At 39.0% G+C, this 72089-nt stretch overlaps 1 protein-coding gene across 1 annotated transcript; it reads left to right on the top strand.

Annotated features, from left to right (window-relative positions):
- The first annotated feature begins 48970 nt into the window (after positions 1–48970).
- adora1b (adenosine A1 receptor b) lies at positions 48971–66927 on the top strand. Its single transcript, XM_057830535.1, has 2 exons — positions 48971–49459; positions 58602–66927. The coding sequence occupies exons 1-2, from the start codon at positions 49119–49121 to the stop codon at positions 59377–59379; spliced, it is 1119 nt and encodes a 372-aa protein (XP_057686518.1). The 5' UTR covers positions 48971–49118; the 3' UTR covers positions 59380–66927.
- Positions 66928–72089: the final 5162 nt, after the last annotated feature.

Raw genomic sequence — 72089 nt, 5'->3', positions numbered from 1 at the left:
AGAGCGGCCGCACTGGCTTGGGTCCAGTGGCTGGTGTCGGGCCTGTCCCCGCCCCTTCTGTTGCCTGTGCAGCATGTATGACTGTTTTCGCCAGTGTTGTTAATAACGCTTTTAGGGTATAACAGCATTTCTAGCGGCGTTATTTTTGTCAGTGATGAGTGATCAAATTAATTACTTTTCCCATCTTTGCAACCCTAAACCCTAAATTAACGTCAATTTCTTTGCTGAGTAACTAATTACTCTTACAATGACGTAACTGAGTTACTAACTCAATTACTTTTTGGGAGAACTAATTTGTAACTGTAACTATTTACTTTTTAAAAGATTAACAAAACTAGTGGTCACTGTCAAATAATCACCATTAGACACATATTGGGATTCAGGTGCTTGTGCTAGAAGCTAGATAGGATCTGTTATTGTTTACTGTATATATTGGTTCCCTGATTCATATATTTAGCACTGCCTGTGCAGTAACCTTGCCCTGTCCCACCCTGTTCCTTTCTGTTCTTGTTACAAGCCGCCGTCTGCGGCTTTGATTTAGTCCTTTCACATCCTGTTTTATTTTGGTTGGTTGTTTTGTGTTCACTTGAGTCAGCTTTGTATTTCCTTCCCTAATCACCTGAGTGCCTTCAACTGTTTGCAATTAGCCCCAATCCTTATATACTCCTCTTGTTTGTTTTAGTTTGCCTGTGCGTTTTCCGTGTTTTGGAAATCAGTAGGCCATTACGTCACCACCGTCCTTCAAGATAAGTTTTTGCCATTGCATGGTTTTTTGTTGTACTTTGAATCCTGTTTTTACATTTCCTTTTGTGAATCAAACACTTTTTGGACATTGTAATCCTCTCTTCTCGTGCATTTGAGTTCAGCCATGTGTGCCCCATTGTTACAGTTCTCCCTCTTTCTGTCCCGTCATTTGGCTAGTACAGTATATCCCTCCCTCACAAGATAGTCCCTCTGTTAACAAAGTCATGATTGTACTTTGTAATGCTGCTGAAGAGAAAAAAAAGTCATGGGTAACATTCCTGTTTTTATCAACGATGAGTATAACGAAAATATTTCGTCAACTAACAATTTTTTCCTAAGGATGATGAGACGATAATGAGCTAAAAACTTCTATTCGGGGACTAAAACATAGTGAGAGGAATGCCTGTTTTCGTCTGATGGGACGAGAATAAGAAGACAACGCGCCATAGTTTTTGTCACACGTTCACAATGTGTAACATTTTGATGTGCAGTTAGACTGCATTATAGCAGTGTCTGGTTGTGTCACTTATGTGATTTGCTCCCCCCCGCCCCCAACTCACTGGCTCTACAGGCTTACTTGGTTTTGAAACACAAAGTAAGACAGACAAAAACATTTGAGTAAACGTCGACTAAAACTAGACAAAAACAAACACATTTTGAAATGAATAAAATAGGACTAGTATTTTCATCGAAAATTACGACGAATTAAGGTGAAAATTAAAAGAGCTGCCAAAAACAACACTATGCTAGTCGGAGTCAACTTTCTGTTTTTACAGGTTTTTTAATTCTCTTATGAGAACAGAATATGGCGACTCTACAATTCAGGAGCTAAAAGAAATCAATAAACACCTAAGCAAAATACATTTAATCGGTTCTTGAGTGCAGTTTGATTCCTTTAAGAAGATTCGGTCCTGACCCCCGAAACACATAAACTACGGTATATCCTGCATATCCAAATAGGCAGGCTTGTGTCAGCCCAAAAATTAACGCCTTAAGGGCACTTTGTTGGACAAACATTCAGTGGAAATTCCCAGCGCAGCTGTGTACCATCCACCACAATCTATCAGCCACTATGGCCTTGCTGCTGTAAGACTCTCCCATTGATTTAGAATATATTTTGCACACATTTTACACTTATTTATACTTTTTAATTTTATACTTTGTAAATAACTTTTAAGATTTTAACTTACCTCACCCTGCACTGTAAAGGGAGATGCTCCATAATTTCATTGTACAACTGTATAATGACGATAAAGGGCTATTCTATTCTAACAATTGCAGTTGGAGGTCACCGCCACCCAGTCAATGAGACAAACAATATGAAAATGAATAGACCAAGTGAAATGAGCAAATATGTGTTAGTATATGTAAATAAATGAAAATAATTTAAATACACTGCTAATAGTCATGTACCTTATGTATTTACTCATGTTTCTGTCCTGTCTGTCTTGTCTCTGATGTTTCTTCTTTCTGTCAGTCCCCTTAAATTCTTTTCTGTCCAGTTGCATTTTTGAATAAACACCACAATATAAAAAAAAAAAACAGCAAGGGAATATTTCAAATTCCCCCGTGGCACAGCATAACTGTTTCAGCAATAAAAGGCATTCAAATCGACCTTCCTGTGTGTTCAAGAAACAGGACAGGGTAAAAGAAAGCAAGAGAATGTGTCCCCTACAGACACATTTTCAGAAATCTGTTTTCCAAAAATGCTCTTAAAGGGTGGACAGGCCCTCCAGACACACAACTATTTTTAACAAGACATTCAAAAGTAACTTTTGTATCACATGCTTCTTTTAATAGTGTCTGGAGGAATTATAATTAGTTTAAACATCCTTTCGGGAATTTCAACCCACTGACCACGGGGGTTGAAATTCTATTTAAGTGATGCCATAGCCAGAAGTGTACGTTTGTGTTAGTGGGCACTACGTACACTTAACTGTAATAAAATACATGATGCATAATTGATCACAAAGGCCCTAGTGAGCATGCTCCACAGGGTCACAATATGCTTCAGCGTTTCCATGTGCATGACAAAGGTTGTGCATTATGCATGTATGGAACAGGAGAGGAAAAGGCAGCATTTAGAGCAGGGGCGATGCACAGGTCTTTATCTAACACTACTCCTCCCTTTAATTAAAAAAAAAATATATATATATATACATATATTTATTTATTTATTTATGACTATCATTATTATTTAAAATTACACAGTTCCTGAAATTGTTCTCTGTTGGGATGGTTCTACTTTGTGGTGTTTCTGCTCGATTGGGTGAGAGGGTTCTTTTGCTGTGGGCAACCTCTGAGTGGGTTTGTGTCAGGCACTTGTAAAAGGGGTGAAAAAAATGACCATATCTTGTTTGGTGCTATTACAGGCAACTTGAGGACATGCATGCACTCAACTTCAACTCCACCAGGTTAAAGCCCTCTCCAAAGTCAATAAATTACCCTGTTATTTTGATTCCCTTGTACACCATGGGCATAAAACGTCTACACTTCCCTCTTCAAAAGTTACATTTTTGTAAAATAAATATTTTTTAAAAAATCTTTTCCACTGTTAATGTGGCTTGTATATATCGTTTTTTGTTTGTTTTTTCCTTGAGATTGGAAGTACAAAAATAAATAAATAAATAATAGAAATAACGTACGGTAGATGCCCACATGTACACATACTCTTTGTATACAGTAACTCTACATATGGCTTTGTTCAGAATAAACCAGTCAAATAAGAAAGGTTCCTATGTGATTAATGTTATAGTATGTACAGTATATATAGTATACAAAGTCAGCCACTCATTTAAGTCTTATTTGGGTGCTTAGTATCATGTTTGCGCCAAACATACCTTTTGGATTTATAAGCAAAAAGTTCAACCTTGGTTCAAATGGACCATAATAAAATAAAATAATCTCCCCATCATATGGGAAAATGCACAACCCCAATTTGAATGAAGTTGGGACATTGTGTCAAACATAAAAGTATACTGTACAATAATTTGGAAAACAAGTTCAACTTATATTTATTTAATCAAATACACTACAAAGACAAGGCATCTAGTGTTCAAAATGGTATTGGTTTTAGCAAAGAATCCTTAGCTTAAAATTTTATGGCTGCTATATTGGTCGAACATAATTCTTTGTATTATGTCATGTAATGAACATAAAGTACTACTGTACTTTTAATTTCCTTGTGTTGAATTGTGCTGTACAATATTGTACCTTGCCTTTACTATGATATAAGGAGGAATACAACAAATCCTCATTCTCACTTTTTCTACTAGTTAAAGGGAAGTATCAATGGAAATTTGGTTTTGGAAGAAAAAGCAATTAAAATCCAGCTGCCCTAGCTTTACTTTGATGGCATATCAATCTTGCTAAAGCAAAAATAAGGTCATGAATTATGAAATATGGAAAATAAAGGCTGTGCCACTCACTTAAGACAACAGATGAAATGAGAGCGCATTCATCATTTGCAAATAAAGGAGACTAGGAATTGTCGAGAGATTGAGTGTCATAATAACAATGTGTGAGTATAAATTGTGTCCCGTTGGCACCGTATTATTATAGCTCTGTTTATGACGAGATAACTGGAAGCCATTTTTAAATGAGTGATGGGCCAAAAAGTACTAGTAGACACAGAATGTTTTTGTTTTAAATTTCATTTTTGACTAACCAACTACTTGAGGCCATATGTCATTAACTCAAGTGTGGATTCCCGCCGTGTAGAGGAAAGCGATTGATGCTTCTTCATGCAGCTCCAATTGGGCTGACATGAAAGACATCTTTTTTTCTCCAGGATTCTGCTTCCCTCAACCCTTCTGTTGTCATTTCCAACCCTTTTTCATCTTTCTTTGTGCTTTTCTTGCCTTTCAAACCAAAATGTGCCGTGTGCAGTCCTCAAGGATTTATTAGATAGGTATAATATTCTGCAGTTTTTCATGGTTTAATAATAATATTGATGCACCCCTAGGTCTAGCTCACGTGCCTGGTGGCTACCTCTCACTTTATATTTGTTAAAGTTTGAAACACTTTTCCCTGTGGCTTGTGAAATTAATAGGACATCATTTTTCTCTTTAGAGGGCCTTCACGTTGCCACCTTTTGGACTGACAAGTCACACGTTCAATTATGGCAGGAGAGAAGAAGGCTAAAATCAAAACTAAAGCCATTTATCCTGTTTTATTAATTACTCTCCCTTGGTCTAATGACATGGAAAGATTTGTTTACCAGTGCTGTTTCCACCTGCTAGTACATACTTTGTGACATCAAGTTGAAGTACCTAGCCAAAGATGAGTTTTGCTGGAGGGAAGAGGAACGAGGGGTATAGCCCCAATCTGACCACAGTGAGGTTGTTGACTTTCTTGACATCAAAAGCTGAAGTGATCTTATGTTAAATGGAAAGGTCAAGGGAGGACTGCCGGACTATTCGCCCACGGCAGTGTTGATGGGTGTGGGTGGGGGTGCAAAAGAGGTCCACCATGTGTTCATTCTTTTCAGAGGAGCATTTCAGCAAAACAAGACCAGAACAAGGAGAAAAACAGCAGTCCACAAATATAACATTGTTTTACAGGGACTTCACCAACAAGAAACCCAACTACACTTCTTTTTTTGTTCAGACTTGAGGGCAAATCCATTTTTTCCACTTCAAATCATATGTTGAAGCTCAACCCAACACGCGCCCACCATCAGAAGATAATAAGATTTATGATTCATAATGCGCCTTTCAAAGAACCCACAGATGCTCAATAATAATACATATGTTATACTTACCTTTTTGGTATGTAATAGAATAGTACATCTGTATTGCCGCTTGAAAGCAGGGGCATAGGTTTTCCCAGTCTAGCTGCCAGATCAAGGAGAACAAAAAGTGTCCTTATGTATATTAGCCAAATTGTGATATCGCAATGGGGCAGAATCAAAAAGCTTTCACCCACAGGAGTATTTTGAAATACTGTAGTCAGCCAACAAAACATTGATTTGTTTCTTTATTTTAAACTTGAAGGGTGAGCTGAACAGCCACTCCAGACACACACCCATTTGTTTGCAAGACATTAAAACATTGCATTTACTTTGTGTCTCTCTAAATTACCACAAATGCAAATTTAGTTCTGAAAACGTAGCCAATGACGATTTGGCACAGAACAGAGCACAATTTAATTGAAGGACCCAGTGACAAAAAAAATCGATATATGATGACTTTTCTAGGCGTTGATCCGTGTGTTTCCATTTGTTTTAATGAAGAAAAAGGCTCTATCCCCTCTGCTGGCCATGTTTCTGGGCCGCAACAACATGTCAGCATGTAACACTAATTGACAACCTTCGAGGGATCATTTTCAGTGTGTGTGAGGAGAGCAGAAACCAGTACTCATGCAGGGGAGTGAGCAAGGCTGCTTATCCTACACTTAAGTCATAAGCAGACGAGTCAGAAATTGAAATTTTCATTGCTTGTTTATAGTTATTGTAAATTACTGCATACGGAACATTACAGAACATTTTTTTTTTTTTTTACTGTGATACAAGGAATAAACAAAATGGTCTGTTGAGTGGCCATGTTTATGTTATGTAAAATGGAGGAAATCCATTTTTTCCTACACTTTAAAAGAACAGATCATCATCATTGTTTGACGCTGTATCATTATCATTAACAAAGCTTTTGTCAAGTAATTTCATGTGATTTCATTAAACGATAGTCTGAAAAAGCTCAGCCACACATCAATGTGCTGCTCTGCGGTCAATGACTTGAATGCTGAGGCTTTCTCAAGCGCTAAATGCACACAAAAAGTGATTTCCAATAATAAGGATAACCAGTAGGGCTTTGTCTTTGTGATTGTCCTTTCTACTTTCACAGACAACTACGTTAGTATACCATATAACACAACTACGATAATCAAGTTTAATACACTGGAGGTGAGCTCAGTAACACATGCTGATCGCAAATTTTAAATGAAAAAAAAAACTGATTACAAAATTACTGAAATTTAAACCTACAGACTGTGTAAAGTTGAAATAAAAGGAATATGACACCTTTGTAAATACATTGATTTCTTCGTAGACTTTTCATAAAATGACCAAAAATCCACAACAATAAACATTGTGCATATACTGTACATTGTGCTTAAACTAATAAAGCAAAATCAATTGTGTTTTTTTGCCATATAAACTAACAGTGCAAGGTAGAAAAGGATGCTGGGTTAAACACAACACAGAATTATTGTAACAAGACTGCAGGTTTTGCTTCAGGCTGCCCTGCCATTAAAACAAACAAACAAACAAACAAACAAACAAACAAACAAACAAAAAACTCCACTGACTTTTGGCTATAGTATCAAAATACCTTAAACTATGGTAGTTAACATCACAAAAAGTATCTCAGCACCTTGATGTTGATCAGTTAACATCACAAAAAGTATCTTAACACCGTAATGAAGATCGGTCCACGGCAAGACACATTGTTTATAACTGGAGCAAGCTCAGGACTGTTGCTACTCTTCCGAGGAGTGTTTGTCTTGTCATGAGTGCAAGAGTGCAGCTCTGAATGGCCAATGAGGTAGAGAAGAATCCTAATGAGTTCTTTAGGGTAAATACATTTCCATCCAGCAATGTGACATGCATATGATTTGCAAAAAAAACTATTTATTTTCATGTGGTAGTTTAAGTGGTAGTTTATGAAATAAGTTAATTTCTGGGACTTGAATGAAGATTTGATCGCAGAAATCTAGGTCATTCCATATACCTTTCCTTGAAACAGTGTAGTGCATTAATCATTTAAATGAACAGCAGGCTCTTTGGCTTTCACAGGTGGCACTTAACTCCTTGTCTTCTTCGTCTGGGAATTTCATGATTGGTGCTGTTTACATTTATCCATCCTCCAGCTGTTGTGTAACCACTACTTTTTAGCATCTGTGAATCTTGTACAAGGCCTAACATTAAATTGTGCTGTATGGAAAAAGTTGCTGTACAAGATGCACTACATGTACTTTGATACTGGGGGGCTGGATTTACAGTATACTGCAGGTCCAAAAAGTGAGTAAAGGTGTAATTATCGGAGCGAGTCAGAAAAAGCATTGTTCATAAATTACAGTGTTACATCCAGATATGAAATTAATTCGTTCCAGAGTGGCTTTCGTATTATAATTTTTTTCGTATAATGAACCGCGTATTCATGTAACCCACTTAATTTGTTCCCACCAAAACAACACTTAAATTTTATAAGGGTAGAACCACATATAAATAAGAGTCAAATACATTTGAATCATTCAATATACCTAACCTAACCTAACCTAACCTAACCTAACCTAACCTAACCTAACCTAACCTAACAAAAAACAAAACGTAAATACGGTACCTTATCTTTCGAGTGAGGCGATGTCCAAAAGCGAAAGTGATACCAATGTAATAGACCATGTGTGGGCATAAAAACACTCTTCGTGAGACAAAAGACTTGTGCTCTTTTGGAGAAGACGTCGAGCCTGCTACAGCAACAAAAAAAACAACAACAACAAAACTGTTGCACTTGTAGGAGAGGAGAATCGTGCTACTGAAGCATGATAGGAAACATTCTGACCAATAGGGCAGCAAGATCTTATGGCACGACTTTTAAAAAAAAATTCTGTGAGCGTGAATTACGTACCTATCTTTTATAATATGTATTCTTTCTTACGCTGAATCAGTCTATGGCTGAATAATTTTCGTAATATGAAATGAAAAACCCGATAAAGTTAAGGTAAATAGAGGGAGAAAATTTGATGTCCTGTTCTACATTGTCAAGTCATAGATTATTGACGAAGGGGGTTGTAAACATTTGTGTTAAACGTTGTCTCTAAACTGAACATTTTGACATTGGCACGCGAAAAATAATGTTAGGGAAAAGAGGTGAATGTTGAAAAGTAGACTACACGGGAGATCAGTAGTTGCATTGGGAGACAAGCAACAAAAAAATTTCTATTTTAGTTTAACTGCATTAAGTGTATTATGGTAGAGCCTACAAAACAAGACACGTGAAATGCAGACAAAGACTACAGAATATATGAATGTCCAAGTGTGACTATATTTCGCTTGATGTTTCGTCGGATTTTGTTTAATCAGAGTGATTTTGGGGGGCTATTGACTTTGCTGACACCCAAAAATGCACAATCAGTCTCTTTCAACTCATTCGCTAATGGTTTTTTGGCTAAGTCGTTTGTTACCATGGCGGGCTGAGCTTCACTATCTTTCTGGAGCCTAGATAAGGATTCAATCTGCAACCTTCAAATTCAGAGGCCAATACACTTAGGCTACCACTACCAACACCTGAGCCAAGTTGCTCCCTGCTGAGGCATTCTGGGTATAAAATAAAATTGAACAATGTTCAGTCTTCCATGCCTGAGCAAAGCTGTGTTCAAACAGTGCTTTTCGTGTGCAGGTTATTTATCTTGTGCCAATAGGCACAGATTTCCATGTGTAATTAAAATCCTCGTTCCACTGCATGGGTCAATTTGGCTCGCCACAGATGGGTTTGGCTCTGCTTGCTTCAGTAGTCACAGGAACGCTGTGACATCAGGAGTTCTGAGCTGGGACAAATAACAACATTTCTTCAACCTCTTCATCAATACCCCAAAGTTAAAAAAAAAAAAAGATTCCTTTTTCGTTCTTTCTTTATTACTTTTTCAGATACACCCAAAAATTTAAGAATCACCAGTCATCATATTGATTGACATCTTCTTATCAATACACCTCACTATTGTGGACGCCATATAACCAACTCTCTGTGTTTTTGTTTTGTGTGGTGCTTGTTAAATAGCAATCTGGCCCGTCTCGATCGGACTGAACCTGGAATGCATTTCATTACACTTGTTGTAATGACAAATAAAAGAAAATCTACTGTCTATATTTCCTGTGCTTTGTTGTCTTCTTTGACATTATATTTTTATTTTGGTTTGTGGTGGACGGGTTCTCATATCCTCTTAATAATGGACATTGATCGAAATGATCAACACACTCTGAAACGTTTCTCCACCCATATTAAATTGCTTTGGTAAAAGAACAAAAGAAACCTGGTAATTTAGTGTCTCCCATCTGTCCGGTTTACCTTATTCCAATTGGAACGCATTTGGACCAATCTCCTATGAGAAATTTTCCAAAGTGGACAAAAAAGGCTGCTTCAACCCAAATGGAGGACATAGGCTGCAATTTTGAGCATGATTTCTTAAGACTCTTGCAAGTCCTATTTTGATAGACATTGTAAGGTACACCCAGCTCATTCTTTTAAAAGATTTTTTTAGGGGGGACTGTTGAGAAAATTCGCCACAATCAACAATTCAAATTGAAACGACCAACTTCCTCATTAGCTTTGTACATTGGTTATTGAGACTTCTGGGTGTATCCTGTTGAAAAAAAATATGTATTCATCTATTCAATTTTGTAATGCTAAGGTAAAAATATGTACATAAACATCAAAACTGATTTGTATCTTTTCTGTCTTTAGGTTAATTGGAACAAATGTGCGTTAAATGTGTTCATAATTTTGTAATTAATCAATCGAAGGCCCTTGAATTGAATCATCGTAGAATATCGTATTATTGTCCAAATATTTGATAATGCATAATACCCTCATGAAATATTTGCCACCCCTCAAAAAGTTCCTGCCATGCTCTCGCCACCTCATAAATATTTTCTGCACCCTGCTGGCTTCAAAACAGAGTGTACTCCTCAAGTCTCCAATTATAGAACCATCCAGTTTCACCATCAAAATAAGCCTGTTTATAGCATGGTATAAAGTTTGAGTTTGGATATTGTGTTGACACCATTGCCTCATGATAATTGTACTTGGTGTAAATTTTCTTGACCTCTCTTTAAAAATTGTGCAAAATAAAATAAAATATATTTTATAGGGCTGTCAAAATTATCGCGTTAACGGGCGGTAATTATTTTTTTAAAATTAATCACGTTCAAATTTTTGACGCATTTAACGCACATGCACCGCTCAGACTAAAATGACAGCACAGTGTCATGTCTATTTGTTACTTTTGTTTTTTGGTGTTTTTTCGCCCTCTGCTGGGGCGACTGATTTTATGGGTTTCAGCTAAAGATACACAATAATATCGGTCGCCGATAATTATCGGCCGATAATGGCAATTATGACGTCACACAGATAATCCAGATAATAAAAAATTCAACCGATAATGCAATCCGATAATTATATACTTGATTTAGCCTCCAAATGTGCACAACAGAAGAATTCAGCACGCCGCCTCCTCAACCCCTCCCCTCTCTGATGCCCCTGAGGGAGGAGGGGTTGAGAACACGGAGTTACACGACAAGAAATAGTTGAATATTATGGCGGCTGTTATTAAAAAAACGACACTCTCGCCATCTGCGAAACATGTACCGCAGAAGTTCCACGAGGCCGAAAGAAAGAGTCCTCATTCAAAACCACTAACCCAGCATCCATTTAAAACTGCATCACAAAGATTTTTGGAACAAATACGAGGCTGCTGCTAGCGGGAATGCTAAAGCTATAGTAATGTAACCCAATGGATAATTGAGTAAATATTTTCAATTGAATAACTTGATGGAACTTAATATTTTAAATTTTATATTTGCATCTCAATTATTTTAGTTTTAAAAATGATCTAATTCACAAAATGTGAATTATAGATGAAACGGTTCTCCACCCCTCTGCTGTAGCACAGGGCCAGTGGAAAATTACCAGCAACGCAATGAGACCAACCCCTTTTTTTTTTCAATTGACCGCGTGTGAGCTGCTTCAGCAGAGGTGCTGCATAGGAGAGCCACTGAACGAATTTATTCGATATTTTATGGTTAAAATCCCTCCAAAAAGCGAGTTACCCTTTTGTAGCACATCCTTATCAGCGTGGGCTGAGTTGGAGACGGTGTGCGTGAGGCAAAAGTGCAGTTTACTCGTCCTTGGTAAGTTTAGCCTATCGAGCTAATCGGCGCTAACGTTAGCATTAGCTGACCAGTTCGGCCGTTAATAAGAATTTGTCAACTAATTGTTGACTAAAGTCAGTAAAATGATTGTCATCCTATATGTTGACGAATAGAGAAGGGAGTGGAACCGGAGTTCCTTGAGCCTGGAGTTTGTGGAGCTCTTTGAAAGCATCTTGGTGAGTTACTTCAAATGTGCGAACAACAGTCAAGTGCTATAATGTAGTCACAGCAGTTGAACCATATGCACTCCTATTGTCTGTGATACTAAATTGCTAACAATGGCAACATTTATTTTTCTTTTCAATGTTTAATGTGATTTCTGTATTTGTTTAAATGAGAACAGACTCAACCCAATTATCAAATTGAGTTGAACTGCAGTTAATGTTAAAAATAACATTGGCTGGGAATTAGAAAAAGAATTAGATTTTAATAGCCTTGTTTTATACAGGCTAGGTTTTTTTGAGGACCTTGAATTAAATTGGATTTGGATTCTGGATTCTCCCTGAAGAGGGGGATGGCGAGCTAACCCTTGATTGACGGACCTGGCTGCTTCCTTTTCCCAAGGAGCACAATCTTCACTTCCTACCTCTCCAGTGTGGTAGGATTGCGAACTGCTTCTGCAGTGGATAGGATAAAAAACTGAACAGTGCACTTTTATTTTCATACAAATTGAGACACTCTTCACTTATTTTGAAGGGACACTTTAATTTATTATTTTTCTGGCACCAATCTGAACTGTTGTATATTAGAGAGCCGGCTCTAATAGGCAGTCATTGTGAATATATTGTAAATATTTGTACATAGTTTTCTCTTTTAATTATAATTTTGAATTTTAACCCTTTCGTGGCTCCAGTTATTTATTGTGTTCGAAATTCTTCTTGTTACACCAAAATTTTCCTTCAAGAGACGAACCTAAGCGCACGTGCCCAATTGGAAAAATTCCTGTAGACTCTACAGGGGTTACAAATACTTGGCGAGCTAGCCAGGAGGAAAATTGGTTACAATTTTGGATTACAATCCACACAATTGGGAAACCGGAGCAACGAAAAGGATATTTCAATTACTGTTGAATTTTTTTCATTCATTAAAATGGATATTGTTAAAAAAGAGAATGTTAAAATCACAAATGCTGTTTATGTTAGTGGATTAACTGACAGTTCGTCAGATAAAGAAATTTTTGAGTATCTAGAACAACTTGGGCCGATTCAGAGGATCATTGAAGTTGCTGACAAAAAAGATGTTATTGTTGAATTTCAACATGAAGCTACAGTCAAAGAGCTTCAGAAACTGTTACCTTTAAATAGACAGTGTATAGCAGACCCACAGGTTAGTCATCGCATTCAAAACCTAGCCAGCATGTACACTACTGAGGTAAGTGCTTCAGCTACAGCTGATTACCTCACTGAACTAAAGTCCTTGTCTAGGATGTCTAGCAGACCTTTTGAGGAAATTTTGAGAGAGGAGTTAAATAGGATAGGCTTTTTAGTGGGAGGAGAACCCACTAATCTACCTCCTCCGTCTATAGATGAAACTCATTCTCTTACAGCCGAGTCCATCAGCGATGATGGACAGCCAGTAAGTATTCCGACTCCACCAATTGGTGGTGTTGTCAAAAGTCTTCCAGAAGAAAAAAAGACACCCTCTCCAGCATTAGCGCCAACTGATCATTTTAACACGCCAGAAGTCCAGCGCGTTATTGTTGAGCATATTGTTAAAACTAATGAAATGACCTCTCACGCCACATCGTCTTTCAAATTAAAGTCATTTTCAGGTAGAAATCCACTTCCGTCTTACGAAGTTGACTATGATTCTTGGCGTAGCAGTGTGGAGTTCTACTTAAACGATGCAACACTCTCAGCCAATCAGATTGTGAGGAAAATTATGGAAAGTCTTTCACCCCCTGCGTCAAGCATTGTAAGGTCACTTGGCCCAAATGCCAGACCCATTGAATATCTGACCTTACTTGATTCCGCTTACGCTACTGTGGAAGACGGGGATGAACTTTTCGCTCGGTTCTTGAACACCAATCAGGATGTTGGTGAAAAAGCATCCAATTACTTGCAAAGATTGAGTACCACCTTGAATCTAGTTGTGAGGAGGAAAGGAATTGCACCAGAGGAAGCTAGCAAACAACTTCTCAGACAGTTTTGCCGTGGCTGCTGGGAAAGCGGATTGTTGAATAGTCTTCAGCTTGAGCAGCGCAAAAATTGTCCTCCACCTTTTTCTGAATTCCTGCTTCTCCTACGGACTGAAGAGGATAAGTTGGCAAATAAAGCCGCCAGAATGAAGCAACATCTAGGAACTGTTAAACCAAAAAGCCTCTCACAAATGCAAACAGTGCATATTTCAGGCGTAGACAGTACTCAACCTGTTGATACTTCTTCGGATGTCACCAACGATCTCAGAAAGCAAATTGCTGATCTCAGTGCTCAGATTTTGCAAATGAAAGCAAGCTTTGCAAAAAATACTAAAAAAGACGCCACAAGCCAAAACCAAAAAGGAAAAAGAGCAGAAAGTGAACCAAAATTCCAAGACCTAAAACAAACTACCACAAGTTTGAATAGACCTAAGCCTTGGTATTGCTTCAATTGTGGAGAAGATTCCCATATAGCTTCTCGCTGTAGCAATGATCGAAACCCAGCACTAGTTGAGGCTAAGAAAAACACACTCAAAGAAAAACAGCGCGCTTGGGATGTTAAGTTTAAAACTACTGATTGTCATCAGTTAAACTAATTTCCACTTCTGTTGAGGGACAAACTGAAGTTGGGGTTGAACCATGTCCCACTTATCCAAAGATTAAGAGAAATATAAATAAGAGTGCTGAGGCTGCTTTAAAAAACAATCGTTCTCGCCAACTTATTGGTGAAAGATGTACTGGAAAAGTTTCTGTTGGAGGAGTTGACACTTTCTGTATACTTGATACAGGTTCTCAAGTGACAACTTTGACTCAGGCTTTCTACAAAGACCACCTGTCTGACCGTCCAATGTTGCCCATTTCTGAACTTCTTCCTGACCTTGAAGTGGAAGGAGCGAATGGCCAAGCTGTCCCATATTTGGGGTATGTGGAAATTGATATAAAATTTCCTAAAGAGCTACTCGAATCAGTTCCTGAAATACCCACCTTGGCCTTAGTCGTACCGAACTCTTGCTCAAATGGTGGCACTCCTTTGTTAATCGGCACCAATGCATTAGATTCTCTGTACGAGCAGTATGGAGACGAACCTTTGGCTGATTCAAAATCCCTTCCATATGGGTATTGTCAGGTGTTGAAAACCTTGAGTTTTCGGAAAAAACAAATCAACAAGGGTACTGTGGGTGTGGTAAAGCTTAAGGGCCGAACACATGAAGTTGTTCCTTCCAACCAGAAAGTTGTATTTGAAGGTTTTGTACATGGTGTACAAAAGAATCCAGAAACGGTGGTGGTGGTTGAATCACCATCTAGCATGTCCTTACCTGGTGGTGTTTTTGTTGAAAGTTGTCTAATTACCCTACCTAGGAAAGGTCCTTACAAAGTCCCTGTGATAATCAGGAATGTGTCAGACCATGATGTTACACTGCCCATCAATTGCGTAGTTGCCGAGTTGGCGGCAGCTAAGGATGTCGTGTCATTACACGAATTTCAAATTAACAATGACCGAAAAAGATCTGTTACCTGCTCTACCCAACAGAGAGTGGCAGAAGCGAAACCGAATTTGGACTTCAATTTTGGTTCTTCACCACTTCCTGAGGAGTGGAAACGGAGGGCTAAACAGAAGTTGAACGCTTTTTCTGATGTCTTTTCACATCATGATCTTGAGTTTGGTCATGTGACTCAAGTTCACCATCACATTCGTCTCAAGGACGAGACACCGTTTAAACAACGGTCTCGACCAATTCACCCCAGTGACTTTGAGGCAGTAAAAAAACATCTCAAAACACTTTTAGATGCCGGTGTCATCCGAGAATCCGAATCTCCATATTCATCTCCGATTGTTGTTGTTCGGAAGAAGAACGGAGAAGTGAGATTATGTGTTGATTATCGGAAATTAAATTTGCAGACCATCCGTGATGCATATGCTCTGCCAAACCTAGAGGAGTCTTTTTCAGCCCTTGCGGGATCCAAATGGTTCTCAGTGATGGATTTGAAATCAGGCTATTATCAAATTGAGATGAACGAAACAGATAAGCCAAAAACTGCGTTTGTGTGTCCCTTTGGGTTCTATGAGTTTAATCGAATGCCTCAGGGTGTCACAAATGCTCCAAGTACTTTCCAAAGGCTTATGGAAAAATGTATGAAAGACATTAACTTGAAAGAAGTACTTGTATTTTTGGATGATTTAATTGTTTTCTCCAGTACCTTGGAGGAGCATGAAAACAGGCTAACACGTGTGTTGGAACGGCTGAGAGAGTACGGACTTAAACTTTCACCTGACAAATGTAAGTTCTATCAAACCTCAGTTCGTTACCTAGGTCACATTGTGTCCATAGATGGTGTGAAAACAGATCCAGAAAAAATTGAAACACTAAAAACCTGGCCAAGACCCCAAAATCTCAAAGAGCTGCAGTCATTTTTGGGATTTACTGGTTATTACCGAAGGTTTGTGAAGGACTATTCTAAAATAGTCAAACCACTCACCTCACTCACCGCTGGTTACCCACCTAAGCGGAAGGGTTCTAAAGTGAGTATGGCAGGTTACCTGAATCCCAAAGAACCTTTCAATGAACGGTGGAATGATGTTTGTCAACAAGCGTTTGTAGACATAATTGAATGTCTTACTTCTTGCCCTGTGCTTGGATATGCTAACACAAAGCTACCCTATCTCCTGCACACGGATGCTAGCACCACGGGTTTGGGTGCCGCCCTGTATCAGGAGCAAGATGGGAGAATGCGGGTCATTGCCTACGCCAGTCGAGGGTTGTCCTGCAGTGAGTCTCGTTACCCAGCCCATAAACTTGAGTTTTTGGCGCTCAAATGGGCCATAACTGATAAATTCCATGATTATTTGTATGGCAATACATTTACTGTGATTACGGATAATAATCCGTTAACTTACCTTCTTACGACGGCGAAGTTGGATGCAGCGAGTTATCGCTGGCTTGCAGCTCTGTCTACCTTTCAATTTGACATAAAGTATAGAGCTGGAAAGAAAAATCTTGATGCCGATTTCCTATCAAGACGGCCTTGTAAAGACCTCAAGGATGACATAGTTTCCCAAGAGGAATGCAAGCAAATTGAGTCATTTAAATTTCGTCTTTTGTCGACAGCAAACCTAATCGATTCTGACCATCTTCTGGCAGACACTGTCGCTGCAACCTGTCAAAGACATACAGTTCAAGCTCAAGATTATGAGTCTTCCTTTGGTCTGGTTCATTCGTTGGCCATGTCTTCGGCTGCTATCCCCACCTCTTTTGAGGAGGAGGGCCTGGGCAGTGGTCTATCGACCATTCCCAAGTATAGTCGTAATGATCTCATACAGGCTCAAAGGCAAGACTTGGTCATTGGAAAAGTTATCAGTTTGTTAGAGGCTGGGAAGCATCCACCTGCTAATTTTAAAAATAACTCACCTGAACTTCAGTTGATGTTGAAAGAAATGAACCGTTTTGAGATTCATGATGCTCTCCTTTACCGTAAGCGTCAAATTGGAAAAGAAATTGCAATGCAGTTAGTTCTCCCTGAAGTTCTCAGGTCCAGTGTACTCGAGAATCTTCATGATGACATGGGTCATTTAGGAATCGAGCGCACCTTGGATCTAGCCAGGTCTCGATTCTATTGGCCTAAAATGGCCTCCACAATTGAAGAAAAAATAAAAGCTTGTGAAAGGTGTGTCCGAAGGAAAGCTATGCCTGATAAAGCAGCTCCCCTTGTAAACATTAATACCACGAGGCCCATGGAACTAGTCTGCATGGATTTTTTGTCCATAGAACCCGACAGCAGGAACACCAAAGATGTATTGGTAATTACAGATCATTTCACCAAATATGCGGTAGCTATACCAACAAAGAACCAAAAAGCTAACACAGTAGCAAAGTGTCTCTGGGAGCAGTTCTTTTCTCATTACGGTTTGCCCGAAAGATTACACAGCGATCAAGGGAGAGATTTTGAGTCGCATACAATCAAAGAATTGTGTTCCCTACTCGGAATAAAAAAAATTAGGACCAGTCCTTACCACCCGAGAGGGAATCCGGTTGAGCGATATAACCGAACCCTACTCAGTATGTTGGGCACCTTGAAAGAAAAAGACAAAACCCACTGGCGTGATTTCGTTAAACCATTGACACATTCTTACAACTGTACCCGAAATGATGTTACAGGCTTCTCCCCATACGAACTCATGTTCGGTAGGCAACCCAGACTACCCATTGATATTGCATTTGGACTGCCATGTAACAGCAAACAGACAAATTCCCATTCTCAGTATGTGAAGCAGCTGAAAGACCACCTTGAACAAAGTTATCAAATCGCTATCCAAAACTCTCGTAAAATGGCAGAAAAAAATAAAAAGAGATTTGACCGAGTCATCAGAGAGACCACTCTAGAAATTGGAGACAGAGTTTTAGTCCGGAATCTCCATTTCAGAAGTAAACACAAATTGGCAGACCGATGGGAGCCCATTGTGTATGTTGTCACCCAGAAACGGGGAAGTATGCCTGTCTATACAGTGAAACCAGAGAAGAGCGATGGTCCTTTACGAACACTCCACAGAGATCACTTACTGCCCTGTGGTTTCCTTCCGTCCATAGAAGATGAGCCAGATCAGGTCAGTAAGCCAATAACACGACAAACCCGGAAATTGGCCTCACAGGCTGAAGATTCCAACCCTGTTGAAGATGAGGAGTATGAAGATGATGTTGTCTTCAAATTTTCCCCACACCTGGAGGAAACTCGGTTCATTAAAGTGTATGATACTGAAGTGCCCAATGTCTCCAAGCCGGTGAATAGTTTACCAGAGCAAACAGTAACAACTCTTCACTTACCTGGGACATTTTCCAGCAAAAGGAACAATGAAGACGAACAAGAAACCGAAACAAATCTAGCAGTCATAGAACCTGAATCATCTTCTAATGATAACAGTAATGACGCTGAATCAATAGATGTTGAACCTCGAGATACAATATCTCCTACATTAGAGTTTGACAATGGAACGAACCAAAGTTCAGAAACCAGTGAGGAAATGACAAATGCACTGGAAAACGGAAATCAAATCGCTGAGCAAACAGAAAATAAATTGAACAATGGTGTTGTAAATACTCAACCTCTTCGTAGATCAGAAAGAGTACGGCAACCACCACAAAGACTTGAATATCCTGTGCTAGGGAATCCCCTTGTAACTATTGTAAAGTCACTGTTGCATGGTTTGAGCACAGCTTTCTCTGATGCGATAGAATCCGATGACTATTGGTTACAACAGCGTTCTTCCCACATTACAAATCCTTGTGTTAAATAAGGTTTTTATGCAAAGGGACTTGCATGAGATTTAGAGGGGGAGGATGTAACCCAATGGATAATTGAGTAAATATTTTCAATTGAATAACTTGATGGAACTTAATATTTTAAATTTTATATTTGCATCTCAATTATTTTAGTTTTAAAAATGATCTAATTCACAAAATGTGAATTATAGATGAAACGGTTCTCCACCCCTCTGCTGTAGCACAGGGCCAGTGGAAAATTACCAGCAACGCAATGAGACCAACCCCTTTTTTTTTTCAATTGACCGCGTGTGAGCTGCTTCAGCAGAGGTGCTGCATAGGAGAGCCACTGAACGAATTTATTCGATATTTTATGGTTAAAATCCCTCCAAAAAGCGAGTTACCCTTTTGTAGCACATCCTTATCAGCGTGGGCTGAGTTGGAGACGGTGTGCGTGAGGCAAAAGTGCAGTTTACTCGTCCTTGGTAAGTTTAGCCTATCGAGCTAATCGGCGCTAACGTTAGCATTAGCTGACCAGTTCGGCCGTTAATAAGAATTTGTCAACTAATTGTTGACTAAAGTCAGTAAAATGATTGTCATCCTATATGTTGACGAATAGAGAAGGGAGTGGAACCGGAGTTCCTTGAGCCTGGAGTTTGTGGAGCTCTTTGAAAGCATCTTGGTGAGTTACTTCAAATGTGCGAACAACAGTCAAGTGCTATAATGTAGTCACAGCAGTTGAACCATATGCACTCCTATTGTCTGTGATACTAAATTGCTAACAATGGCAACATTTATTTTTCTTTTCAATGTTTAATGTGATTTCTGTATTTGTTTAAATGAGAACAGACTCAACCCAATTATCAAATTGAGTTGAACTGCAGTTAATGTTAAAAATAACATTGGCTGGGAATTAGAAAAAGAATTAGATTTTAATAGCCTTGTTTTATACAGGCTAGGTTTTTTTGAGGACCTTGAATTAAATTGGATTTGGATTCTGGATTCTCCCTGAAGAGGGGGATGGCGAGCTAACCCTTGATTGACGGACCTGGCTGCTTCCTTTTCCCAAGGAGCACAATCTTCACTTCCTACCTCTCCAGTGTGGTAGGATTGCGAACTGCTTCTGCAGTGGATAGGATAAAAAACTGAACAGTGCACTTTTATTTTCATACAAATTGAGACACTCTTCACTTATTTTGAAGGGACACTTTAATTTATTATTTTTCTGGCACCAATCTGAACTGTTGTATATTAGAGAGCCGGCTCTAATAGGCAGTCATTGTGAATATATTGTAAATATTTGTACATAGTTTTCTCTTTTAATTATAATTTTGAATTTTAACCCTTTCGTGGCTCCAGTTATTTATTGTGTTCGAAATTCTTCTTGTTACACCAAAATTTTCCTTCAAGAGACGAACCTAAGCGCACGTGCCCAATTGGAAAAATTCCTGTAGACTCTACAGGGGTTACAGTAAACACAAGCTAAACTACGGGGCTTGTGACAATACGGAGTCGGGTTGTTTGGGAAAGCAGCCCAAGGCGGGTGGTAAACTCGCATCTAAGGCTAAACATCGGCACGACTGGAGACCGATAGTCTGCAAGTAGCCGTCTTCTGATGGAGCCTGCCGCTCTGGCCGGTCAGGCAGGACGCCGGCAGGCCGCCGCCGCCTCGCCGTTGGCGGGGCGGGCAGAGCCCGGTTCCCCGGCTTCAGGACCTCCGGCGAACATCCCGGTTTCTCGAGCGTTCCCCCACGGCGTGCGAGCAGAGCCAGGCCCCGAATACGCCGCGGCGAACCGGCCGGTGCGGGCGGATTATCCGGTGTTGTGCCGAAAAATAGCCACCCCGCGTGAAATGTCCCCTCTGATGGGAACGCTTATTTATAACGCTTTATTGAGCGTTTATTTGATTTATTTGTTTATTTATTTTATTATTGAGCGCCGTGAGCGCCCACACGTCACTCGTACAGCTTTTTCTTACCAATCGATGGTCATGGAAACTATTTTCTTGTACCCTGAATATATGTGTTATTTTACTCTGCTTGAACTAATAAATGTCATACCTGTGTGATTGTCATTGAGATATGGTCATGAAAACCTGTAGACTAATACATTTCTGTTCCAAGATGGGTTATTATGGCCCAGTCCACGATTTGTTACTAAAATAAAGTACTAGTATTTTGTCTAATTTATTTATTTAAAACTGATTTTACAGTCGTAAATCCATTGCTGTAATGCGTCCATGAAAACATTTGTTTTCACCTCAATAAAGCGTTATAAATGAGCGTTCCCGTCAGGGGGGACATTTCACGCGGGGCGGCTATTTTTCGGCAAAACACCTGTTGCACCGCCGACACGAGACACGATTTTTTTTTTTTTTTACCGAAATGATCCGAGAGCCAAAGCCCTGGATAAAAAAATAATGCAGTTAAACGACCACCATTCTTCATGAAAAACATGCCAATCACATTCGATGATGAAACACGTTAGATGATAATTTAAACATGTATTTATTTATTCATTTTCCCTTCAGGCATGACAAATCCAAACAAACATACAGATTTATATGTGTTTACAATTAATTCAACCCGAAAAGAAAAGGGCTGACGGGAGAAGGCGAAGCTTATTGAAACCCGTCCCCAGTATACCATAAAGGACGCAGAAAATATCAAATATCAAATTTTTGACATTCAGATTTCGTTATGATCACAAGTTTTATTTATTTATTTTTTTTTTTTTTTATAATAACCATCCCCTCTGATTGTTCATTTTCCCAATAGTCCATAGTAGATTGATGTGCTCGTTATGTTGATTAGATCCAATAGACTAGTTCATAATTTAGTGCTTAGTGTATTCAGTTGATTCGATCCAGAAGATAGGGAATAGCTGAGGACTGATGGTAGGCCGTGTCCGCCACACTCCTTTTGTTGACTTATTCCTCGTCGCAGTTTTCGTTCCTTGCTGACTCCCGACGAACATTCATCTCAAGGTTGCGCAGCTTCGTAGTAGGTTGCATCGCCATTTCGGTTGTGGACTCATGGCCTGGGGGACTGGCGTCGCTAGGTCCTTCAGAAGGACCGTCCCAGCGATCGCTGTCCCACCTGGCACAATCAGAAGCTGCCAGCAGCGCACCAAAAGGAAACATCCTCGATATCGTTCCTCTTCGAGAGTGGTCAGACACAGCGGCAGCCATCTACCCCAGCTATCCTCCACAATATCCAGACGTTAAAATGATTTCCAGGCAGGCGCGTTGTCCAGGTTCTGGCAGGACAGTGGCCAATCGACCAGTCCCATGTCGTTACAAATTTGAAGAATTTGAAGTCATGTACTTCAATATCATAATATCAACACTTTATCTATGGATGTTTGTTCCTTCAGAATTCGTTTTGTGTTCTCATAAAGACTGTGTTATTTTGGGGTGGTATGACTTCCTCAATGGAAAAAGATGAGGAATTCAATCTTGTTAGTGGAACAACACATTTGTTTATTGAAAATATCCAACATTTTTATTCCTGTAGACAAGTTTCCTAAGCGCAACATGGGCGGCGCCATCTTTAATCATTTCTGCTCTGAACGTCCGGTTTAGACAGAACAACATGAAGTGCTGTTGAAGTAACCAGTGTGTTGACAAAGTTAAAACTGCAAAATCAAACCAGAGGAACCCACAGAATCTCCAAAAATTGATTCAGCATGACGTAAGTGAGACTCCGAAACTTTCTGTGCGGCGCCTATGTATATGGCTGGAACTAAGTGGAATATTTTGAACAGCGTCTCGCTTCAAAGCGCCAGTGTGGATCCCGCTCGCCATACGCCTTAAATTGAAACCAGCTGCAGACAATAAGTTATGGATGTGATTTAAACCTAAGGACCTACCTAAAAGATTGTATGTTTCTTCTTCGTTGATCATTTGTGGACAAAATTATAACCTGTCAGCCCGTGTTGACGTCAGGTGTAGATTGATACGCCGACCACTTGCGTGATCAAAATTAGGTGAAATTACGAATATTACAGTTGACGAATGCAGAAAAGCTGACAGGGACATTGCTGTTAGGGAAATATTACAATGTATGTACAAATAAACAAAAATAGTAATTCTTTTTAGTGCAGATATTGATAGCAATAATAAATTTGGACAACATGATTCCATTTCCTGTTTTATTTAAAACGATTGGTGCATGTGCAAAACAGGTCAATAAATCACCAATTACAAAAATTAGAAAAATATTAATAAAGGTGGAGCATAAGTCAAGCCTTTCATCTTCAAAATAGAACGCATATAGTCTTGATACATGTCCATCGACGTGCAGTTATTGTTGTAAGGCACACCAATTTTTCTTCCCTTGCCTAACAGCATTTTCCGCCTGTAAATAAACAAAAAACTTGTAACACTAGCATTTATGTGTTGACTTAATTATCCCATCCTACACGTACTGATTAGCAACAGGCTAGAAGCAGATAGCATGTGTTGCAGCCACAGATGTACAGTAGCTGTAGTAAATAATATTAAACATCATAGTTAGAATCATAATCGTAAAAAGACAAGTCGTTTCATGCGCAAGATTTTAGCTTGGGTATTTTTTGAGCACCGGACACATGAAAATGCGAGGATATGAAGAACATACCTTCCATCACAACATACATAAACAAATGGTCTTTGTGGTGGCACGGGTTTGTTTCCGTATCTGCCTTCATAACATGTTGTCCTCCCATGTCGTGATGATGGCATATGGATGCGGTATTTCCAAATTTTTTTTTTTTTTTTTAAGGGATTTTGATGAGTAATGTTAGTCCAGCTCCACTGTTGTTTTGGATGGAGAAAGTGTAAAACAGAAGTCGCGAGCAGAAATGCTGAAGTAAAGTGGAAGTACCTCGTGTGGCAACATGTGGGGGGGTTTTAAAAATTTATTTAAAATTCGCCAAAAAACGCCACCCTGGATTTTGTTCCAGGGAAAGTACTTTTTAAAAAAAAAAAGGTATCAAGGCACCAAAGTTCGTGCTACAGAGGGAGCAAGAGGCAGGATTCGGAATGGTACAATTCTTTATTTTGTCAATAACTAAGTAAAAAGACTCCAAAAATAGTTTGACAAACTCACGGGGCTGGGTCTTACCAGTGGGGGGACCCAAAACCGGCGGTGGGGCGAACCCCAACACACAGCAAACAAAACCAGACCTAACACAAGAATTCACAGCAACCCGAGGTCGCCACCACCCGAACGCCACACCCACTGTTAAGTCCTCAGCCCTGAAAATAGAACAAACAGTGATAAACAAATAACAGCATTGAAATAAATGTTCCAAACTAAACAGTGGGAAAATAGACAACGGCCTCGAGGGCCTGCCCGAAGGTACCGTCCAGGTGCTACCAGTTCCGATTGGACGGTAGAGCAGTGCGCTTCATGCGACCCGTCTGCTCCGTATAGCGGTGACGTTCGCCCGGCACCGCGATGATGTCCGCTCCGCCCAACGCGGAAGAGTGAAGTAAACGAAAAATGATGGGAAGCAAAGCAGCAGTGTCTCGAGATCGGCTGTGGCCACGTCACATGGCCAGCCCGCAATCACTTCATGCTAAAAAGAGAAAATTTAAAAAGCGACGCACGTTAACCCAAAACTGGCCTAAAAAGTTTAAAAAGAGGCCATACGTACCGATCAGTGTCAGTGGTCCCGCATGACAGTTACAATGTCTGCAATTTGGTTGTCTCACACCAATCGTGCCAGGTGTGACACATCTACGCTGACAGCAGCAGGAGATGTTCGCTAATCGCCGCAACACTGAAGCAATCGGTGTATCTTAGCGCAACATTAACAACAAGTCACAACCATGCACATTCTTACCCAGCTGGCAGCTGACAGAAGCATAAGTGAGGCAATCGCTTGTGGGAGACCTCTAGACCAAAGAGCAATTGATGGACTCAAGATAGATCCCCTCCTTATATAGGAGGGGTCTACGATCTGATTGGCATCCTGGGCTGATTAGCCCAAAGTGGCAACAGGTGAACGGTCTAACTCCTACTGCCACACTCGGAAACTTGCCCATACTATTTACACATGACAGTTATTTTAGAATAAGGGCCTAGCTCACTGGCCTGGACATCTTTACAACGCTGAGACTAGCTGGGTTGCAAGAGAGTCGCCATACATTAGAATTTGTGTGCGTTTTTGTTTCTATGGAAGATGCTTTTGAGACGTCTATCCAGATGGCCATGCATACAGCAACAATTTAAAGTAGGCCATCTAATCGTACTGTAGGTGCTTGCTTCCATTTCTGATCAGTTTTCTTCAAAACCTTTGTTTTGAACTCACAGCCTTGTGATTTCATCTGTTTGTTTTGCCTCATTGCAATGCAATATTTTTGTCAGCAGTACGGGAAGCAGCTTCATGGTTTGAGGAAGAGACAGAGCTTAGTCATGTACACAGTAAACAGCATCACTGTAAACCACAAGTATGCCTCATCACAGGGACTGAATTGAAAACCATTAAAAAAAGTGTGAAATTTACTCTCTTGTAGTACTACATTATAATTGCAAATTAATCCACCTTAAAGTGGCGAGTAACCGGTGAAGTAGCAAAAAAATAAATTTTTTTAAAAAATACAGTTGATACATAGGAAAAAGAGTAACAGCTGAATAATGTGAAAGACTGATCAGTAAGACCTCGGTGGAGAAACAGATATGTGGAACAGAAAGCTGTGTATAGCTACAAAGTAGATAGAGAAGAATGAAATATTCATTGTAAACCAGCCTCTCTCAACTGAGATTCATTCAATGCTGCTCTGCCACTTTATCTATCCTATAGGTGTTGTTGTTTTCTTTTAAAAAAAAGTTTCCATTAAGAGGACTTCCTCTTTATAGCTGGCAATCTAGTACATGCGTTACCGTATTTTTTTTTGCGCCTGAGTATAAGTCGCACTAGCCATAAAATGCCCAACAAAGAGGAAAAAAACATATATAAGTCGCATCGGAGTATAAGTCGCATTTTCGGGGGAAATTTAATTGATAAACTCCAACACATGGAACAGATATGTCATCTTGAAAGGCAATTTAAAATAAAAATACAATAGAGAACAACATGCTGAATAAGTGGACGGTATGATAATCTCACATGATGCATGAACAACGAAATGCGAACGTGGCCGGTATGTTAAGTAACAAAGCTATTAACAGTTGTTCAGATAACTACAGCATAAAGAACATGCTAACAAGTTTACCAAACCATCAGTGTCACTCCAAAACACCAAAATAACATGTGAAATGGTATAATATGTAAATAATTTCACATATATGTCGCTCCAGAGTATAAGTCGCACCCCCAGCCAAACTATGAAAGAAACGGCGACTTATAGCCTGAAAAATACAGTATTTATCAGATTTGTCCCGCAAAGGTGCTTACTTGGTTGGCCTCTATAGTACAACAAACATAGAGATGATTTGATTCAAATGGTTTGTTCTCCTTATGTAACTTTTCACTATGTCATCAATTAACTAAATTTGACAAAGCTTCAGAGTTAAACCAAGTACAGAGAAAACTAATCACATTTCACTTTTAAAATATTAGGGCTGTCAAACGATTAAAATTTTTAATCGAGTTAATCACAGCTTAAAAATTAATTAAACGTAATTAATCGCAATTCAAACCATCTATAAAATTTGCCATATTTTTCTGTAAATTATTGTTGGAATGGAAAGATAAGACACAAGATGGATATATACATTCAACATACTGTACATAAGTACTGTATTTGTTTATTATAACAATAAATCAACAAGATGGCATTAACATTATTAACATTCTGTTAAAGCGATCCATGGATAGAAAGACTTGTAGTTCTTAAAAGATAAATGCAAGTAAAAGTTATAGAAATGTTATATTAAAACCCCTCTTAATGTTTTCGTTTTAATAAAATTTGTAAAATTTTCAAACAAAAAATAAACTAGTAGCTCGCCATTGTTGATGTCAATAATTACACAATGCTCATGGTGCTGAAACTAGTGATGCACGATAATAAAATTTTCAACCTATAACGATAACCGATAATTTCCTCCTCATTCCAACCGATAACCGATAATGTCAAGCCGATAATTCTATTAAAAGATTCATGTAAAATTTTAAAGTATACACAAAAGAAAATATTACTGTGCAAAAATATAATTTATTGCTCTTTTTTTTTCAACATAAAATATGAACAAGTAATCAATTCCAACATCTAAATAATGACAGATTGTCTGACATTGTGTAATGGTAAACTTTTGGCAACAATTACTTACAGAGTAAATACCTAAGTTGCACAAAAATGCCTTCAAAAGCAAGCCATTCCTAACATATATAACATTAATACACTGCAAAACACACCTCCTTAAAACTAGTCAGTTTTAAGTGTAAATCTATTGGAAATAATTGAAATTATCTGCCAGCGCATCAAGTGTATTTCTCTCAGATTTCTTGGAAGAAAAATAGCTAGCTGAAAATAATCTTAACAGCCTTATTTTAAGCAATACATTATTATACTTAATCCTTAAAAAAAAAAAAAAAAAAAACTTGGAAGAAGAAAAGAATTTGAATAATATTTGTGGCTACAGAATATTATTGTTATTTCATTACAACAGGAATGTGCATATTTAAATTGATAAGTGTTAATAACTGCCAATAAGTTTTGATTATCTACTGTGACTGTAATTGAGCAGACAAATAAGTTAAATTAATTTGAAAAGTGATTGCTAATGCTATATGCTTTGTTGCACACTGTGAAAATGATTTACTCAAAAGAGCGAGATGCCATGTACCCATTCTGCAGCGCTTTGTTTACATTTGCGGCACTCACGACATTTGCTTTACAGCAGGTAAACTGATACACGGCAGTACTATTTGGATGGAGTTGGAGCTCGCATCTCCGTGCGTGTTGTTTTGTGCCTGAGTTTTGTTAGGCCGAAAATAAAGGCAGCGTTACAAAGTCATCTGACCGCTCGTCATTTTACATACTGAATGCATTATTGACTGGCTGACTTCTTTTCCATGTTTAATGCAGAAAAACTGATATTTTGACAAGTGAATTTAAACAATACTAATTCTACATTTTTTAAATATATTGGCCTTAATTATGCAAAAGACCTCTTTAGTCTGCTGGGGAATAGCCTTCTCAAGACTTTTATCCAGCCAAAAGGGCTTTCTTAGTTTCAAACCTTCATCCTTTTTCCACCAATATTTTGATTTTTAAACTGCCCCGCGGAGAGCTTTCTGGACTCAGCTGTGTCGCAATCGGCCCGGATGGTCACCTTGCTGAGAAAGTGGATGTGTGTGCATCTACTGCAGGGAAACGTAACGGCCATAATGGACCAATATCACTGGCGTCTATTTCCCTGTGGGGCCCTATCTAGATAACAGTCACTGTGACCAGTCATATCAAGTGTTCATGGTGTTTTGTGTTTAACACAGGAGTGGGAAGGTTTTTGTGCTCACTGTCAACAATTTAGATTTTTACAACGAAACGATGGGTCAGTGCATTCATATGTTTATACAGTATTTTTTGGGTGCTATTTAGAACACTTGTATTTTATTTTATATATATTTATTTTATCTACTTTACATTTCTATAGTATTCTATTTTATATATCTTTATTTTATCTACTTTGAATTTCTATATAACTTTATACCTTCACAAAATATAAAAATTTTTTGTCATTGGTTTAATCGAGCGTTAAAAAATTGACAGTGTCAAAGGAGGTTTGCATTAACTCTACATGCATACATACATACATACAGTGGGGAGAACAAGTATTTGATACAATACTTGTTCTCCCCACTGTACATACATACATACACACATACACACCTACACACATACATACATACATACGTATCACAAATCCATTCTATGAACCACATGTATTGCGTTAGTTGTTATAGTATGAGTGCTAATTCTGACTGCAGGATGCTTTTAGGAAGTCCGTGAAAAAATATAAAATTAAAAAAATAAAGAAGACAAACAGTTACATATGTAAAATCAGTGTTCAAGTAAGCAGCTTCAAAAGTAAACCTCAAAAGCCTGATATGATCAACTCAATCCCAGTTGACATAGGGCAATAGGCAGACTTCCCCTTGGAATAGTCGCGGGTCAACTGGGAACATATAGAGTCGTGAATCCGAATGGACAACCTCTAACAGGGTGGTTGACCCTCCGTTTCGTTCTTGATGTTTGATACTTCAGTATAGTAATTGTTGTATGATTGTTATTTCTGGAAGCATACATTTAATTCGACATCTCATTGGAATGCATTTGATGACATAAATAATTAATGCCAGCTCGTGCCGTTCTCAAAATAGTCAGCTGTCGACATGGCGGCCGTGATATTAGCTATTGGATTGCATCTAATGTTGCTCAAATCAATACCTGACTGACCAACATCCTCTAGTGCAGGAAGGAGGCACACTAAAATGAAATGATAATCAAATAAAGGCAAATGTACAGGCACAGGGAAATGTACTCTCTGAATCTCCTTCACCATCGTCCTCTGAACTTTAGGGTTATACCATAGACTGTTTTACAGTATGAAGAAACCTAGATCATACATTAACTGGTAACCTTCCTGTCATAGTACTTATAACAAACTTTAGAAATAATGCAATAACGTCCCTGTGTAAATGTCACCCAGGACTTGTTTATGACGTCTTTAACAAAAAGAATTCCAATAAACATTTTTATATAACATTAGCAAATCCAATACTGATGTGGAAAATCAATGTTTAGTACATTACATTTAACCGATTATGGCGCACAGAGATAGATTATTCACTTATTTCTCAATAATAAAAATACAAAATAAAACAAATATATGATTGTACAAATTTCCTTCTTTGTGTTGATAACACATTTGTTTGCCAATACATGGATTTACTGTATATCTGAAATACACAGTCATTCTTTGTTTTTCACTGCTGACAATATCAGCACCCTTGTCAGGCTAATGTAAAAAGTATCTGATCCAAAGTGGACACAAGCCAACTGATTGCATACCTGCTGTCGGATAAAATCGAGTCTCCTGCTCAAAATGTGATGAAACAAATATTTCAGACACTTGACAACTGAATTTGTTGGTTACAAAACATCCTATATTTTGCGAATTGCTTGAGGGAAAAGTTAAAAGCTTAAGAGTGGGTCATAACTCTTTGCTTCCTTGATAGTTAAGTCCATTCTAGTTTCCGAACATTGTATTATTATTTTGTCAAAATAATGTACAGTATTGTATTATAAATGGCCATTAAATAAATAATCGTTCCTATACTATGGATTTAAATGTCACTGGAACAAAAAAATAATAATTTTAGCTGTTTTTGACTGAAACTATTGCGTACAAATAACTATAAAGTGTGACTGAAACTAATGAACACCATTGGCCAAAAAACTAAACTCACTGCCAAAAGCCACACAATTGAACTTTAACCCTATATTGCCAAATGTATCACATTTGATACACCTAAAATTTCATGATTTTGAGACTAATTCAGAATTCTGACATTTCTTTTTGAAAAAAAAAAAAATGACGGATGCAAGTCAACACATGCACCTGCAGGTTCCATGAAAAAAACAAACAGGATTTAGCAAGGGTTATAGATATCTGAGCGCTTATTACACATATTCATTTTTGCTTTTCTTTTCATAAATTTGAAAAAAAGGTTTCATTAGGACCTTATTTTTCAAATTTTGGGATTCTCTGATAATTGCTTCATATTGCTGGCATTAAAGGGCTAATCTCCTCGAAAACTCATCAAGGCAATTCCACATTCTAAATATTGGCTCTTCTCTTTCATGGGCTCACCTTTTCACATCCTTAATTACAGGAGTTCTTTTTAGTGATTAAACTGACGGTATGACATGAGAAGTGAATGAGGAGGTATTAACCAGAATCTTCTTTGTAATGTGTTGCTTTCTTTCCAAGAAACAAAACAAAGCAAATGTGGGTGGCTAATTGTCAGAACGAGCCATCCTATTTACTCACACTTAATCGTCAGCGACTTTGAAAGGGGTGGGGGTGGGGGTGGGGGGTTTGTTTTGTGAACAGTCAGTTCTTGGTACTGCAGGTATGATCCTGGCACAAAATTGGCTTAGCTGCACATTGCCTGAAATAAAAGGACTAAAATATCTGGGGCAACTAAGTAAATCCTGCTTTCCCCCATTGCTTGACAGTTCCAAATGTGCTGTATTGAACCTGCCAACTGGGGCTCGTAAAATTGTTTTAAGAAGACTGAAGTCTGCTTTACATTGGGATAGACGTAAAACACCCAAAATGCTTAATTTGCTCTTTCATGGACCTATATGAACATTTCACTATGACATGCCACATTCTTCCCGGTGACAAAAGGCAACAATTTCCATAGTTATATTTTTTTGTTGGAAAATAATTGACCATCTTAAATTACTTTGAATATTCTGTAAATGAATATTTCAACTAGTCTATTCACTATTGATAAAATCAAATTAGCAGATGTTTACCTGATTATTGCTTGTTTTAAATTTCCTCTAATTGTTGGCATTCAGTTTCTGATCTCAGCAAAGTACCTCAGGCGGCTGAGTATGTTTCTGTTCAAATATTCTCCTCAAATAATCTGTATAAACATGGGGTTAAAACCTGCATCCGCTGTGTCTAGTCCCATAGGGTTTCTTTGCAAAGGGTATCTACTATCTACTGTTAGTCATCAGTATGCATAGAAGCAAGATCATGACATTCTGCCCTTGGTTAATGGCTAGGAAGCTCAGAGGCTTCTTATAAAAGCAAATTGATAGAGAACCTTGACCTTACTTGCATTATTCATGAATGTTGACAACAAAAGCACTCCGTCTTCATGCCACTATGTATTTTTTAAAAATGTAATTCAAAGAACAAAGTAAAAAGGGAAGGGGATAATCAAAGTGTGGCTTGAGAAAATCAAATGGAATAAATGGTTTATTGTTTGGAATTTTCAATGGATTTAAAAACATTTATTCAGATTTGTCACCTGTGAAACCAACGCATCCATAAGAGCCCAAAGTGTGTAAAGCATGCGAGCACCCAAGACAGGCTTTTGGCCATTGTTGCTTTCATCAACAATGACAATAATGAAAATATTTTGTCGACGAATAATTTTTTCATGACCATGACGTGGCGATGACAATCTAAAAACGTGGCATGGGAGACTACAACATAATGAGACGACGTGACGACAACGACACGAAAATGCGACATTGTTTCTGTCATATGTTTACGATGTATGACATTTTCGTATCGTACGTGGAGTAAGTCAACTTGCATTGTAGCAGTTTTTGGGTCGTGTCACTCACTTGAGATGTGCTGTGCCTCTCCCTCACTCTCCTCTCCGAAGTTTAGGATGTGTTTCAATCTAGACTGCGCTCTAGCTTGCTTGTTTGGAAACACATGATAAGATTTGTTTTCTTATCTTGGCAAGAGAGAATATGCAATGTTTTTATAGCCTTTAAAGTTATGCACTGAGTGATCATAACACACTAAATGTAACTTGTCGCGTTAGCATAGCATTCGCGTTAGCATGAGTACCAACTTTAGTGTGGCGAGCATCCGCTGAAACACTCGGACAACTTTGTTTTACATAAAGTTTGTGGTTTGTTGGTGGGTATAAGTGAAAATACTGCTTTAACTGCTGAGTGTGACTTATTATAGCAAAGTTGGTGTTGTTCTTGTAAACGCTACAAAATAGGCTCGTCTGTCTGTGTTTGTTCGAAATTGTTAGAAACCTTGATTTATTTTTGGACTAAAACTTTTCAATTTTACTGACGAAAACATTTGAAGTTACTGTCAACTAAAACTAGACGAAATTTGTATGAGATTTCCTCGACCAAAACTAGACAACAACAAACACAATTTGAAATGACTAAAATATAACTAAGACTAATATGTATTTTCCACCAAAAATGAAAAGGGCTGCCACAAACAACCCTACTTTTGGCGCTCTTTTGGTCATTCAAGGAAGAGAAGCATCACTGAAATTCATCTGAAATGCTTGGTAGTGTGGGGTTCCTTGCTCTGAGAGTGGCTGGTCATAAATGATTTAAAAGAGTTTAAATGCATATTTATGTAATTCTCAATAAATGTACAAAACACTATTGTGCAGTTCCTATTTTTGCATTCAGAACTGATCGGTACCATGTGAATGCAAATTCTGTCATTAAATATTCAGTTAAAAAACATAATTCTATGGGAAATATCCACTATCGTGGTATAGAATCATCTCCTTTACCCTGGCATCAAAGCCCATCCCTAAGGATTTTGAGCGCAAATGTTTTGCATCTGGTCAATTTGGCAACATGTGTTACCTGACCTGGTAGGTACCGTGACTCCATGACTGATGTTTCATCTTTTTCTTTTCCTTTTCCAGACTTTGCATTGTCAGGGCTTATCTAAAAGTCAATGTTTTCAAGGAAATGACCTCTCCAGGGATGAATATCCACTTAAGCCTTTACATGTCAACTGCCACATGAGTAAACCATCAAAGAGATCGACTAAACTGAGATCAATTGTATTTGAGTGGCGACTGACAGTATAGAGATGGATGGATGGATGGATGGATGGATGGATGGATGGATGGATGGATGGATGGATGGATGGATGGATGGATGGATGGATGGATGGATGGATGGATGGATGGATGGATGGATGGATGGATAGATGGATGGAAATTATTAACAATGAGACCAGTAGCAAATCTCTCCATTTTGTTTTTTAAATTATTATTACTAGAGATGTCTGATAATGACTTTTTAACCTAAAACAGATATTCCGATATTGTCCAACTCCAAAAATCCGATACCGATATACGCGGTTGTGGAATTAACACATTGACATATGACTAATTGTATTGTTATGCTTTAATAATTATAAATGTAACAACTTCAAGGTTTTCTAAATAACTCTGTGAAAAACAATAGAACAACTTCAAGCGACGTTATGGAAAACGTGTTTATATTACTACATTACCACTACATTTATCTTTGAAATCAAAATAGTGCAAACAGTTTTTTGGATCAAGGGCAAGAGCAAAGTGCCAAAAATGCACCTCCATATGCATATTGGCCCAAAACCAATAATGAAAAACCGTTGTCGTTATCATGCAATATCATTTTAAAATACTTTGATCGGCAACTCTAATTATTACTATTTCTTTCTGACACATCAATAAAATGTTTTTCCTTCAGTCTCTCAATTCTGCCAAGGTCTATAAAGCCAAGTAGTTGCGGACCACTGATTTACTTGAAATCTTAAGATTGGCATTCTAATCCAACCTATCAGGATTCATCTATTAAATGGAACATCGGTTACATATGTAAAATTGACTTTTTAATAATTTCTATCCAAATATTTGTGTCTCGAATGTCTGCTCACCCATCAAGTGTGAAATTAAACAACTAAGTCAATGTTTTGTTAGCTGCGCATTTCCATTAGCATGTCTGTGAGCCAATTTACATACTGTAATTGTTACTAAAGCAATACTTGTGCTCTGCCATTCACATGAGTGCTAGCCTTTATCATCATGACACTGAAACACTTTGGCCAAAAGTAAACTGGGGTCTTTTTCTACCTGAAAGGCAGTGTGAAATGCTGATTGCTATGGCTCACAAGATCGCACAAAGTCAGGCACGACTGCTTCGTTGTGTCCAACAGAATTGATTCCTCCACATGAATATGCTAATAGAGTTGTTAGCTGCCAATGGCTGTTTCTTGTACCATGTCAGGTTTAAGAACATCGAGCCTGTCAGCAGCAAAGACATTGATTGGTATTGTGACCAAGACCTGCGCCTGGGTGTGTTGTACAACCGTCTCTTTGGGGTGAGACTGATAAGGTCCAGCATGCGTAATGAGGCATGACTGCTCCAATGCTATAGGAAAAGTGAAGCAAATGCTAACGATGACAGCTATTTGAGCTTTAGAAACATGTTTGTTTACACCCAAAAAACTGACAACTTCCTTTTTAAAGTAAACCATGTTTTCAAGTGTGCCATACTTTGCACCTTGAAACGTCTGCACGTCAAGGAAAAACAATAATAAAAAAACATAAATAGCCTTTTTGCTACATTTAAATGCAAACAATAAGAGTCATATATTGTACAGTATTTTTGATGGGACGGGGGATACACATTTTTCAACTTTCTTCACAGGGCACAAGGAGACAAAAAATATGTATCTCTTTTCAAGAGTGGATGGACTTCAACAAGTAATGTATAAAATATCCACGTTGGAAAATGAATTTGTAGAAAATCCTCAGTTGATTGCCTCCGTTCACAAGCATTGTATTCTAAATATTAAATCAGCACAGCAGGTGGAAGTCTTTACACGCATGACAAAACATCATGTTCTTGCCACCGGGAAGAAAAATAAAGCATATTAGTTCCCACATTGATGTCTGTTGCCATAGAAACATGGATTCCCAAGTAGCATATGGGAGATGAACAACTAACAATTCACAGTAAAACATTTTAACAAGACTTATTTTGAACCCTTTTACCACTCCGACCAATACTAAGACTCAGGAACTCATCTCAATAATTTTCTCGTAAACATGCAAACCTATGAAGCAAAAATTAATTGGACACAAAACTGAACCTAGCAGCAGATGGATATGTACCAATAGTTTAGGACAGTGCTTCTCAATTATTTTCTGTCACGTCCCCCCAGGAAGACGTAAATGTTTCACGCCCCTCCAAACTCTCTGCCGCCACTGTAAATAGTATCATTTCTCCATAAAATTACTATATACTATATTATTATTATATACATATATATTTTTTAAATTATATATTTTTTTATTGTATTCGTGATTAAATGCGATTTTTATTTATAATTTTATTTCCTATTTCGATTGTCTTTGTTTTCACGTCCTATTGATTTTAATGTGATTTTTATGATCTTCATGTGATGTAAAGCATTTTGAATTGCCTTGTGTTGAATTGTGCTATATAAATAAATTTGCCTGGCCTTGCCTTGCCTTATAAGTACACCTCTGCCTAACATTGTGTCCTTTTACTATAACATAGATCAACTTACAATTAAGTATAACTTTATTAACATTGTCTTGTTTGTAACAGAAAAGACTTAAAGCGCATCAATTTGCCTGACTTAAAAAAGTCACCTCCAAACTGTAAAAATACACTCAAGGTACATTTTTGACCATTTGATACTGAAAAATAAAATGTAATAAAATAAAATAAAAATAATAATAAATTCAAATTGATTAGCAACATTAACTCATGAGGACAATATGCCTTGCCTGGTACACCAGACTCACCGCTGTTCCAGCTATTGAGTCTGGCCACCATTCACGCGGATACAATTTCCAGGGCGGAGCAAGCCACAGCAAACAGACAGCGGAGTGGACCAATCAGCGACGGGCAGACGTGACGTTAGTAAAATGACGAGGGAAGGACGAGGGACTTGCGCGCGGAAGTAAACATACGAAGAGAGCGGAGTTTATTCAACATGGCTAGCGCGAGACAGACTGTTGTCAATGACTCGTGTCGATGTGTTTTTGGTAATTTAAAACTGATTTTACCGTGGATTGGAACATATTCTCGGCTCTCCCGTTCACCATCTGTGTTGTGGAGACGACTTCCGACGTGCAAGAGTGACGTTGCTCGTTAAGAACACGTCACGCAAATAAACGAATCTGATTTGTCGATTGATTTTGTACCTGCTCGAGAGGCCTTTAATGGCTGGTTCCCAGACTATACTCTCAGTGTTTGAAAAATACAGGGAGAATAGTCTGGCAGAGCCAGGCAACAATATGCCAAAAATTTTGACCGAAAAAAACAAAACTGAATAGAAGAAAAATGACAGTGTCATTGGACAGAGGGACATTTTTGCCACTCGCAGTATCAGCTCCTTCGCAATGTTTGTAATTGTGTGGGGTTATTTTGCACTGAGCATGCTAACAGTACTCACTGGTTTACTGATGTAACACTGACAAAGCGGGACGATTGTTGGCAATAATTGGCACGTTTTCGCTGAAAAACAATCAAGCCAATGTCTATGTCTTTAAGTGACTTCTTAATTGATTTGGCTTCCCACTATTCGCTCCAATCATTTTTAGACACAGTAAACAGAGTGGTGTTTCCTCGTCTCCCACTGCGTCAAAAGTCAAAGCCAAAAGCCAAACGGCCCGAAAACAGCGCATTCTCGGTAGCCAGGGAAGAACCGGAGGTGAGGGCGGTCGTCGTGACGATCCCAAGCCGAAAATGCTTGGGCACTTCTCGGGCGGACATGTGAGAACTGGAGAAGTCAGTGGGTCGCTGCGTGAGCCCGGACAGAAAAAAACGCACAGCTCTTCATATCTCTTTGCTTTGTGCTCTTGCTTGGTTCAAAAATACTGCACACATTCTGAAAATGAGAGCGTCACTGCCACGCACTGAGTGGATGTGCAAGTACACTTTATTCAAGTACGGCAAAAAAAGTATGTTCCCCGAGGTCACATGTGCCACCCCCGGCATCGCTTTGCGCCACCCCGGGAGGGGGGGGGCGCACCCCACTATTTGGGAAGTACTGGTTTAGGATGTGAGTACTGGATACTATATGTTTACAGTTCTTGTGTTACCTTTTGTAGTAAGTTCCCTAATGTTGTGTCGTGCAGTGCTGTCAACAAGCCATTTTTTAATGCATGTGAGGGCTCTGGACTGGCTTTTGGACTATAAGGCATTACTTTTTCTCCCCCCCGCTTGGATCGCTGCTGCTTGTAGTCCAAGGGCTCATATATGAAGAAATACTGTTTTCTGATGAAAATATGGTGGGTGGGGCTATAAGTCCGAAAGTTACGGTAATTACTGTAATACTTACAATTCAGACGTCGATTAAGCAACATCAAAGTCACTCAGGATGGAGCACTTCGATTCCGTTCTATCATTTGACCCACGTTTTTAACTTCAGGACAGAAGTACCTTCACAACTGCAACAAAAATAATTCAGTCTTTTGATAGCATTAATGCTGCTAATCTCTGTAGTTACACAAAATATGATAAATACAGGATACAGTGCTTTCTTATCAATGCTGCAATATTGTTTTTGCCCTCTCATTTTTTGTTGCTTTCTCCTTCCTTTTTAATGTCCTGTCTTTATTGTCCCTATTCTTCTCTTTCCCTCCTTTTCCATTTCTCTATTGTCCACCTACCTCTTCTTTATCGTTGCTATCTCGTTCCCAATGCACTCTCCTTCCGCCGCTCACTTTCCTCTTTTATTGCTCCTGTTCTCTCTCTTTATCTGTCTCAAGGCAGAAGGTGGTCCACACTTTGAGGTTTTTTTCTCCCTTAGCCTACCCCGATAGCAGGTGACTGTGCGCCAGATCTGGCGTCAGCTCGCCAGTTCCGCATAGCAATCTTGCCCGCTGAACGTCAGTGCGCAGGATGCGGTAGGGATCATCAATCTGACAGTTCAAACCTGATTGCAGGTGACTGTACACCGGATCCAGGTTGCATCTGCTGCGACACAGCAGAGCGATGGCGTAGACTCTACACCATCATTTAGCATTCGAAGTTCTGCGTCAACAGAACGTGTTGCTCTGTAATTCACCGCCATGCCACTAGAGGGGTGTGGCTTTGTCTTTGTACGATTTTGGGGGACTCTTGTTGAATATCTTTGATTTTCCTCCGGTCATTGACAGCAATGGCAACGAAGATAGAACGTTTGTATTTGCAGCTGCAGCTCATCAATATTGCGCAAACAAATGTTGTTAATACAAATGTTGAAACGTAAGCGTATGCAAATGTTTGAAAATGGCGGTGTTGTTGTGCTGAACCGGAAAAGTTCTGAGCGGACCAATCACAGTCCTTTGACGTTCACGTCACACGCGTGACGTGATGCGTAGTCAGGATTTTTTTGGGGGTGCACGTCAGGCTACGGCATAGGGCCGTAATTGGGTCTGCGGTAAAGTTTTAGGTCGGCTGTCACAGCTACGTAGAAGCATAAATCAGCCTTAAACAGGAGAACACGCAGGACTCAGGAAACATAATCTCGGCGTACGGAAATTTTCATTGTAAGTGGTTTATTCAAAGTTATAATTGTGTTTTGAAGTCACTTCTTGACTGCTAAACAAGTTATTCAATCGAGCGTTGATAAAATGGCTGATGTGTTAAAGTGATCTGCCATATCTGCAAGTTCAGTACCGTAATTTCCCGAATATAACGCGCATTTTTTCCCCAAATCAACTTGTAAAATCATGGTGCGCATTATAAACGGGTACATGGATGGAGACAGAAATATATATGTATTATATATATATATATATATATATTATATATAAAAAACGATTTTTTTTTTTTTTTTTTTATTGACACGGCCACGTTGTGTTAAGAAACTTATGCGGCGATCCGTTGCCGACCATTACGGTACATGACGTCACCATTTTCTTTCGGTAATACTTCACTCTGATCGGCCGAGTGATTTCGTCTGTGTTAAATTCTGCTTTTTTCACTCTTCATAAAGCACACAATTTAGTTTCTTGTGTGTTCTTGAACTCATTTGAGTCAACGTTTATTGCAGCTCCGCAACTCGGACCATAACAAACGTAACAACACAGATTTCCTGTGTGTGTCCATCAAATATATCTGTCCCTCGGGAAACTCAAACCCAAATAACAATAGTTCCTATTGTTACTGTCGTGTCGACAGCGATGAGCTCTTTCGGATTTCCGACTTACATTCTCACTTTCATTTTACCGTATCAATCCATGGAAGAAACATTTATTCGTCATGATGAAACGAGCAAGTTATACAGCAGCCTTTAAAAGAAAAGTCACATCTGTTTTGTTTTCTTCTAGATTCTGGTAAGTTGGAGAAGTTGTCAAATCATATTATTACCGTAAATATTGTCAGTTTATGGTAATGTTTTGAACTACCAATATGCTATGCTTGTGCTGTGTTTCACCAATCAGTAAAATGAAATTTCTGTATCTGTACACGAGCTCTGTTTTCTTGTATTCTTCTATTTATTGGTGCTAAAATTAGGGTGCGCGTTATAAACAAGTACAATAATTTCCCCTAGATTTTACAAGTAAATTTGGGGTGCGCATTATACACAGGTGCACCTTATATTCGGGAAATTACGGTAATTCAAAATTTTTTGCATAAATACATATGGAGGAAGTAAGCATTTACTCTGTGTTGCTGTAAATGTTCCAATACTATTATTCAATCTGAGCCCCTCCTCCTTGTGTTTGTGTATTTGTGTCTCGGCCTTGATTGCACAGATGGGTGAACCTGGGACCAGGTGCCGCTGATCATCGTCAGCAGCGTACTTAAACCGGTCACTGGCCTCACATCATTGCCAGATCAACAACTCGTCGACGTGACTTTCAGCTAACAAAGAATCTTGTAATGCTGATACTGCTCTCACTTTTGCCCCCCCCCCCCCTCCCCCCCAGTCGAAGTAAATTCTGTAGGGAATTTGTGTTATATAAATCAAAATGATTTTAATGACCTTTTCTTATTAGGAGCCAGTTTGGGAAAGTAACACGTCAGCAAACTATTGTACAACTGCAGGCTACTATTGTTGGTGGGATAAACAACACTTCTCATATAACATGTTACACAACATCTCGTCATTCATTCTCTTTCATGAGTGTTGCTCAAACGTTTTTAAGAAACTAAGCCAGACTTCTCTGGAGTTTGCTGACTATTGGGATTTATTAGCTTTATAGATTATGTAATTCAGAACCATTGTTATGCCATAATAGGCACTGAATATCATAATATGCACTCCCAGCACATCTGTAGTCATTACCACTCTCAGGTTGGTAACTGTGAAATACAGTTAGGCAAGTTACTTTATTTTTACTGTTTTTCGAAAGTCCCGTACAAAAATTAAAGCCTAAAATGGATTGTTTAGTGTACAGAAACACTCTATTATGAATCTGTTGCTTTTTAAGGTTGACAAGGTAACACAGAGAGTGCACATCAGTCAGAGAGAGAGAGAGAGAGAGAGGGATTCTGGTTTTGACTGCACCTTCGTTTACTGTGAGTCGTTAGTGTCATGGTGATCAGAGAGAAAAAAGAACATGTAGTACTAGAACTGTCAGGCAGTCCAACTAGAGACCAACAATTCAGCGCTGCAGATTCATTACAACAATAACAACAACAAAAAGAAGTACCAATGCGTGATGGGACAAAAAGCATGAAAAAAAAAAAATTAAGGAAATAGATTATCCATGATCATATCATCGAAGAATTTTTGTTGTTGTTGCCCAATATGAAGACTGAAATGACAACCTTGCATTCCGTTCAGACATTTACTTGTCTGGTGGCAAAACAGCTTATTTGATACTCTCATCTCTTTAAGTGAGGCAATCTTTGGAAGATAACATATTCAGATTATAGGATATGCGTCACCTGTTTTCAAACCCAAACCCATAACTACACTCCCAGACACATAAATTACAACTAAAGTTTAGTCAAAAGCCGCCCATCCGCCCAAAAACACACAGACAGCCACACAGACAAACTCGCCTTAATAGAGATTAAAAGATATCCAGCCGAAATGAATCCCTTAGTAATATTCTGGAGAATTGTACATTTTTTTATGTACATTTTTTAAATCCAGTGTCTTGTTGGGGTATACTCAAAGCCACAATTTATCATAACAGCAGATTTAAATTTGTACATGAAACAATAAAGTTTGAAAGCCAACTGCGACATTACAATCGCAAGTGACGCGTCTTTGGTCCAAAAGATGACACTGTCGCCCCCTCAATCAAGGATTTTCTATGTTAATTTTTGGAGTTTCGAATGAATTTTCTGCACTAAATGGAGCCCTATGCACTCCCACCCAAAGTTTCATTTAAATATAAAAGTATACTGTAGCTATAGATGTCAGTACATTTCAATTTAAATTCAGCGGAGTGTTATATTTGAAGAAAATTCTTTTGAATCTCTCAGACAAAACTAATCACAAAGGGGACCCCCTTTACCACATTTCATGAAGTTGATGTTCAATGTGAAGTAATTTTTTGACAAAATAATGTCAAAAGAGCTCTTATGGAGATACCTGGGGTTTCAACGGTTAGAAAATACATAATATGATACGTGTTTTTTTTTTTTAATTTATTTGTTTTTTTTTTGCGTAATTTTGTTTTTTGTGGTGTGAAGTGAGATTTTTTCCAAATAAAACATGTACGTTGGATCAATGAAAAAAGAGATGTGTTGTGATTATTAAATTAATTCCTGTCCTTCTTGACCAAATATCATACATCCTTTTTCTCACCTGTCCTTTGTCTTTTTAGTCACTTTAAAACTAATATACAGTATGACACTTGTTCATTTGAAAACCAGGCTCGCCTATGAACTTAGTTGGCAGTCTCTGAGGACATGCGAGCCAGACGGCAGCTGTTTTTATTAGATCTGACACAGACTTCCCCTCCCTGTTAGACAAACCGTTTAGCCATTTCAAACAAGACCGGTCGCTGTCGAGAAGAAGGATTGCGCTCTTATCACCAGAGACACGCGGCAAACAAAAACAAGATGAGATGAATAGCCTCGTCACTCATCAAAAATTGGATGGAGATGTCTCGTGTTGTAGGACACTTGAGCAGTTTGCCAGCATGCGGAGCAGCTCGAGCGATTCAAATTGAGGACATCATAGGGAATCCGTTTTTTTTCACTGTGGTATTTGGCCCAGCTGCGGAGGAAATAAGCATTGGCATAAATGGTCTTCTTTGGTCTTCAGTTAATCTTGTTCTAAAAAAAAAAAAAAACATACATTTAATTTTCTTTCTTTTTTTTTTTTTTTAAATAATTCAGGCAGCATGGTGACCAAGTCTATATCTGGCTCACAATCAAAGGGTGGGTTCGACTCTCAGTATAACTTACAGTAATCCTTTCTGGGACAGTGGTCACTACATTGGACATCTATTCAAAAGGTATCACCAGCTTAACTCATTCAGCTCAGTATGATAAAATAATCGCTTCCAGCCCCTCTCAATTAAAATGGATTGGACGCCTGTTGTTGTCAATGGCAGCTAATGAGTTAAGCTATGTAAGGTCACAAGAAATGTACAAAACAAAACAAATAACAAAATTCCAGAGCAAAAATCACACATGGCACGCTGATCTGATTTGATATCTTCTTTCTTTTTTTCCCCAATTCATTACATTTGTTTTAATTTTTGATGCTTGAATTATTTAAAATTAATTTTCATTTGTTACTTTTTATTACTATTAAAATAATTGATTTTCCCCACAAAGAGGATCATTCAATTAATTCATCCATTTTAATTAAAATTATTATTATTATCATTATTTTTAACACTAATCTTACAATTGGATTTCAAAAGTGGTAAATATTGTCCCATGGGCCGGACTTGGCCCCCGGGCCACAAGTTTGAGACCTGTCGTATAATGAATGTAATAAAAAAAGAAGAGGGAAAAAAGAAGTTTTGCATGAAATAAATAATGCTAGGTTATTGTCGGCACTCTGGGAGACACCACAACTACACTGTGAACCGCAATGAGAATTCGCTTGATACCCCTAATTTGGCATATCCATGACAGTAAGAGTAATCGTTTTTAAGCAGGAAATCCTTATGATGACATGAATGGTTGAGAATTGGAACAGATTGTTTAATCCAAAACTAAAACCAGGTTGTGGTCAGCATAGCCAGCTGGCTGCTCAACATCATCTTGCCTGATCATGACCCACAATATGCATGCAACTACACACACACAAAATCAGCCACGCAGCACATCTATCCTTGTAGCTCAGCAAGCCCAGAGAAAATGTCAACAGTTCAGCAAAGGGTGCACAATCCCTACTACAGCAGACGGTGATAAGCTTTTATTGAAGACTATGTAGAAGATTTAAGAGAATTTTCAAATACATTATACTGTACATGTTTCAAGACAATTTCTGAAAATGTGTGCAAAGTCTGAAAACTAATTAATTTGTGCTAGTACAATCGGCTATACGCGTTAACAGTTGTTCATTTTTTCCCCCTGATATTCCTGTTTTTGGGGGGCCGTGTCCTAAATGAGGCCCAGCATGTACAGTGGTACCTCGACTTACGAGCGCATCAACATACGATATAAAATTTGACTCGTCATCTGTCTCAACATTTGAGGACGTGCTCGAAATACGACAATTTAAAACAGGGTCACAATTTAATTGTTTTCCCACAAGACTGTAGCATGTCACGTTTTCTTGTGAGAGAAATCATCATGGGTCCTAAGACTGTTAGTGCAGGTGGTAGTTGTGGTGAAAAGTCACTGATTTGCTTTGCTAATTTCCAAAGTATATTGAAGCGACTTGGTAAAGAGGTTCAACTTTCACAAAAGACAATGCAAATTGTCCTATTTGAAATTCCCATTTTATCATTGGGATTCTGGGCTTTTTGAGAAATACTCAGGCTGCTCACCTGGCAGTGACGGCATTGAACCCTGACAAAAAAAAGAGGCTAATTTCTGTAGGCAACCGGGTAAGTTGTTCCTGGCCTCAGGACCATAGGGGCCCCTGAATGACCCTTAATTTGTTTGATGAATTAATTTAAATCATTGTCTGATTAAATATTATGTTCTACTTTATATATACTTAAAAACTTTAACATATTAAATATTTCAAATATATATAATTTTTTTTTTTTTTTTTTTTTTTTTTTGCACAACACCCCCCTCACCCCCTCTGTCTTAGCAGAGAATGGTTTGACCCCGCTCTGGCGCACTCAAGGCTACACTATGTACCTGCCTTGAAGCGGGAAATTAAAATCTGTCATTGCTATAAACTCTTAACATGACGAGTCGTCATAAATCTGGTGCGCAGAAAAGAAAAGAAAAAAAGAAAAAGAGATGAAGATCATAGAGTTGAACAAGAAAAAATGATGACATTTTTAAAAGGGGGACAAGAAGACAGAGAATTAGGGCTAGAGTGGGCTGTGGACGGTGATGTCGGTAAGGGAACAACAGCCGCTAACACTGAACGTTTACTTTCGGTATCACCGTGACTAAAGCCCGATTCGAGTCTGTCACGGGCCTATTGTAGCCTATTGAGCTGCGGTATGACAAGACATTCTGCTCGCATTGAGCAGAGGAGAGAGAAGGTGATGGGAGATCAGTTAGTCTAGTGGGAACAGGTGCGCGAGGCTGAACAGATTCGGGTCCTGTGGCTGGATTTATCTTGGGTTTACAACCCACTGTGTATTATAGCAAACACTATATAACATTTTATTACTTAGCAGGCAGGCATAGTACTCTCAGTTGTATTGTATTGTAGCCTACATGGGACAATATATGGAAATTGTTTATATTGTGTCACATCCCATTACGGTCTGTTAAATTTAACTGTCCATCTCAAATAATTTGAAAATTTTCACTTTCATTGCTTGCAAAGCGTTAAAAGTACTGCGTATGTTGTCGTGACAAGCCGGTGGCAGGGGTAGGGTGGGGTGGGTTGGGGGGGCCCTATAATGGTCTCTTGTCCCCGGGCCCCTGCAAGTCTGTTGACAGCCTTGTAGACTGTATGCACACGAGGATGTGTGAGCAATGGCTGATTTGGATGTCTACCCCTCCCAAAAAGTGCTGGATTTAAAGCACAGCCTTATAAGCAGATGTTGTCTTGCTTTAATGCTTTTGTTTTCACATCTTTTCACAGCTTAGATCTTGAATTTTGTTGGTTTTGATCAACACACTTGAGAGAGGCTTTTTTTTTTTTTTTTTTTTTTTTTTTTTTTTTTTTTTTTTTTTTTTAATTCTGGGAAGTCTCATGAATAGTGAAAGAAAAAGCAAAATATGTCTCTTTACAGATTTGGCCGGGATAAACTTTTGTTGAGCATCTAGAATTTAAATTTCTACATAAAGTTACGAGTTCATGTTGTAAGCGGAACGAAGACAGGAAGTGACACTATGAGACAATTCGACATATTTTGTAGGGAATTTTTAAAAGGTGATTCCCCACAGTGGCTTTTGGTGTTGTCCGCTGGGACTGATGGAAAGCAAAGCCAGACCACAGACTCCATCATGTAGCTGCACCCAATTCATTTGACACCATCACCGAAAGAGATGACTTTGCAGAAACACGGGGCCTCTGAAATGTTCCTCTGCATTTCCCCCATCATCACATCAATTAAAATAAAAATATAAATGACGGCAGTGAGTTCTACTCAGGTATGTAATTCACACTACCTACTCTCACACTTAGGATGAGGCCTGCAGTTGTTATAACAGGAAAACAGCACATTTCTCCATTTCTATATTTAGGCTCTCGTGCTGAAAATGTGTCAGTAAACATGTGAAATGCGCGAGTGAGAAGTGGGTGGGGGAGGGTCGTGCTATTCCTGACTGTTTAAATTTAGCCACATAATATTCTGTACTACAGGCACTGTGTTGCTCAGAGATTAACTATAGGTAATTTTCTCCTTTAAATGGCTTCCAACACATCACGGCCGGCATCTATTAGCTCAGTGGTGTCCCAGTCCCGGTGCGAAGACCGTATGGTTACCGCCTTACTTCATGAGAGTACCCTGGCTTGACCTTCATGGTTCATGTTGAGGCTATGCAGATGGGCCTTGTTTTCATGCTGTCCTATCATCAGTTGCACAATGAGCAAAATACAGTACATGGTCATAATATCAGGTGTAAAATTGGAGACAAGGTTGTGAATTAATTGCCATAAGGATACCATCGAAATGTATTTTCCCATCTTGCAAACGTCTGTCGTGCCTTATAGAATGCTGTCCTACCAGGGATTTCAATAATGCTATTTCTGTGATCAGCGTGGGTTTAATGGAGGGGATATAACACTTTTAAGCGTGCGTATAAATGATTAAAAAATAAATAAATAAAGCGAGACTGGAATTAGCCAAATCATAGAATCGTCATCATCATCATCATACAATGCAAACTTATTTGTATTTCTACACTTGAACATGTTAATTGTTTGGTATTGTATTTGTTCAGACTACACTATGGATTATCTTTTTTGGACAAAGCAGAATTTCAAGTAAGATTCTTTTGTACGAATAAGACATTTAGTGACTCAATGTCTTAAGCCAAAAGCTTACATTCAGGCATCTACATTTCAGTAGTGTCATTGAGTACAAATATCTCAGTGTTAATCTGAAGATGGCAAAAACTGCTTGCTTTTGCTTTCAGTCTGCTAAACGTATACCTTCTGCACGTCATTGTTCCATAATACATAAGAGGACACCCGGGACTTCTTCGTACACGCTCAGCGGTCACGCCTTGCCTTCAGGAGATAATGGCGACCCTGCCATGGACACAGCTGCCGCCCTCTGCTGCAATTGAACTTGGAACCACAGTGTGTCGAGACAAGATGTCGATATGAAACATGTGGAGCTGGCAGTTCAAGGTTTAGGGTGTGTTCCTATAAACGGGACACAGTGGATGTGGCCAATTTAGACAGATAAAAAAGGCTCCCTGCACGATATGAGGTAGAACATGCTGTATACTGTATATACTTATACTTTTTAATTGTCTTATGCCCTATTATGGCCACATTTGGCCTATATATTGAAACTATGTTTTTTTTTCCCCATCTTAGACTCAACACGTCAACATTTGAGTATGATTCACTGAACCATGAGAAGAGTCACATTTTAATTTAAGAAATGGAAGCTCCTACAACTTTGATATTTTGAGACACCGGACACCATTCAGGCAATATATATATATTTTTTTTTGATCTGCAAACAAAACTAAGATTAAAGCGCTGAATGATGGCAGTGAACTTTTTTCTTCTTAATGTGGCGGTGAACTTAATCCACACAGTTCGCAACAAGTGCCTGAATGAAAGCCATTCATCAAAAAGAGACTTCAAGCTGTTCATTGCCGTTCCAATTGGAAGTTTACTGTCAAACTAAACATCAAACAATGAGAATGACATGTTATGTTATTTGAAACAATGAGTTATTTGTGCTCCTTTTCTCTTATCAATGTCAGTAATAACAGTGCAAAGTCCTAAATCTCTGCAGACCTCTGCCTCGGACACTCCGCTCAGATCACGCTGACAAATCTAAAGTGGGTGAGATCACTGAATTTCTCCAAATCCATAGGTTTTGTCTCCAATACAGTTGGGGTAAGAACATTTCAACAATTAATACAGCAGTACAGTAACTATCTACTTTATGTGATCAAGTTTATTACCAAATTCATTTGTATTTCAAATCAAGAGTCAGTAGTAGTAAAATTTGTTCTAACCCCCAAAATACACATTTTTTTGTTACACCTATAAGAAAAATAGGACCTTCGTATTGTATAAAATCTCAAGTTATACAGCAAAGTATTTGTTGTTGTTGGGTTCCAAAATTTTAAATACAACAAAGTCACAACAATTAAAACTATAGTGTTTTATACATGTCTTTATGGAATGCGGTCAAATGAGTGAGGTCTGGAACATAATGTGTTCAGCATTTTCAATAATGAGAACATTTTTTCCAGAAGAACATCAAAGAATAACTAATTCATTTAATAATGTAAGATTGGCTATTGTACAATTTTAAAAGATCATAAGTGGATAACGTCAAATACTATGAGTATATTTTAGCTCCAGAATGTGTATCGAAATTGACCAGTTTACAAGTATGTGAGGTGAAGGCAAACTGACAATTTGCCAAGTTTCACTTATATTGGAATGCACAAATCCAGTTTAAAAAAAAAAAGAAACTATAAATAGCTTTTCCCCTCTGTGGTTTATAGGTTACTATTTTTGAGGCAATTGCAGAAAGTAGAGTAGGAGGAGGAGGTGGGGTGCCATGCGTGTTAGCGCACCATCAGGCAGTTGGATGGTTTCTCGTGTATTTGCTCAAAGCCTCTCTTTTGTTTGGTCGTGTAGTGCCCCAACCCCCACCCAGCACCTTCTCTTCCTCCCCTACTTGCCCCGCGCATGCACGGAGAAAAGGATGCTCCTCTCCTCTTCTTTCCTCCTCCTGCTGGAGCATCTGCGTGTAAGCAGCGCGCAGCGGACGCACAAAACTCTGCACCTGTTCCTGGACGTACTGATTTAAAAAAAAAAAAAAAAAAACGGCACGTGTGAACTCAATAGGGCTTTTGCTTTTTTGACTTGTCGTCACCCCGACGTCATCCTCTTCAAGGATGACTGGAGCACTGCTGTCCTCTCGATCTCTCTATATTGGCATGGAGGTGGCGATCGCGGTGGCGTCCGTGGTTGGCAACGTTATGGTGGTGTGGGCAGTGAGGATCAACAAGTCTTTACGGGACACCACCTTTTGTTTCATCGTTTCACTGGCGCTGGCTGACATTGCTGTGGGAGCGCTGGTCATTCCTCTGGCTATCACCATCAGCATCGGGCTGCAGACGCACTTCTACAGCTGCCTGCTGGTCGCCTGCACAGTTCTGGTACTCACGCAAAGTTCCATCCTGGCACTCCTCGCCATCGCCATTGACAGATACCTGAGAGTCAAAATCCCCACCAGGTAATGCCACATGATAGTGATGTTGTACCAGGCACTAAATATGCTATATTCACTGTGTTCTTTTATAGTAATTTAAACCAATCCTAGTCTTACATGGGCATCAGGGCAAAGTTTTGTGCTCAAGGGCATGGTCATTCCTCGTTTGGATCACAGTTCAAAAACCAAGACTGCACCTCTAGCAATTTTATTTAGTATTATTATTATTTTTTAGTATTTTCGAAACAAACAGGTAATGTTATATCACCTATTCCAAATTCATCAACCATCAGCAGCACACTTGCATGAGATCTTATTCTGTCATCATAGTCACAATATGGTTACTTAAAATGTGAGTGGGCACTTTTACTATGCCATTTAGGAGGTGGTCTTTGAGTGTAACTTGTTACATTGGTTTAATGCAATAGTGGTGAGCTTATGTTCTGATTCAGACAGACAGATTTGCATATTTGCTGATACAGTATTTCATTGGACATCAGTAAATTTGCTTCATTCATATACATAATACTCCACATTTTGTAACAATAAATGTGCTAACCTTTCACAGACCAAACCAGTTTCTCCTTTTGGCAGGTAAAGGATGAGCAGCTCAAACAATTTCGCCAGTGTTTTAAAGGGGGAAAAAAAGAAGCCTGCTTATTGGTGCAGCAGAGTCAGAGGTGTTCTTGCCTATAAGTGAGGCATACTTTTTTCATGCTTGCACATGTCCACAAAATTATTAACACCTAGTCTAAAATATTGTTTTACTTCATGCTTCACTTTATCACATAAATGACATTATCCCATGTCAAACCCGCAGGCCAGTCAGGGACCGAGACAAGACTTGGAGGCCTTTAACGATTGGAGCCCTATTTTCAACAACGGCATTTGCGCAGTCTGGCATAAAAACATGCACATTTTGGAATTTAGTAAACCAGTCTAAGCTTAATAGGCATGTCAGTGGATTGACGGTGTGTCCTTGTGGGCACATCAGGTGGAATTGACAATTTCGTGAGCGAAAGGCACACTTTCACTTTGCTCCATAGAGATGGTCTAGGTTAAAGCGCACGGTAGACTGCTAATTTGACGCACAAACGCATGAACACTTTGTGTTCGGAATGCAATGCAATCGTGAAATGTCCATTCTACTGCGTAGGTCCACAAAGCTAATTAAATTTATTATGCCCAGTATGTCTTGTTTTACTTCCCATTACTAAGCAAGCGTCAACCCTCGAGTGAGCGACCGCATTTTCTTCCGGTCAAGTTGAGCAGTAGAGCTGCACCAACAAATACTGTGTTGTTAAAGGGAATGGAGAGAAGTCTGCCTATTGGTGAGAAGAATTGGCAGTGTTCATGCTTCTAGGGCAGGGGGTGGGCAAACCGGTCCTCAAGGGCTGCAGTGTGTCCTTATCATTGTTAGAACTAATGTAGCACAGACAGTTTAACCAATGAGGGGTCCAGAGAAACAAGAAGCACCTGACTGCACTCAATTGTTTGGACTTGTAAAGCACCAGATTGGTGAAAAGGTGTCCTATTGATGGGTTACAAGGAAAACCCGCACCTACTGCGGCCCTTTGTCGAATAGTTTGCCTCTAGGCAATGCATGCAGCCCTCTTTCCAAAGTGCATGCTTGCACCTCTCCATATAATGACTAAAACCTGGTCTAAGATGTGCTTTCGCTTGGCACAGGCTTGCACTGGTCGAGAATGATGCCCCCTGGTCTCCAGTCCCTTGAAGTCGAGACAGGTCTTTTGCGTTACAACAGTATTAAATGAATCCCAAACGTTTTTCTCTGATCTGTCCAAGAAAAATGAACCCATTGGGTACTATGTTTTTGGAGTGTAGCTGTCATTGAAATTTGATAATAGCGACTGTATATCATAGGCTGGGGCAGGCCATTTGGGGGCCCTAAGCAAAATAATGCAAAGGGGCCCGTACTTTTGCCCCACCATTTCGTCACAGTATACTGTGAAACCCATACATGCAATCCAACCCATACGTCCATATTTTGTATATTAATCAGATTTTGTTGCACTGTATACTTAAAACTTCTCCCCCCAAATGATTGTCAGTACTTACAGTCGATAGCGCCAAACCTTGTTCTAAAAGAGGAAAGAAAGAAGTTAAGGAAGAACTTTTTTTTTTTTTTTTAAAGCTTGTAATCAAGTATCAAAACTTAAAAAATAAAATAAAATAAAAAAACAATTGCCAGATTGGGGGCCCCCAAGTGGTTAGGGGCCCTAAGCAGCTGCATAGTCTGCGTATAGGCTGGGGGGGCTCTTTGATGTAAATGTCTTTTTCTGATCGCATGAAGTAAAGTTTTTCATTGGTTTGAGAAATAAACAGAAGACAGCACTATAATTATTGGCCCTAACTATTGGATAGTGACCAGTACAAGATGTCAGCTGAGATAGGTTCAGCACACTTGAAACTCCGAAGTGAGGATAAATAACAGAGGGATGGATGCATTGATGGATGGTTCGAGGGACCTACATTAGGTCTAGCTCGTCAAAGCAATTAGATTGATAAGGCATTTTCTGCTGAGTCATGAAGGTCACTTTTTTATTAATTAGATGGCAAAATATATTTTATTACTAGGGTTGCCTATTTTGTGAGACACAACTTCAGTGTAACATTACAACCGTTTAAAATATACCGTATATGTGAGACAACAAAAGAAGATATATTTTAAAAAAATCATAAAGTGTATAATCAGAATCAGAATGATTAAGTAATAATACAATTCATTCATAAATAATCACATCTTGAATGTACCTTTAAATAAAGAATGACACAGTAAATAAATGTCAAGTCAAACAGTCGAGTCTTGGTAATAACTTGCCTTTCCCTTCACTTAGAGATGTGTCTGTCCCAACACATACATTCCTAATCAATACTAATCCAACGCATGGAAGCCGAGGCTAATTGCAGCATTTCCTTTCGCTTCAGGCAAGTTGCACAGAAAAATCAGAATTAGAGTCCAAGGCCAGATTTATACTTCAGGTCAGAGGACATGCTTGCCATTTAATGCACCCATTTTCTTAAAGGTCCTTAAAATGATTTTGACTAACGCTGTAACCCATGCACATACACTGGAAACCATGACTTGCAAACCATGTTTGGCTCTTTCATCCTTCTGCTGCAACTCCCTGTGGCTATTAAGTGCCACTGAATTCATCAATACATTTGGCAAATGGGATAATATAGCCATGGACCAATGGTTCATAAATGAGGCTTGAGCTTGTGGGGACCAGTTTTGACAAGAGAGGGCAACACCTTTGTACATAAAAACTTAAGCATTAACCTCGGAAGTCAAACCTCCAGTTAGGAATTTGGAAAAGATTGGAACCAACTAAAAAGCTGTTCTTTCGCTTGCCTCGTCTCTAGGGATGGGAATCGAATCCGATTCCAATTCCGAACCGGTTCCTAGTGTTTCGAGGCCTCGACATCACAATGAAAAAGCCTTAATGATCCCTTTAACAATTCCTAAAGACGCGTATTGAGTCATCACGTGACGTGACGTCTCTTGTTGTCCAGACGCATCAAACTAGCATGGCGCCAAGTACCACTCGCTCCAAAGTTTGGCTACACTTCGCCAGGAAAGAGGGTGAAAATGAAAGGTGACGATGGTTTAGCACGAGCATTGCAGTTGTAAACATAACAATGACAGCACGTAGGTTCAAACGCTCGAAAGTGTGTCTTCACTTCACGAGGTATAATTACAACAAAGCGACTTGCAGTCATTGCAAGGTGGAGATAACTGCATCGGGAGGGAATACGACTGTACTGCCCTCACCGAGACGCTAAGGCTCAGTCCTGGCTATACAGCAAGTTTAACTCCCAAATGACGATGCAGAGGACGTTGGTATAATTTGCTGACTTTATTCAACCATCACTTGAAGAGTGAAACTAAAAATAGAAATGAAACAAATCAATTTCGTCCCCATTAACACCAGCAGAGGCCAATTTGGCCTTTCCCTATGGCAAATCCTCATGATCCAGAATTCACTGGGTTTTCTAGTGTTAACAAACAGGTTCGTATCAACGTAAATCAGCGATGATTAGCTGCTAATACAGTAAAAACACAAACGGTTAACATGCGTTCGCTGGCATTAGCACATTGTTCAAACCACTACACAACTGGATTTTATTGTCCGATCGCAAGCGAAACACACAACAACAACACAAAAGATGATACCTACAGGCGTTGCCTCTGTAGATATCTTTACAAACATTAACAAAGATTGTAGGCTCGTAGCAGTGTTTCCCTCTCTCACTAACTCGCTCACTCGCTTGGATGCTTTGCAGCTGCACTTCTTAGCGTATAAGCGCGCTCTTCTTCACGTGAGCGCGTTCTTTGCGTGAGGAAGCGCAAGGGCGCCCCCACTCGAGCGTGAAAGCACCATTAAAAACTAAAAGGCATGCATTTCAATATAATGGTATATAATACACTTTAACACATATTGCCAAAGGCAGAACAATGACCTATATGCCAATATTTACCAATATTTTTTATTTCTATTAAAAAAATGTTTCAGTAAAATGTTACGCATTCTTTTGTATTTGCCACTTATTGCCACAGTTAACATTGAGGCTTTGGGCCTAATTTGACCTCGTTGTGAGTTTGTAAGGTTGTGACTTCTGATTAAACAAACTCGATGCCAATCAAAACGTTCTTCTTTCCCCCCAAAATTAGAATCGATAAGAGAATCGATAAAGAATCAAATCGTTAAGCAATATCGATAATGGAATCGGAATCGTAAAAATAGTATCAATTCCCATCCCTACTCGTCCCAATGTAAACTTTTTCTAGACAATATGTGGCGATCACATGGGAAGGCGGTGACCATTGATATGAAAAAGCACACTCCTAGCGCACTGTAGTAGTCCAGGTTAACCAGATGCCAACATGGTTGCCATGTTGAGCAGGTCAACGTTGAGCTTCCCATGGAAGGTTCGCATGGACATTGAAAATTAAGCTGTTGTACTGTAGGTACACGATATGTTTGAGTTGTCAAATACATTCTGCAGGATTCACATGTTGAGCACCTACTGACCAGGCTGGATGATTAGTAAAAAGTTGTGATGATGGCATTATGATAATACTAATGAGAATGAGAATAATAGAGAAATACATTTCATGTATAACGCACTTTTACAGAAGCTCAATGACACTTTACATTTAAAATAAAGAAAAACAGCAAACAACATAACGATGTAAAGGTTTTTAGCTGTTTTTTGAATGTAGGAAGGTGTGAACAGGTGCGGCTGGGTTTCAGGAGTGAGTTCCAAAGGAAGGGGCCATCATCGGAGAAGGCTTTATCCCCCTAAGTTCCGTGTGGTATTTGTGGGGGCAGTGCAAGGATGTTCCCATCAAATGAGCGGATGTGACCGGTGGGGGTGTGGGGACAGAGAAGATCTGTGAGGTAAGGTGGGGCTAAGTTATTCAGTGCTTTCTATGTTAGTAGGATAATTTTAAACTGTATCCTGTATGTAATGGGCAGCCAGTGCTGGTTGCGGAGAACCGGGGTTATGTGATCACTATAGGCGGTACGGGTGAGTAGGCGTGCAGCAGATTTTTTTGGTATATTGTTGTTTATTGAGTTTGGATGGAGAACCGAAGAGAATGCTGTTGCAGTTGTCAAGTCTGAAGGTGATCAAGGCATGGATGAGGATTTCTTCAGCAGAGAAGGTGAGGAAGGGATGAAGATGGGCTATGTTCTTGAGACGGAAGAAGGCATTTCTGGCGATGTGGTGGTCAAATCTTAGCTTATTGTCCAAAGTTATCCCTCAGTTGCGGGAGTGTGTTGAGTGATACAGGGTGCAGTTGTTGAAGGTTAGTTTAAAATAATTGTCTTTGATGTGAGCTGAAGGGTTGATAATGATTATGTCCGATTTGTCTTTGTTAAGTTGAAGATATTTTGCTTGCATCCAGGATTAAATTTCACTGAGACAGTTGTGAAGTGTATATTGGGTGGTGTCCAAGATGGTCTCTGTGGAGATATAGATTTGGATATCGTCTGGGTAGCAATGAAATTGTAGTACAGTGGTACCTCGACATACGATCACTTTGACATACGATCCTTTCGACATTAGACGTAAAATTTGACTCGTCATTTGTCTCGACATATGAAGACATGCTCGAAATACAATGATTTATGACAGAGTCGCAATTTTATTGTTTTCCCGCAAGACGGAAGCACTGTGGATTTTCTTGTGAGAGAAATCAACATGGGTCCCAAAAAAGTTAGTGCAGGATGTGGAAAAAGGTGACCCTTATGATTGAAATTAAGAAGGAAATGATAGAAAAATATGACCGTGGTGGGCGCATCAGTAAATTGGCTTGACAATACCGCGGGAATATGTCTACTACAATCTCGAGGACGACTCTCATTAACATTATTTTTGCAACATCGGCAAGAAAGTCGCCACCTTCGTCAGGTTTTTAATCATTTATTTCAAAGCTTGTGCAACACAACACGGCTACGGTCAACCATAGCAGACTTAAACAAAAACCAAACATTAAAAGAGAATGTAAAACTTCCCACTCTTCCTCACCTCCCTCAGTCTCGCATCAGTCACACGGTGTTCTGCCAAAATCTCCTACATCGGCGAAACATCCTATTAGTCGAATTTGACACACAAAGTACTACCGTGCGCTCTAAACTTGTTTTGTTTAGATGCATACAGGCATAACGTACTAAAGAAATGCCTGAAGAAAATACTTAAATGTAGTTATATCAAATAAGGATGGTTTTAATTCGCTACGTGACTAATGTGGTCAACTGCTTCAAAGCTAACACAAAAAAACAATGGTTAAAAGTATTAGAGGGTAATACATGCGAAAAGCATCTTTGAGGCAGTGAAAAGGTTCTAAAAAACTAAATAAAAACAAAAATAGTGAGTACTCGCCGCTTCTAACCGATGTGCGCATGTGTGCGGATGCTTGCGCAAGCGCGCTGAGCATTGTGTAGGACATTTCGCCGCGTAGTAAGGAATGGTCGAACAACGGTACGTTTGGGAACAGCATGCAAAACACAACCGCCACATTACAACCCGATTCCTTACATTGTTATCATTATTCTAATTTGTATTTATAACTTATTTTGTTATGATATGTGTAATTGCTATTTGTAATTGTACCTGCAGTATTTGTGAAGGATGTTTCATAGGTTTTTGGGCTGAGAAACAAATGAATTGAATTATAATGTACTGTAGTGCTTTGACAGCTTCCTTGCCAATTTTAATCATAGTGGGACAAAAACATGAGGAGACCTGTGCTCTAATGTAGTGAACAGTGTGTGGACTCTTCACGAGAAAAAAACTTGAAGAGACTTGTGATCTTTTGACTTCAATCCGCTATAAACACAACACTATTGCGCCCGTGCACCTCATCATACTGCAACACCCAAATTGAAACGTTATCAACAACAGGCCAATAGGAGAGCAGTATCACAATTCCCTAAGCATGATGTGAAATATTATGACCAATCAGGCAGCAGGATCTTATGGCGTGACTTTAAAAAGCAGGGAGTACATATGTACAGTGGGGCAAATAAGTATTTAGTCAACCTCTAATTGTGCAAGTTCTCCCACTTGAAAATATTAGAGAGGCCTGTAATTGTCAACATGGGTAAACCTCAACCATGAGAGACAGAATGTTGAAAATAAACCAGTAAATCACATTGTTAGATTTTTAAAGAATTTATTTGCAAATCATGGTGGAAAATAAGTATTTGGTCAATACCAAAAGTTCATCTCAATTCTTCGTTATGTACCCTTTGTTGGCAATAACGGAGGCCAAACGTTTTCTGTAACTCTTCACGAACTTTTCACACACTGTTGCTGGTATTTTGGTCCATTCCTCCTTGCAGATCTCCTCTAGAGCAGTGATGTTTTGGGGCTGTCGTTGGGCAACACTGACTTTCAACTCCCTCCACAGATTTTCTATGGGGTTGAGATCTGGAGACTGGCTAGGCCACTCCAGGACCTTGAAAGGCTTCTTACAAAGCCACTCCTTTGTTGCACTGGCTGTGTGTTTGGGATCATTGTCATGCTGAAAGACCCAGCCACATCTCATCTTCAATGCCCTTGCTGATGGAAGGAGATTTTCACTAAAAATCTCTCAATACATGGCCCCGTTCATTCTTTCCTTTACACATATCAGTTGTGCTGGTCCCTTTGCAGAAAAACAGCCCCAAAGCATGATGTTTCCACCCCCATGCTTCACAGTGGGTATGGTGCAATTCAGTATTCTTTTTCCTCCAAACACGAGAACCTGTGTTTCTACCAATAAGTTCTATTTTGGTTTCATCTGACCATAACACATTCTCCCAGTCCTCTTCTGGATCATCCAAATGCTCTCTAGCGAACAGCAGATGGGCCTGGACGTGTACTTTCTTCAGCAGGGGGACACGTCTGGCAGTGAAGGATTTAAGTCCCTGGCAGTGCATTGTGTTACTGATATCTCTGTAGGTCATTCACCAGGTCCCCCCGTGTGGTTCTGGGATTTTTGCTCACCGTTCTTGTTATCATTTTGACGCCACCGGGTGAGGAGAGAGTTGAAAGTCCGTGTTGCCCAACGACAGCCCCAAAACATCACTGCTCTAGAGGAGATCTGCATGGAGGAATGGGCCAAAATACCAGTAACAGTGTGTGAAAAGCTTGTGAAGAGTTACAGAAAATGTTTGGGTACATAACAAAGTATTAAGATGAACTTTTGGTATTGACCAAATACTTTTCCACCATGATTTGCAAATAAATTCTTTAAAAATCAAACAATATGATTTTCAATTTTTTTTTTTTCTACATTCTGTCTCCCATGGTTGAGGTTTACCCATGTTGACAATTACAGGCCTCTTTAATATTTTCAAGTGGGAGAACTTGCACAGTTAGTGGTCGACTAAATACTTATTTACCTACTGTATCTTTTACAGCACAGTATAGCATTTTTGCCTCTCGCAACCGGAAATGTCTTTTTTAAGGCAATATTTTCCCGTTAAGGTGTGTTGTAACCAGAAAATTACATTTGTAGAGACATTCGTAAGTAGAGGTACCACTGTACATCTCTTATGTGAAATACAGTATATACTGTACTGTATACTATATTTCATGTTTTATTCTCTGAACTTAAATACATTATATGGTTCTCTGTGTGTCCCTGTAGGTATAAGAGGGTGGTGACACCCCGGCGAGCAGGTGCAGCTGTGGTGCTTTGCTGGACAGTAGCTTTTGTGGTGGGCCTCACACCCATGCTTGGCTGGAACAACCTTGGTCATCTCCAGCAGAACGGCTCCATCAGTTCAGACCTGGTCATTACATGCCAGTTTGAGAATGTCATCAGCATGGACTACATGGTCTACTTCAACTTTTTTGGATGGGTGCTGCCGCCCCTTGTGCTCATGCTGCTTATCTACGCTGAGATCTTCTACATGATCCACAAGCAGCTTAACAGCAAAAAGTTGACCGGCAGCCACACCGACCCCAACAAGTACTATGACAAGGAGCTCAATCTGGCCAAATCCTTGGCACTGGTCTTATTTCTCTTTGCCGTCAGCTGGCTGCCCTTACACATCATAAATTGTGTGACGCTCTTCTGCCCTGAGTGCCAGAAACCCATTGCCCTCCTGTACATCGCCATTCTACTCACCCACGGCAACTCTGCTGTCAACCCCATTGTCTATGCCTTCCGCATCAAGAAATTCCGCACGGCATTCCACAAGATCTGGCAACAGTACTTTTGCTGCAAAGACATGCCGGCTCTGGAGATCCAGCCCAGTGACAGGAAATGGCACAGTGTCAATCCTGAGCCGGAGCGAGCATCACCCCCAGGGCCTCCGCAGGAGGAAACTCCAATGCCCGACACTTTGCACCCTCCGAATCAGCCAAACGAACCTCTGCAGCTGAAAGAACACCCGCCCTTATCGGAGCAGAATTCCGTTTAGCACAAGGAATGGAGCCAATTAGGAATTAACCTTCAAAGCACAAGAACTGTGGTTCTGATCGTGGTCCGATGAGGGAAGACAATTCCTCTTAGCTGCTCGCGGCAGGTTACTGAGATGGTACTTCCTAAACACAGGAAAAGGATTGGTAATTACTCAGGTGGAGCAAACTGAACTAAATCTTTTCACCACAAAGTCATAAATACTTCCAGGTGGCAAAAACGCCATTGGCAAGCCCTTGCATGTCTTTTGACAAAAGTAGGGTAATCAAAAAAAACAAGGTAAATGGCTTGACTGATGATTTTAGCCTTCTTTTTCACCTTCGTAGTTGAAATATGTGAAGTTTCAGTCGATGACATTATGTTTTGTGAGGTATACTGTTTGAAAGGGAAATACAATTTTGAACTTAATTAACATTTCAGTTAGTTGAATGAAGATAACGAGATGTGGAAAAGTCAAAATTATTGTAATCAATAACAAGCCGGGTAATACATTTTATAGTGCTCGGTTCAGAGCCACATCCGTGCTCTTTAACAGTGAAACTGATAACAGACATCACTTTTCTGCCACCCGGAAGTACCCCTGGCGCTGACCTTAACAAATATTCTGAAAAGGTCTTTGAACTAGCAATAATTTAATTATTTTACAATGGTTATCTAGCGTCTTCATGTTTTTTAAAAATGATGAATATTTAGTTCTAAGTTTTAACATTATGATTAAAATCATTTTTTTCAAGACTAAGGAATCTAATTCCATCTTTCGTTCCATAAATAAGCCATTTTTAATCAAAGACAACAACAATAACTTGTCTCAATAGCAATATATCTTTTGATCTTAAAAAAAAAAACAATCACTTTATTCCTGTAATATTAGACCTTTAGTCCTTGTTTCCTTCTAAAATGACTGCTAATTCAGGCTGTCATGTTTAGTAGTATGACACGATCACATTCAAACGTCTGATGAGCCTAATGTAGGCAGGACTTATTCATGTGCTTTACATGTACTTTGGCCACCAAATCTGAATTATACAAAACAATTTTCTGCATATTTTGTGCACCGCATGTGGACTCAATTTTGAGAACTCCTAGTTTGACATACATCAAGCTTGAAGCTGTTTGCTTCATTTTTTGCTGCATCATTTAGAGTAAAATCTGAAAGGCAATGTAATTGAAGAACAAAATCACCAGTGAAGTTTCTTTTTCTGTTTATGGCTGGATTTAGATTGCATAATTTATGGAGCACAATTCAGTTATGCATCAAGGCAGAAAAATGCAAAGGGGATGTCCTCAGGTTGTAAGTGACACATATCTGAAAACACGTGGAGGAGCATGGTGTTGCAACACCCACACTTTTCCCCGAGAGGTATCAAACCTGTGGGGGATGTGGATTACTGTGGTGAAAGTTTAACACCCTTACATCAACATTTTGGCCTCACACACGTGGGGTATTTGGGTGATTTTTTTTTTTTTGGTATCAATTCAAACCAACTAAACACTATCTACTATTTGAATGTATTTACTGTATTATGCTCTGAGCAAAAGGCCATGGAAAGGTTGCAAAACACAAAATGACATCAGTGGTCACTTGCCCCATTATGACAGTTAGCCAACATATGCTGACGCAGTTAACTATTTATCATGCATTACCATCATAGCCACCAAAGAAAAAGTTAAGCCTTCTGACTGCTTCAACTGAGCCTGTTTCCAAAAGACTGACAATGTGCTTCAGTATAGGGCAGCGTTCAGAGTCCTGTCCATTAAAAGTGGTGGCTCAAACATGCAGGCTCACACAGCAGGCTTGTTTCCAATGTACTTACATTGTGAAAGGTCCTCTTCTCTTGTCATATTGCACAGAGGAAGAGTACAGTACTTCTTTATCATTTAAAAAAAAAAAAAAAAAAAAAAAAAAAAAAAAAAAAAAAAAAAGGGTAATATCTTTTTTATGTGTGTCTTAGCAACTCACTTAATGCAGAGCAGTAAAACATAACTGTATGCATAGACTTCATAACCTATTGACATGACACGGGAAACGTGGGCGATTCGTAGGGGGCCTATTTTCAAAAACTTCAAATTCAAATATTTTCTAAACCAAAGCTGCTAGCGACCTTAAACCAAAACAGGCACCTACCTTAGCCATATATGAGTCTCCATGAGCAGCAGCATAAAAAAATTCAAAGTCGTTCCCTAATAAAATCCTGATTGATTATTTTGTATATGACAAAAACGAAAATAGCTATAAAATTCTCAGATTTTACACTAGATGCTCAAAATCTTCAAATGCAGAGATAATCACCTATATTTACAGGATCAATAACAATATTTAACATATAAGTTTTCGCCCAAAATACCAACTTATTTTTCTTTTATTTACTGCATGTTGTCAACAGCTAATAAATCACTCAATTTTCACATCAGAAACTTGAGGAAAGCATACAGAATCAATTATAATATATAAATGGATTACTAATAAATTCTATATACAATCACAACTTTTTATAGAATATAATGACAACAAAGGGCTATTCTACAGTTGTACAATTAAATTGTGGAGCATTTCCCTTTGTAGTGCATGATAAGTTAAAATCTCAAAAGTGACTTGCAAGTATTAAATCTAAATGAACAAATATAAAATGCTTATGTGATAACTCTATGTTCAGGCAGTGCAAATAATTGAAGTAGCAGCAGTTTGACAGTTAAGGCTTTGAATATTGCAGGTGAGTAAGTATTGCACATATAATATTGCATATAAAAGAATATTGGACCATGCCTTGGAGCATTTCAACTTTGCAGTGATAAGTTAAAATCTCAAAAATGACTTGCAAGTACAAAATCTAAATAAACAGATATAAAATGCGTATGAGATAGCCCTTCTTTATAGATACGGACGTAAAACAGTTGATTCTTGGTTAAAAGCAAAACAAACCGTGCAGGCAGTATTTGATTTACGTAAATATGGCGAACGTACCGCTCGTCTAAGTTCACTGTGGCGCCACCTTACCACAAGTCCACAGCAAAGAGCTTTTTACGTTGAAACTTTTGTGAATAAATGCTTAAATCCCTGAATTCTTTAGAGATATGGACGTAAAACAGTCTCGATTCTTGGTTAAAAGCAAACAAAAGGGCAGTTTGAATTTACTTAAATCTGTCAAAGAATTGCTAGTCTGTTAGCTCTTTGTTATAAAAAGGGGGCTGCCACAATGGCTTTTTTCCGTTCAAATTTCTTGTGAATAAATGGTTAAATCACTAAATTCTTTATAGATATTGACGTAATACTGTCTTGATTCTTTGTTAAAAGGGAAAAAAACGGGCAGATACGCATCTTTTCTACATATATTCTATGTCAAAGAATGACGCCAATGCCGTAGCGGTTCCCATTCTCCAAATGATTTTTTTCACGTTTCAAAATGCATGTATGGTACGAAAAATATAATATTTACCTTGAATCCTCGAAAAAAAAAAAAACACTCCTGAGACCATTCTTCCTGTTTGTATGTGGTACAGCTTTCGTAGTTCTTCAAAAATCCAAGCTTGAATCCGACATGAGTCTGTGCAGTCTTCGGATATTACTAAATGAAGCTCGCCCCCCTATGATAAGGCATGACGCAAAGAATGACGAAATGTCAGGTCAATAGGTGAATAAGTCTATGCTGTATGAATAGATTAACGTTGCACCATGATGAAAGAAAAAATGTTTCTGTTGTTACCTCTGAAATGGCCTATGTTAAATGTATTTGTGTGAGCCTTTACAGTGCTGTGAAAAAAGTATTCAAAAGCATTCATAAAAAATAGATAAACCAAAATAAAAACAGAGGGACTTGGCTAACATTTGCCCAAAAACATCTCGATGATCCTCGATACTTTTGGACAACACATCTGCGGACTGACAAATCAAAAATGTTGTTGAAAGAGCCCATCACATCTGGGTAAAACTGCACAAAATGTAACATAAGGGTAATAATGCCAACCATGAAGCATGTTTGTGCCAGTGTGAGGGTCTGGGGCAGGGTCGAAACCGGTCCTCAAAGGCCGCTGTGGGTCCTGATTTTTGTTCCAACCGACCCAGCACAGACAGTTCAACCGATGAGATTTATCCCTAAAACAGGGGTCGGGAACCTATGGCTTGCGAGCCAGATCTGGCTCATTTGACGGCTGCATCTGGCTTGCAGACAAATCTTTAGTTATTAAAAAAAAAGTTCTGTTGTATTTCTTTGTGCATTGCGCAAAAACGGCTACGGTCACCGGTTATATGCTTGTGTTGCGCAGTAATGAGCAGACGTGACTTTTGGGGCATATGCTTCGACAGCACTCCCGCAATTCGCACGAGATATCATCATATAGCAAACTAGATGTGCTACGTTAGATCCCCCCAAGTGCCATGCAATTGGCTGCGTGAACCCAGGGTGAACATGGGACACGTAGTCCGTATACTACAACCGGCGACTAGAAAGCCAGTTCGCAGTTGTTTTAGTGAGAAAGTGGCAAACATACATGCTGTTGTGTCTGTCTATATATCTATTTATCTATCAATCGCATTGGCAACGCAGTTGAGGCAGAGACACTGTTTAAGCGGGGCCGCCGTATTTTGCTGCGAAAATAGTGGCCGATGTGCGCATGTGAGTGAAGTAAACTTCCCTCGTTTTTTGTTTCGTTTTCCACGTTTTTCAGCTAATTTTAGAAACCTTTTTGAGTAGATGGCAAAAAGGATAAAAATGCCTTTGTGGAGAATTTTCGCATAAAGACAAGATGATTAAACGGATCAAAGACATGCCTCTGTCAGCAAGAACTTGGAACTGTTCACGATCTTACCATCATGATGTCAAATCAAATTGAGTCAACGCAAGTGAAGGACATAAATGCGGCACTGTTTTTTTCTCTCGCTTTGGATGAATCAACTCACGTAAATAATTGTGCGTAATAGCAAGGTTTTGACTATGAAAGAGGCAACAAAAGGGGAGGATTTATTCAAGTCCTTCACTTAGTTCGCTAAAGAAAAAAATCTACCGATAGATAAACTTGTTTCAGTGTGTACTGATTGTACTCTGTGCGTGGTGGCGAAAAACAGGATTTGTTGCGCTTCGTGAACATGAAAAGAGACGCATCCTAAGTTTCTCAATGCCTGTGTTCTGTCAAAATTTCCTCCCTTTAAAATTTTTCTCCCCAAGCTTTTGTGGTGCTGAAAAAGCCCTCTTTTACATTCAGTTGGACTCTCAATGTTATCCAAAGGTGCTAACTAAACTACATACATCATAAACATACATGTGCAACACGAAAATGGCGTAAATTAATACATAACGACACGGCGAAGTCGCTAACAGTGAGAGAGCAGGGTGCAGTTGTGTGCAGCTAACATGGTCGGATGTGTCTGGGAACTTTTCTACATGTCTTTACATGATCAAACTTAAGTAAATATTCCTTTCTTTAAAGTAAGTTTGTCGTGTTTACTTTGGAATCGCTGCATTCGCGGCCATTTTTAACGTTACGCGCATGCGCAGAACCGCAAAGTAGCAATTTTTGATGGGTTGCAAAATTTGTCAGAACACCTGCATGAAGCTTAACCCCACCAAGTAAAACAATGCAGCACCAGAAGTCGTATTATTGGTAACAAATACTCATCATTGATTAGCAACAGCATAACAATGTTATTAAAAAGAATTCCGAGATTAACCCAAACCCTTGTACTTTAAAATTGTTGAAATTACATAAAATGACACGTTACTTGTATTTTTAGTTTTAAACATTTTGTATTGCTCTCACGGAATTACATTTAAAAAAACACTATGTGGTGTTCATGGCTCTCTCAGCCAAAAAGGTTCCTGACCCCTGTGTTGAAACAAGTATCACTTGACTGTAATCAACTGATTACACATGTTAAAAAAAAAAAAACAGGATGGTGAAAAGGTGTTGTCTTGTTCGGTTAGAATGAAATCCTGCACCCAATGCAGCCCTGTAAGGAATAGTTTGGAGGCCCCTGGTCTGAGCCATCTTTGCTGCCTCAGGACCAGGACAATTTGCTGTGATTTATAGAAAAATGAATTCGGTCATTCACCAGAAACTCGATCAAGAAAGGGGTAAATACATTTTCACTGAACTGATTTTCTAAAGAATTAGCAGGATAACAATAAAGGCTTGGCAGGGGAAATAAGCTTTAGTTTCGCTTTGATTACATACAGAGGGCGTGGAAAGTATTCAGAACCCCATAATTATTATGACATCACACAACCCTAAGTGTTCAGATATATTGCTTAGTGATTACTTGAGCACCCTTTTGAGCTGATACAGTCATGAGTCTTTTTGGGAATAACGCAACATGTTCTTTCAAACCTGGATTGGAAATCCTCTGCCATTCATCCTTGCAGATCCTCCATACCTTTGACTCTTATTTATTTTTTTGTTTGGGAAATAACTTATTTGTTCTGTGCAAAAAAAAAAAAAAAACATTGTTCTCTTTAACAGCACTTGGTAAATACTTCATTAAAAAATATTGATTTGGCCTCATGTGAATATATTTAATATGAAAAACGCCAAGTAGGGTATTGATCGAGATGAGCCCTAAAAAGAAAGCTCCTTCGATTAAGTTTTGAGGTCTGGTCTTGACTTCTTCATTTCTGCTTACAACTTTGATTATTGTTAACTTCCATGTTCTTGCTGCCACAAATTGACATGTGTAGTTATGTTATCAAATGTCCTGAAAACACTCCTACACCTGCAGTGTCAAATCAGCCTTTAATGCTCTGTGGATGTTGATTTGAATGTATTATTAATGTAAGTACCAGTTAAGGACTGTTAAGCTGTGATCCGAGAGGTCTTCAGGTCTTGATTGCACAACAGTGCCGCATTGTAAATTGCGCAGTCGAATGATATTTTGCACAAAGGTGTGTATGTGCAGATACAAGAATTCTCATCACATCCTCGCCATTGGTGGGCCCTCTTGCTACTTCGATACCCTGTTAAATGAACTACGCATTCAAAAACCTTTTCTAATTTAATGGGGTCAACTGGATAAAAATGTCCTGTACAATACTTATTTGGTATTTAAAACTGTTGTTTTCACATGGGCATAGCATTACAATTTTCTGCTTGGGTCAAATACTGAAATCAATAAACGTAACACATTTCAAGTAAATAAAACTGCAAACGGTGTGTTTTATTTGTTTGTTTTATGTTTTTAATTGTACTCAATGGGACAAGTAGGACCCCATAGCAAAGCAAAATTGACGATAAGACCTTGTTCATGTCTCATTTACATCTCTGAGAAGTGAATCATTATCAATCAAGCTACGATTGAGACCAGAGGGGTTTTCTCATTTTTTTCAAATTTGTCTCGTGAGAAATAAGTCTCACAGTGAGCATTGCGTGAGAAGGTTGAGAAAAATATTCCAGTGGCACGATTTCTCAATAATGTCTTACAGCTGTCTCCTTTCATGATCTCACCAAGAGACAACTATGAGATCTTGTGTATCTCAAAAGTGCCTCAATTTGATTTCCTTTACTTGCACTCAGTATCTCAGTCATGTCTCAGTGAAAGATATGGATATTGTCCGAGTGGACAAGGAGCATGTCAGCTAGAAAATGCAAGCCACCTCCGTATTAAAATGATCCCAGTATTTGACATAATACAAAACACGATGTTTACTCACTTCCTTGTAAGTTCAATGGGCCCACAGTTGTCGCACACTTGTTTTGGCCGAACTCGCGGTGAACGGAAACTTTCTGAAACCCAAAAAGGCTCACACGCCTCTCCCTGGTGCAGCCACAAAAGCCTGCAGCCGTTTGGCTGGCGTGATGCGAAAAATAAACGAATTCATCCGCATAATCAGCTGAATCCGCAGTCCATCTGCATGCTATGAAGCAATGCTGTATTGTGTGATGCTGACCCGGGTGATGTCACATTCGGCTTAAACCCGAGACTGGAGAGCCGGAAGTCACTCATTTTCATGGCGCAGAATTCAAAAATTGAATACATAAAACGATCGCTTCCACACACATCCAAGCGGTCCATTTCATTCAAGAGCATAAAACACTGCGTGAAATATTAAATAAACATGCTTTTTGGTGTCATTAGCACTTTAAGGAAGAGCGCGTTTCCCATGAGGATTGGCGCACACCCCCAAATAGTGTTGTAAAATCACGACCGTTGCCTGCAGATGGATAAAACATTTGTTTCCAGCGGCTGTGTGAAGGATGAAAAGTAATAAAGTATTGAATCCAGTTGTGGCTAAACAATGGCATATGACGGTTAGCAACCGTGTGGCTCACCCAACCCACCCGAACTCGTCAACGCTGACGAGTTTGGTTTGGGGGGGGGGGGGGGTATGTCACGCCAGCAAGTGAAAGCCAGGCCAATGTTTATTTTGTATATCCTGGTAGACGCCCTTTCTTTTTCTTCCTCAGACAAAACTTTTTGTCTCTGTTGCTCTGCCATCTTTGCAGAATTTGCGCAAAAGCGTTAGCATCGACTTCAGTCTTTATAACGAAAGGGGGAAGTGACGTATGCCGTAAAGCGGTCAGCACATTTGTACTTTTTTTGTTTGTGGGGGTGTGTCTGCGTGTGTTAGAGGGTTCCTGCCACTCTGCTCACAGTTGATTAGTGCCGGTGAAAGTGATACAGATGACCTCAAGATATAAAAGAGGTGTCATTCAACTAGTTGTCAGTCAACATATCAGAAATGTAATGAAAGTATTTTATTAAGGTTGAATAGTTACCTAGTCTTGCTTTAATCAATTTATTAAGTATTTTTGAACTGTTCAAATAATGTTAAAGATTTCACACGGTTGAAACATCACTTTTTTTTCAAGATTTTTATTTTAATTTTTTTTAGATGATAGTATTTTGTTGTGATTTTTAAAAAGTGCAAATACTTTTTAACATGAAACATTACTTTGTGTGTTATTCTTAATTTATCATTCATATTACATTCTCAATGTTTTCTCATGTGCCTCAAATATGGCTCTGATAACAAAATTCTAAGACATTTAAGAGAATCAAGTGAGACATGGATGAGATCTTTTTTAAGGTTCATATGTCAGGATATATCTCATATAAGTCTCAGGTTTATCTAATTAAATGCTCTTAAATTCCACTTCAAAGAAACCAAGACATGATTGAGACAATTTTCAGAACTATATTTCTCTTCTCAAATATTGCTCAAATCTTGCTCAAATCTGTTTTTTTCAAATCAATCCCCTTTGTCTCAATGACGTCTTTGCTCATTATGACTCATTCGTTGCTCCTAAGAGTACTTGTAGGAGTACAAATTCAGAAACAAATAAGCAGAGAATGACATAAATTTGAGACGCTCAAATTCGTCTCACGAGACAGGATTAAGCAGATAAGAAACAAAATTTTGCTATGAGACAACACAAAATGAACATGATTCTTATTCTTAATGTGTTATGTGTATGGTGGTGTGTACATTTTGGGGTTTCCCTGATAATTTTTAAGTCATGATTGAGTCACTGACATAACGTGGCCTGGCTTACACAGGCTGATCATTAATGTAGTAGTAGAGATGAGCTTGCCAAGAGTGTGAGTGCTTGAGTGGCTTATAAGCGTTGCTGATTAGACTTAGTTTCAGATGTGTCAGCAGGTGAGCCAAGTTGGCCTGGTGAGGTGGGTGTGGCTGGTGTGCTGAGTGGAGCATGGAGTGAAAAAACACTGTTGAGTGATAGGAGTTGGATGGCAGACCGAGACTGTGACAAGATCTTCCTTTTACTGAAAATAATAGCCTCTAACCACTTTATATACCTTCCAGTGAAGGTCTGGATTCTGGTTGAAGATATTTTAGAACATTGGTCTTCTACAAGTTCAGTTCAGTCAGTTCTGATGATGGTCAGCCTACTTTAAATGATCAAATCAAACCACAAGTTTTCAATAATATTCAGGTCTAGGGATTGAGATGGCCATTCCAAAATGTTGTACCTTTTCCTCTGCATGATTGCCTTTATGGATTTTGGGCAGTGCTTAGGGTTGTTGTCTTGCTGTATCCAGCCCGGCCGCAATTTCAACTTTGTCAGTGATTCATTTTCTCAAAAATCAGCTGATACTGATTGGAATCCATCTGAGCCTTAACTTTAAAAGGATTGTCAGTGCTCCGGCCACACAGCATGGTGGAATCCCACCAAAATTGTTTGTGGGTAAAATGTATTTGTCTTGGAATGCTTTGTTCTTCATCCTCCATGCATTTCGCCTCTTGTTATGTCCAAATAAGTTTCACGCGTCTGTATGCGTTTGTAGCATGAGTTCAGAAAATGCTTCTTCAGCATTACTTTCCCATACAAGATCCCCTTGTGCAAAGTGCGGTGAACAGTTGAACAACGCACAATGACACCATCTGCAGTAACCTCATTATTTAGGTCTTTGGAACTAGTCTGTGGCTTGACTTTGATAGTTTTCACTATGCTTTGCCTCTGCTTATCTGAGATTTTGGGCTTGAAGTGTGCCTGTTTTCCCATTTCCTCACTAGATTCCTCAAAGTGAAAACTTACAGTTGACCTGAATAGCTGAATAGCCCATTGTGTCCTTCCCAGAAACCATGATGTTGAACATCCTTGTTTTTAAGTCTCCCATGATGGCACACAGATGCAAAGAGGAGAAGCACTAGCAAATATGGCCACCATAAATACCCTTTCTCGTTATGGACTTTACTTGTGAATGTAAGTCACTAGTCAACAAGTTTACCAATCAAAATTTGCCTTCCATTAACTAGTGCTGAAGGTATTCAAATCATAAAACAACAAGGGTGCCAAAAGTTTTGCACCTGGTTTATTTTGTTTAAATATCTATTATACATGTGTGGCAGTTGGGGTAAATTATCCTCCTGTTGGCACTTTGGGCTAATCAGCCCAGGATGCTAATCAGCCCAGGATGCCAATCAGCACGTTGACCCCTCCTATTTAAGGGGGGAGCTATCTTGAACTCCCCAATTGCTCTTTGGTGTTGAGGTCTCACACTTCCAATTGCCTCATTTTTATGGCGCGCCGTTTGTAAAGCAGCACATGCTCAAAATTACGACAACATTTTCTCACCTTTAGCGCCAGACAGTGTTTAAAACGGGGTGTGAAATTTTTAGAGTCACTTTTTTTTTTCACATTTACAATATTATTTAGCAACTTAAATGTTTATTTTTAAAGAAGAAGTTTTGGACCTGATTGTTTAAATCCAGAACTAAATATTTAATTTAAATCCTTAATTTATATCCCTTATCCTAAATGCTAAATCGGGAAATGGTTGGAACTAAATATTTAGCTTAATATGCAAATTCACATGACTGGAGACCGGAAGTGACAAAATAAAAGCTGGAGCGCGCAAAATACTCTTTAAATAGTTTCTCCTAAATATGTATTTTACCTATATATTGTTATTATTACAATGACTCATGTCCAAGAGCAGACTGCAACCGTTGAGTAGGTTTTATTAATTTTCAAGCAACGTAAACAGACAGTCTGAGCTTCTCCACCAGCTTTTATTTTGTTACTTCCGGTCTTCAGTCATGTGAATTTGCATATTAAGCTAAATATTTAGTTCTGATCATTTCCTGATTTAACATTTAGGATATAAGTTTCAATTAAATATTTAGTTCGAGATTTAAACAATCAGGTCCAAAACCTATCTAAAAATAAATATTTAAGTTGCTAAATAATGTTGTAAATGTGCAAAAAAAAAAAAAGTGACTAAAAATTTCACAGCATTTTAAATACTGTGTGGCGCTAAATGTGAGAAAATGTTATTGTAATTTTGAGCATGTGCTGCTTTACAAACGGCGCCCCATACACTTTCGCTCCTGTCAGCTGTCAGCCGGGTAATTGTGCATGGCTGTGAATTTATTTATTTATTGTTTTTGATAATCTTAAACTAAATTACACCGATCACTTCGTTCAGTGTAGTGATGACTTGCAAAATTGAAGCTACTGCTGTCGTCGGCACAAATGTCTCACACCTGGCGCTTTACACCAGCTTTGTGGTAATTGCGCGCCAACTTCCTCCTCCCTCATGCGGGATCACTGACCCTTCTGGGTACGTATAGAGTCTTTTTAAATCATGTTTGATTAATGTGATCAGTTTTACTTTTGTTTTAGCGCAGAGTAAAAGCAGGCTGGCCATGTGACATGGCTACGGCCGAGATGAGACACTGCTGCTTTGTTTTATGTGATTTCTTACACTTCAAACTCCTCTGTTTTGGGCGGAGCGGACTTCATCGCCGTGCCGGGCGAACGTCACTGCTGTGTGGGACAGACGGGTTGTATATCGTTATTTTCTTATTGTTTATTTTGGGAAATTTATTTAAACGTGACATTTGTCTATTGATTACATGTTTGTTCTGTTTTTTTGTGTTCAGGGCTGAGGACTTGCAGTGGGTGTGGCGTTCGGGTGGTGGGGACCCCTGGTGTGCGGTGAATTAGTGTTTGGGTTTGGTTTGGTTTGGTTTTGTAGTGTTTTGGGGTTTGCCCTACCTATTTTTGGCCACCTACTGGTAAGTCCCAGCCCTGTGAGTTCATCAGCTGATTTTGGAATTTTTTAAAATGTATTTATTTTTATTTATTTATTTATAAAATAAAGAATTTGTATCGTGCCGAATCCTGCCTCTTGCTCTCCTTGTAACACGAACCTTGGAGCCTTGCTCACCTTTTTAACCTTAATTATTTCCCTGGTGCAAACCCAGGATGGCGTTGTCCAGTAAAATTTTTAAACATATTTTAACACACCACGTATTGTGA

This window comes from Corythoichthys intestinalis, chromosome 2 (genome assembly GCF_030265065.1).
Source record: "Corythoichthys intestinalis isolate RoL2023-P3 chromosome 2, ASM3026506v1, whole genome shotgun sequence".
NCBI classification, from domain to species: domain Eukaryota; kingdom Metazoa; phylum Chordata; class Actinopteri; order Syngnathiformes; family Syngnathidae; genus Corythoichthys; species Corythoichthys intestinalis.
This window is presented reverse-complemented; position numbering and strand designations above follow the sequence as displayed.

What these genes read in the sequence shown, in the direction of transcription:
- adora1b (XM_057830535.1), top strand. Translation starts at nt 49,119, where the DNA reads ATGACTGGAGCACTGCTGTCCTCTCGATCTCTCTATATTGGCATGGAG. An exon ending in AGAGTCAAAATCCCCACCAG is followed by an intron (nt 49,460 to 58,601) that starts GTAATGCCACAT and finishes GTGTCCCTGTAG; the next exon opens with GTATAAGAGGGTGGTGACAC.